At 37.0% G+C, this 72,089-nt stretch overlaps 1 protein-coding gene, 1 long non-coding RNA gene and 1 other non-coding gene across 3 annotated transcripts; 2 read left to right on the forward strand and 1 right to left on the reverse strand.

Moving 5' to 3' along the window:
* The first annotated feature begins 2,726 nt into the window (after nt 1-2,726).
* Nucleotides 2,727-2,850, forward strand: LOC116551055. Its single transcript, XR_004268687.1, has one exon. It is a non-coding gene; the product is annotated as a U6atac minor spliceosomal RNA (small nuclear RNA).
* Nucleotides 2,851-47,062: 44,212 nt separating this feature from the next.
* Nucleotides 47,063-49,446, forward strand: HTR1F (5-hydroxytryptamine receptor 1F). The gene has a single exon (XM_032277190.1). The coding sequence runs from the start codon at nt 47,153-47,155 to the stop codon at nt 48,251-48,253; it is 1,101 nt and encodes a 366-aa protein (XP_032133081.1). The 5' UTR covers nt 47,063-47,152; the 3' UTR covers nt 48,254-49,446.
* A 3,008-nt stretch (nt 49,447-52,454) lies between these two features.
* LOC116550994 lies at nt 52,455-55,828 on the reverse strand. The gene is made up of 2 exons (XR_004268658.1): nt 53,479-55,828; nt 52,455-53,374 (listed from the first exon to the last, which is right to left on the reverse strand). It is a non-coding gene; the product is annotated as an uncharacterized LOC116550994 (long non-coding RNA).
* Nucleotides 55,829-72,089: the final 16,261 nt, after the last annotated feature.

Genomic DNA, 72,089 nt, shown 5'->3' on the forward strand with positions numbered 1-72,089 from the left:
TATGTTTTCATAATTAAAATATAAAAATTTTGTCTAAAATGAAACTGATTTGAAAAATTACGTTAAGACATAAAAAATTCATAAGATGTTCTAAAGGTAAAAACCACCATAGTCCTCATTTATTCTAGAAATATTCACACAGTATCTACCATGAGACAGACTCTTGTTTAAAAGGTGTACGGGAAAGTCTTTGCTCTCAAAAACCTACACCTGAAAGGAATAAAGTAAATACTGCTTAAATTGATTGAAGGCAACAGAGTAAAACAAAATCATAATACTAGAATTAAATACAGGTAAGTAATAACATGGTTTATGAATAGAGAAATACCTTTTCAAGATGAAAGCAATGGAATAGCAAAAGAAAGAATAATTTTTGACAAAGTTTTTAACAAAAATAAAGAGCCATCAGTAGACTGATTATATGTTGGAGTACAAATTAGTATAATTTTCTGTCTGGAAACAATTTGAAAGTATGTGTTGAATGTATTCTTTTCAATTTATGTTTTTACCCTTTGAACTAATATTGCCATTTCAAGTCATTTGTCCTAAGAAAATAATCAAATCTTTTTAGAAGTGTTTTACCAACACATATAGAACATAAACATGTAACTGGCAGCCTATTATTGAGAAGCTTCTGATCAGAGATTTTATTCAAATTGCTATTTGAAATGTTGCCTTATATTGCTATTAATCTGTCATAAGAAATTCTGGTACATTGATACTTTATGTAGAATAGTTCAATAAATACCATGTAAGAAAACGCCCAAAAAAGAAATAGATTGATATCTCTTAAATTAAAAACCAGTGAGTTTTCTATTTTGTGGAAAATTACCATATTCCTAACTTATTATTACAAAATGTGTGTCAAGCTAGCTAGAGTCAGCTTATCAAGAAAGTCTTCTCAGTACCTTATTCCCAGAGATTCTGATGTGTTTTCTTAAATATATTCTGTTAAAAGTTTCTCAATTGGGATTAATATCACTGTGATATTTTTAATCATAATAATGTAATTAGTTTTCAAGGACTATCCAGTAACATAAATGTATTTGAAGATTATAATGTAGTTTCTGTGTTTTGCATAAAATTCTATTTAGAGAAAGAATTTTACAAATATTTAGAGTCATGTCCATTTCCCCTTTTTAAATCTGGCACCCTGCATTTTAATTTCAATACGTCTCATCAGAACTGTACTTAGCAGATGCTAAATCAGTGTCTACAGAATGAATGAATGAATAAACTCGTGTGGGTGTTTGTGAATCTTTAAGATTTAGTGCTCATCTGTTTCTTAAACAAAGAGACTTGTTATTTCTCAGTTAAAGGGTCTTTCACCTGCCTTGTAGGAATTCTTGTAGGAATTCTTATTTGGAAATGGTTTGTTTTGTTCTTTTAGAGAAAAACCTCTCTAAAGAAATTAATTTCACAAAAGATAAAAACATTATTGTGTATTGAAAGTACTTACACAAATTATTTTACATTTTAGTAGAGTAGTAGATATTATTAATGTTCTTAAACATCCAGTTCTTTCCTGCTTCTGTGTGTCAGGAAGCCTATACTGCTTCCTTTCTTGGAGTTAGTCATGGTCATGCAACCAATTCTAGCAAATGATGTAAGGGAATATGAGAGTCACCAGTGGTAAATACTAGTGCCCAACTTTCTAGCCTATTCTTCCCCTGCTGTGCAAAGGAGGTAGCATACGACGTGGAGTGACTATATGGAAAAGAACCAGCAGTCAAATCATGCTGAACATGTACAGTGAACAGAAATAAGTCATGTTGCTTAAACTACTGAAAATTTGGTGGTTTGTCATCACTGTATAACCTAGCCAATGTGTTTCAGTATACCTCTGGTCAGTATCTAATTACAAAATCTTTCTTCATGATCACACATACTTCCACTAACAGTGAAAAAAAGTCAACTCGATAAGTGCTCAGGATATGCTTCCTCTGCTTAATATAGAAGGAAAATGACCCACTGATATGTGTTTAAAAGACAGTGCATCAAATTACTTTCCCATTCTCTTTCCCTTTAGAACGTACTAGTGACAAACACTTTGTAGAAATTCAGGGGGCTTGGAGATGCAAAATCAGTTTTATCAGAAAGAATAAGTTCAGCTGCATAAAACAGAAATAAAAAATAAAATTTGCTAAAACATGATTGTATTTTTTTTTGTCTTTTGGGTTTTTTTTAATGTAAAGAAGCTAAGCTTGAAACCGAGTCTTAAAATGACAGCACCATAGTGTCTTCAGAAATCCAGGCTCCTACCTTTCTGCTGTCTTCCTCCAATCATGATCCTATTTTCAAGGTCTCTCCATTGATCTAAAAGCTGCTAGTGCTCCAGCCATTACACTGGCATGCAGGTCTTCAGCGGGAGAAACAGGAAAATGACAAAAGAGTATGCTATCCAGCTTTCTTTAAGCAGACTCCATGGTCTTTTCTTATTATTATTTGATTAATACATATTAACTGATGAACAGATTAATCTGTACTTAATACAGACTAAAATCTGTACCATACGTCCTATGAAAATTCTATCCTATGTTGTCTATAATAATTTTCTGTATTAAATATTCTTTTAACTATTTAAATATCTAAACTTATTCCTTCTTATTCTTCATATACGTATTGATATTACTCTCCTAAGTATACGTTTTCTCTTTTCTTGACAAATTCAAGGAAGTTTTATATCCCAAATTCTTTGGCACCAATTACAACTTGAAACTTTTTCTATGTTATATGAAAGGAGAAAAGATTAGCACTCTCCTTGACAAGGATGAAAGAGGCCTTCAGGCATGACAAGACAAATGGTTAAGGCATTGACATCTATTTTGTGGCATCTAACCATCATTTTTTTCAGACAAAACAGACTTGAAACCAGCAAAGATCAAAAAAGACAAAGGAGGGCATTACATAATGGTAAAGGGTTCAATTCAACAAGAAGACCTAACTATCGTAAATATATATGTGCCCAACACAGAAGTGCCCAGATTCCTAAAGCAAGTTCTTAGAGATTTGCAAAGAGACTTAGACTCCCGCACAATAACCCTGAGAGACTTCAACACTCCACTGACAGTATTCGACAGATTATTGTGGCAGAAAATTAACAAAGATATTTAGGACCTGAACTCAAATGGATCTCACAGACTTCTATGGAGCTCTCAACCCAAAAACAACAGAATATAAATTCTTCCCATTACCACATGGCCCATATGCTAAAATTGAACACACAATCAGACATAAAACAATCCTCGGCAAATCGTATCAAGAACAGAAGTCATGCTAAACATACTCTTGAATCACAGAACAATAAAAATATAAATCAAGACTTTAAAAATTGCTTAAAACCATCCCAATAAATGGAAATTATTCTGGGTCTGGCTAGACCCAGAAGAGAAATAACAATCACTGCAACTCAGCTCTCAGGAAGCCACATCCATAGGAAAAGGGAGAGACTACTACATCAAGGGAACATGCTGTGGGACAAAAGAATCTGAACAACAGCCTTCAGGCCTATACCTTCTCTCTGATAGAGCCTACCCAAATGAGAAGGAACCAGAAAATCAACTCTGGTAATATGACAAAACAAGGCTCTTTAACACCCCCAAAAAAATCACACTAGCTCACCGGCAGTGAATCCAAACCAGGAGGAAATAACTGATTTCTCTAAAAAAGAATTCAGGAGGTTAGTTATTAAGCTAATAAGGGAAGCACCAGAGAAAGGAAAAGCCCAGTGCAAGGAAATACAAAAAAACTTTAGGAAACATTGGACACACTTACAGAAATGCAAAATGCTCTGGAAAGTCTCAGCAATAGAATTGAACAAGTAGAAGAAAGAAATCCAGAGCTCAAAGACAAGGCCTTTGGAATAACCCAATCCAACAAAGACAAACAAAAAAGAATGAGGAAATATGAAGAAACCCTTCAAGAAGTCTCGGAATATGTTAAATGACGAAACCTAAGAATAATTGGTGTTCCTGAGAAGGAAGAGAAGTCGAAAAGTTTGGAAAACGTATTTGGGAGAATAATCAAGGAAAATTTCCCTAGTCTTCTAGAGACCTAGAAATCCAAATGTAAGAAGCACAAAGAACATCTGGAAAACTCCTCACAAAACGATTATCGCCTAACCACATTGTTATCAGGTATCTAAAGTTAAGATGAAGGAAAGAATCTTAAGAGCAGTGAATAAAAAGCCCCAGGTAACCTATAAAGGAAAACCTATCAGATTAACAGCAGATTTCTCAGCAGAAACCTTACAACCTAGAAGGGATTAGAGCCCTATCTTCAGCCTCCTCAAACAAAACAATTATCAGATAAGAATTTTGTACCCAGTGAAACTAAGGATTGTACGTGAAGAAAAGATACAGTATTTTTCAGACAAACAAATGATCAGAGAATTCACCATTACCAAGCCACCACTACAAGAACTGCTAAAAGGAGCTCTAAATCTTGAAACAAATCTTAGAAACACATAAAAACAAACAAAAAAGGTACACAGGCAACAAATAGCATGATGAATGGAATAGTACCTCACATCTCAATACTAACACTCAATGTAAATGGCCTAAATTCTCCATTTAAAAGACAGAACTCCAGAATGGATAAGAACTCACTAACCAAGTGTCTTCTACCTTCGGGAGACTCGCCTAACACTTAAGGGCTGGCATAAAATTAAAGTAAGCAGTGAAAAAAGGCATTTCATGGAAGTGGACACCAAAAGCAAGCAGCAGTAGCTATTATTATATCAGACAAAACAAAATTTAAAGCAGCAATGGTTAAAAGAGACAAAGAGGGACAGTATATAATGGTAAAACTCTTGTCCAACAGAAAAATATCACAATGCTAAACATATATGCACCTAACACTGGAGCTCCTGATTTTATAAGATAATTACTAATAGATCTAAGAAATTAGATAGCAACACAATAACAGTGAGGAATTTCAATAATCCACTGATAGCACTAGACAGGTCATTAAGACAGAAAGTCAACAAAGAAAAAATGGATATAAACTATACCCTGGAATAAATGGACTTAACAGATATATATAGAGCATTCCTTCCAACAACTGCAAATATACATTCTATTCAACAGCACATGGAACTTTATCCAAGACAGACCACATGATGGGCCATGAAATGAGCCTCAATAATTTTAAGAAAACTGAAATTCTATCAAGCAGTCTCTCAGACCACAGTGTAATAAAACTGGAAATAAACTCCAAAAGGAACCTCTAAAACCATGCAAATACATGGAAATTAAATAACCTGCTCCTTAATGATCATTGGGTTAAAAATTAAATAATAATGAAAATTTAAATATTCTTCAAATTGAATGAAAGTAGTGATAAAATTTATCAAAACTTCTGGGATACAGCCAAGGCAGTGCTAAGAGGAAAGTTCATAGCCCTAAATGCCTACATCAAAAAGTATGAAAGAGCACAAACAGACCATCTAAGGTCACACCTCAAGGAACTAGAAAAACAAGAATACACCAAACCCAACCCCAGCAGAAGAATGGAAGTAACCAGGATCAGAGCAGAACTAAATGAAATTGAAACAAACAAAGAAAATACAAAAGATAAATGAAACGAGAAGCTGGTCTTTGAAAAGATAAGTAAAATTGATAGATCATGAGCAAGAAAAGAATAGAGAAAATCTAAATAAGAAATGAAATAGGAGGTGTTACAACTGATATCACAGAAATAAAAAAGGTCATTAAAGGCTACTATGAACACATTAAGGTGCATAAACTAGAAAACCTAGAAGAGATGGATAAATTCTTGGAAAGATACAAACCTTCTAGCTTAAATCAGGAAGAATGAGAAACCCTGAACAGACCAATAACAAGCAGAGAGATTGAAATGGTAATTAAAGAATTACCAACTACAACAAAAATGTCCAGAACCAGATGGATTCACAGCTGAACTCTAATTCAAAGAAGAATTTTTACCAATCCTATTGACACTATTCCAGAAGACAGAGAACCCATCACCTGAGCAGTATATACAGCACTCTATTTGTAGTCTTTTATCCCTCACCTCCTTCCCACCCTTTCCCCTGAGTTCCCAAAGTCTACTGTGCCATTCCTATGCCTTTGTATCCTCATAGCTTAGCTCCCACTTATAAGTGAGAACGTAGGCTATTTGGTTTTCCATTCCTGAGTTACTTCACATAGAATAGTTGTCTCCAGTCTCATCCAGGTCTCTGTGAATGTGATTAATTTGTTCCTTTTTATGGTTAAGTAGTATTCCATCACATATATATCTCACAGTTTCTTTCTACACTCATTAATTGATGAGCATTTGTGTTGGTTCCACATTATTGCAATTGTGAATTGTCCTGCTACAAACATGCATATACAATTATTATTATTTTTTGTCTAATTTTGTATCTGGAAACTTTGCTGAATTCTTTTATCAGTTCTAGGAACTTTCTGGAAGAGTCTTTAGGGTTTTCTAGGTTCTGGATATTAGTCCTTTGTCAGATGTATAGATTGTGAAGACTTCTTCCCACTCCGTGGGCTGTCTGTTTACTCTGCTGAGTGTTCTTTTTGCTTTGCAAAAGATCTTTAATTCAATTAGTTTAAGTCCCAGCAGTTTATCTTTGTTTTTATTGCATTTACTTTTGGGTTCTCAGTCATAAAATCTTTGCCTAAGCCAATGTCTAGAAGGGTTTTTCTAATGTTATCTTCTAAAATTTTTATTGTTTCAAGTCTTAGATTTAAGTCTTTAATCCATCTTGAGTTGATTTTTATATAAGGTGAGAGATGAGAATCCAATTTTATTCTCGTACATGTGGCCAGCCAATTATCCCAGCACCACTTGTTGAAAAGGGTGTCCTTTACCCACTTTATGTAAGAAAAATATTCTGCATGCCCCCCAGGATTTAAGATATGGCATCTATTTTTTTAAAAAAAAGATAATATGAGAAAAATATATGACACACAAAACAATAAAGTAACTTTTTTTTCTTTGAGACAGAGTCTCGCTCTGTAGCACAAGCTGAAGTGCAGTGGCACGATCTCGGCTCACTGCAACCTCCACCTCCCAGATCCTGGTTCAAGCAATTCTCTTGCCTCAGCCTCTTGAGTAGCTGGGATTACAGGAATGCACCACCATGCCCGGATAATATTTGTATTTTTAGTAGAGACAGGGTTACGGGCTAGTCTTGAACTGCTGACATTGTGATCTGCTCACCTCAGCCTTCCAAAGTGCTGGGATTGCAGATATGAGCCACCGTGGCCAGCCACAATAAGGTAAATTTTGAGAGGAGTAGTTATTGGAAAGAGACATAAAAGGTGTTTCTGAAAGATTAAAAAACAGCCTATATCAAAAAGAAAACCAAATATCACATGTTCTCACTTATAAGTGGGAGCCAAATGATGACACACATGGACACCACAAGAGGAAGAACACACAGTGGGGCCCACTTGAAGGTGGAGGGTGGGAGAAGGGAGAGGAGCAGAAAAAATAATTGAGTGCTCAGTAACAAAATAATCTGTACGGCAAACCCGCATGATGCAAGTACATATATAACAAACCTGCATATCTGCCCCGAACCTAAAATAAAAGCTTTTTTTAATATATACTTTTTCTAACTACGATGATACTATGCCCTCTTGCTTCTCTTCTTTCTTCCTGATTATCCTTTCTTGAGGTTTTAATTTACTGTCTTACCATCCCATGTTATATCCCCTAAAGCTCAATTCTTGGCCTTTAGTGTAATCCTACATATTATACATGACTCAGTGGTTTATTATAACTGAAAAAGTTAGCTTATATTTCACATTTATTGATGACCTAAAAGTCGATGTTTGTTGCTAAAGGTTGGGGGTGAATCATTAAAATTCAGATTAAATCATTTAACGTATCAGAACATAATTCTGTTTGTTGTGTTAACAGCCGATATCAAAATTAAAAATGACAGAGCATCTAGTGTTTAAGTATATTGATTGGATTTACCTTACATTCTTTCATGTGAGGAGTAGATTATAATTTATCATAAGAATTTGGTTTCTGTTTGATATTAGCCACAAAGGCAAAATATAATGGTTTATTGTATAGTTTATGTGCAAGACAATTTCCAGAAGGTCATGAATATTTCAACTTAAAATACAGCATACTTTTTTGATACATATGCTATAATTGTACATGTTTATGGAGTACGGTGTGATAGATATATCCATACACATATACAATGTGTAATGATAAAATCAAGATAATTAGCATATCCATAACCTCAAACCATTATCATTTCTTTGTGTTGGGAAAATTCAAAACTGTTTCTTTAACCATTTGAAACTATATCATAAATTTCAACTATCATCAGTCAAGAACAGAAAGCACACAGCACCTGGCATGTCACTAGTTGAGAAAATGCACTGGTTCTCAGCAGAACAGTTCTCAAGTTCTTCCTCAGGAAAGAGCCTCCTTCTCCTTCTGTTGCTGGTTCCATAGTGCTATAACTGTACACAAGCCACCATACAACATGTATGGCAACCAGATTACTTATATCTGGTTTTATCAGATAAAAATCATCTTCAAAATTTACTAGCTGTTTAATCTTGAACAATTCACTTAAAATCTCTGTTTTGGTAATAGCAATAATAATATATGCTTTATAGATCCAATTTTCTGCATATGGGTAGCCAGTGATTCCAGAAATATTTATTGAATAAGGGGTTCTTTCCCCATTGACAGTTTTTGTTGGCTTTGTGGAAGATCAGACAGTTGTAGATCTGTAGGCTTATTTCTGGGCTGTCTACTCAGTTCCATTGGTCTATTGTGTCTCGTCTTAAACCAGTACCATGCTGTTTTGGTTACTGTAGCCTTGTAGGATAGTTTGACATCAGGTAACGCCATGCCTCCAGCTTTGCTCTTTTTACTTAGGATTGTCATAGTTTTTGGGTTTTTTGGGGCTCCATATGAATTTTAAATAGTTTTTTCTAGTTCTTTGAAGAATGTCATTGATGGATTGATAGGAGTAGCATTGGATGCATAAATTACTTTGAGCAGTATGGCCAGTTTAATAATTGATTCTTTCTACCCATGAGCATGAAATGTTTTTTCATTTGTTTGTATCATCTCTGATTTATTTGAGCACTGGTTTGTAGTTCTACTTGTAGAGATCTTTCACCTTCCTCGTTAGCTGTAATCCTAGGTATTTTATCCTTTATGGCAATTGTGAATGGGACTACCTTTCTGATTTGGCTCTCAGCTTGGCTGTTGCTGTTGTATAGGAATGCTAGTGATTTTTACACATTGATTTTGTATCCTGAGACTTTTAAGTTGTTTATCAGCTTAAGAAGTTTTTGGGTTTAGACTATGGGGTTTTCTAGATAAAGAATCATGTCATCTGCAGACAGGGCTAGTTTGACTTCCTCCCTTCCTAATTGATGCCCTCTGTCTCTCTCTTTGGCCTAATTGCTTGGCTTAGGACTTCTAATACTACGTTGAGTAGGAGTGGTGAGAGAAGGCATCCTTGTCTTGTGCTGGTTTTCAAGGGGAATGCTTCTAGCTTTTGTGCATTTGGTATGATGTTGGCTGTGGGTTTGTCATAGGTGGCTCTTATTATTTTGAGGTGTGTTATTTCAGTATCTAGTTAATTGAGAGTTTCTAACATGAAAGGATATTGAATTTTATCAAAAGCCTTTTCTTCATCTACTGAGAGACAATCATGTGAATTTTTTTTTTAGTTCTGTTTATGTGATGAATCATATTTATTGATTTGTGTATGTTGTACTAACCTCGTATCCCTAGGATGAAGTCTACTTGATCATTGTGAATAAACTTTTATATGTGCTTCTGGATTCACCTTGCCAGTACTTTATTGAGGATTTTTGCCCTTTATAGACTTGGTGAGGATTAAATGAATGAATCATATATGTAAAATATTCAGAATAGTACCTAGCTCATAATTACCACTATGTACATATGAACTCCTACTACTATTGTTTACATACATACCTATACATACACACTTATTTACGTGGACACCTATACATATTGCTGATACAGAATTACAACATAATTATATTACAAAAACAGAATTATGTTACATAGTTTTACACATCTCAGTTTTTCACTCTATAAGTGAATAAGACCTTCTGGAAATCCCTCCAAGTCAAATAACTCTGTCACTCTTTTTAATGACTGCATACTGTGTCATAGTCTTTCTTTAAACCCACACATAAAGAGAGTAATTCCATTCCAGCTGTTTAAAGTCGTGGGCAGTAGCATGCTCTGCCAAGGTACTTCCTAGCCTATAATGAGAAGACAAGACTTCCTGGGATCAGCCTACACATGTATTCCACCGGCATCGTTTTCTGTATCACCACCCTAAATTTCCATTGGTCAGCTTTTCCGGTCCCTGGGATAACTGCTCCTGCTGTATGTCACTTCATAATAGCTGATGAGTCTTTGGTCCACATTCCTAGGCTTTCTCTCCATACTTCTTTCTAATCCACAAACTATTCATCAGTGAGCTATCTTGACCTACTTGAACCCCTGAGCAGTAACTATTAATCAAAGCATATCAAGAAAACACTAGTGAAATAACCATAATAGAGAATGAATGAAAGAGAAAGTTAATGTGAAAAATAGCAGTAAGGGTTAACACGTGCTAAGAGTTTAACATTGCCAAACACTGTGCAAAGTTTTAGCAGACACCGTTGGTGTTCCACTTTAATCCTGTCATATCACTAATACCCACCCTCTGTCCCTACTCCAACAGTCCACATCTGTGACTCTCTATGGAGGACTGCCCTTGACCACCTGGACCTGTTTTGTCTCTGTAAAAAGAACCAAAAGTGCCTGGGAGTTTTTATTTCCTTATCTTAAGGCAAAAGCTAATGACTGGCTGGTGCAGTCATGAAGCCCCATCGGGACTATTCTAAGGTGCTATTTAGGGTCATGCAGAAACTATCCTCAGTGGGACTTTACAAGAAATCACACCTTTGCTTGACTTCATCTCTGACTCCTTTGTTGGTTTCTCCCAAGATGACTTCAACAATCACTTCCATGCAAATTTTCATTCGAGGACCTCTCTCTGAGCAATCAAATATAAGAATGAAGCACTTTGCAATGCTCTATCCCTTTTAATCTTCACATCACCCCAAGAGGAAAGTCAAGCAATTCACAGCCTAAGAAGTATAGAGTTGGATTAAAAATTTAGAATGTTTGAATTTAAAGCTCATGCTCTTAACTGCTTTTGGTTTTCATTTCGGGACACTTTGTCACCCAGGCTAGAGTGCAGTGGCACCATCACAGCTCATGCAGCCTTGACCTTCAGGGCTCAAGTGATCCTCCCACCTCAGCCTCACAAGTATCTGGGACCACAGCCCCGCACCACCAGATCCAACTAATTTTCTTTGTTTGTTTGTAGAAACAAGGTTTCCCCACATTGCCCAGGCTGGTCTTGAATGCCTGGACTCAAGTGATCCTCCTGACTTGGCCTCCCAAACTGCTGGGATTATAGACATGAGCCACCACCCCTGGTTCTTAACTGTTAACTTCACAAAAGCTCAACTCTAAAGGCAGAGACAACAACATAAGAAGTACTAGCAAGGACCCAAAAATTAAGAGAAAAAGGAGAGGGAGTGTGGGTAGCACTCTACTTCCTGCATACCCCCAGCATTGTTTCTCACTGTCAGCCTCCATTGTTGGTGACTCTGCACTGTGTCGAGTGCTCTTTAAGAGTCAACTTCACTCTTCTTTCCTCTCAAAGGAGAGCAGGCAACGTATCTCCATTTCTCCCCAGTTTTTACCTAAATAATTCCACCAGGCTGAGGCTCCTGCAAGTATCCTATCCTCATTAAAGATCTTCTGCTAAATAAGAAACAAAGAAAAAAACAAAGGTCTTCCACTACATGAAACTGCTTCACTCAGCCAAAAGACCTACATCCAAAATTTGAAGTCAACTACTTGAAAATCCTAACTGGGTTAAAGTTTTCTATCATGTACTCAAAATTTAAAGTGAGAGAATAATCTAAAAACAAACTATGTCAGTGTTTCATTAAGTTTCCATTTTGTTGAAAAATATCCTGAAATCACAAAATTATGAGAGATTTTATTCAACAGCTCTGTATTAGAAGTTTATTTAATGGGCTGGAAGTGAAATGCCTTGGACAAGGAAATTATTTTCTCTGAAAAAAATTGGCTTAATAACATTTCCTCGCATTTTTAGGATTTTTTTTTCTTTTACATGGAGTCTCACTCTGTCACCCAGGTTGAAGTGCAGTGGCACAATCTCAGCTCACTGCAGCCTCCACGTTCTGGGTCCCAGAGATTATCCTGCCTCAGCCTCCTAATAGTTGGGATTACAGGCATCCACCGTCATGCCCAACTGATTTTTCTATTTTTGTGGAGATGGGTTTTCACCATGTTGGTCAAGCTGGTCCTGAACTCCTGACCTCGAGTGATCCTCCCACCTCGGCCTCTCAAAGTGCTGCGATTACAGGTATAAGCCACCATGCCTGGCTTATTTTTAGGATTTTTTAATGTTTCCTGAGGTCTTCGGTCTATCACATATCCAAAATAATATATTTATACTTTGATAAGTTTTACACAAGAATAATTTTCTAGAAGAATACAATTGTGCATTCAGTGTGCTAAAATTAAGTTTTTGGTCTTTTACTGTAACTTCTTAATATAGGAAATTAAGCAAATAAAGATAAAAAATTGTAAATGGCACTATGGAATACAATTTTCATTTGAAAGATTAACAAATTTGCTTTCTTCCTCTGAGCCACCTGAGTCTCCATGACTGCTTTAGGATTTATCTTTTTTAAAAAGTTATCATCGGCCGGGTGTGGTGGCTCACACCTCTAATCCCAGCACTTTGGGAGGCTGAGGGGGGTGGATCACGAGGTCAAGAGATCAAGACCATCCTGGTCAACATGGTGAAACCCCATCTCTACTAAAAAAAAAAAATACAAAAATTAGCTGGCTATGGTGGCGCACGTCCGTACTCCCAGCTACTCGGGAGGCTGAGGCAGGAGAATTGCTTGAACCCAGGAGGCGGAGGTTGCGGTGAGCCCAGATTGTTCCATTGCATTCCAGCCTGGGTAACAAGAGCGAAACTCCATCTCAAAAAAACAAAAAAAGTTATCATCTAGTTATTGACCACATTACATAATATAATTAAGATTTAATTTTTTAATAAGTGAATAAGTTAATTAGAAAAAGATAATTTTTATAACACTACAGTAAGATATCACAGACGAGTTAAAATCTGTGATGTTTCTGACCACTATTTCAGCAAAAGATCTATAAGATGGTAAATTTTTTTTTTTTTGAGACAGAGTTTTCTTCTTGTTACCCAGGCCTGAGTGCAATGGCACGATCTTAGCTCACCGCAACCTCCGTGCTCCTGGTAAATTATAAAATATAAAATAAGAGCTAGAGTGAACTTTGGAGCACAACAATCTATAATTTAGTTGATTTCATACATTAAATCATGAAGCATAAACAACTTAAATGTTTTGTTTGGGGATTCAGGACAGCCAGAGCTCTTAATAGTAAGGCTGTTTACTATCCATTAGGAGATTTACACACACAGGTTCATTCATTTGACTGAGATACTCATTTCATCTACGAAAACCTCCATGCACACAAACTAGAAAATTTAGAAGAGATGAATAAATTCCTGGAATTTACACCCTCCAGTTTTTAAAAAAATTCTGAAACTAGACTTGAATTTGATAAAGTGTGTATGTCAATTTGTTCTTCAAAGCCAAAGGAGTTTGTATACACACACACACACACACACACACACACACACACACACACTGATAGAAGTTCATTGTATCGCCAAGTAGAGTATAGATCCTTTAGGGTAGTTTCTAACACTGTCTTACAAATAATTTCATTTTAACTACTTAGGCAATTATTAATTACTTAAGTACCTCTACTTCTGACAGCTCAGTCAGTTTCTAATAGCAGCCTCTTAAAAGTCTGACTCTGCATATCAAGAAAAGGTGTTTGTAAGTTATAAATCAAAGCCTCTTCTTCCCAGTCCTTAGGAGAAGAGGACTCCTTCAAAAACACAGGCTTTTTTTTTTTCTTTTCTTTGAGATGGAGTTTCCCTCTTGTTACCCAGGCTGGAGTGCAATGGGGCGATCTCGGCTCACCGCAACCTCCGCCTCCTGGGTTCAGGCAATTCTCCTGCCTCAGCCTCCCAAGTAGCTGGGATTACAGGTACGCGCCAGCATGCCTAGCTGATTTTTTGTATTTTTAGTAGAGACGGGGTTTCACCATGTTGACCAGGATGGCCTCGATCTCTTGGCTTCATGATCCACCCGCCTCGGCCTCCCAAAGTGCTGGGATTACAGGCGTGAGCCACCACACCCGGCAAACACAGGATTTTTTAAAGGAATACAAATTTCCTTCAAGTCTGATGTAGGTGTTAGGAAAATAAGTGACATTGAGAAAGCAAACAGTTTAATGTCGGGTTATAAAGCTCACATAAAACCACAATTATCTCTCTTTTTTTATTTCTGGAATCCAGAAGGGATGGTTGACAGTCTTTTTCTTTCTAATTGCCACTCTCAGACCTTTGCCTTCTCACTATGACTCCAAAATCCCCCCTTCTTGAAACCCACACCATCTCCTTTTACATCACCCTTCCTGTAACTATTCTAATTACATCTACTGACCTAAACATCAGAAGTCATGGGTTTCAAGTAAGTCTTCATTTTCTTTCATTTTCTGTGCGAGCCCTTGGGAATTCAAAACATGACAATGTCACCTCACAGTTGCCAATTCAGACAATGTCTCTTTCTATTTTATGTTACTAGAAAGAAGCATCTGAGGCTTGGCAACTCAAGGAAAAGAGGTTTATTGACCTCATGGTTCTGCAGGCTGGACAAGAAGCGTGGGCTGGTATCTGCTCAGCTTCTGCTGAAGGCTTTTGTGCTACCTCAAAACACACCAGAGAAAGTCAAAAGGGAAGCAGGCATCCATGAGGAGGAACCAAACCTAAGGCCCACCGTAGCTTTGTAACAGTCTTCTCTCCCAGGAACGAATTCATTCCCTTGAGAACCAATCTACTCTTGCAAAAGCAAGAACTCTTTCACTGCCTCAAGAATGGCTCCAGGCAATTTATAAAAGGTCTGCCACTGTGGGAGGCCGAGGTGGGCGGATCACGAGGTCAAGAGATCAAGAGATCAAGACCATCCTGGCCAACATGGTGAAACCCAGTCTCTACTAAAAATACAAAAAAAATTAGCCAGGCGTAGTGGCATGCACTTGTGGTCTCAGCTACTTGGGAGGCTGAGGCAGAAGAATCGCTTGAACCCGGGAGGCAGAGGTTGCAGTGAGCCGAGATCGCGCCACTGCACTCCAGCCTGGCAACAAAGCAAGACTCCATCTCAAAAAAAAAGATCTGCCCACATAACCCAAACACGTCCCACTAGGCCCCACTTCCCAACACTACCAAACTAAAAATAAAATTTTAACATGAAATTTGGTGTAAACAAATAAACTACACGCAAACCATAGCAAACAACTTTTGTATATATTCTGTTTTATCCTCTCACAGGTTCTATCTTGGACTTCCGTATTACACCAATCGAATCCATTGAAAACCTAATTGCAAAATCTGGTACTCTAAAACCATCTTTTCTTTTTTTCTTTCAACCCTTTATTTATACATAACCAAGTCTTAACTCCTTCTGGTCCTTCAGTTGATCAGGCTGCCCTGATGTCAGTTTTTTTACAGATTTATCTTAGACCTTAATAATGTGAGTGTCAACTTTTAAGAAAAAGGATGGCTTAAAAAATATTCTTTCTAAATATGTTGAGTTTACTTAAGAGTAGAAAGAATAATTATAATCTGGAATGCATGAAATGGCAAGCCATCAGTGCATTTGGTATGAGAAGTGGAAAGTGGAGCTTTTATTACCAAAAAAAAAGATTTACATACCCTGCATAGAAACAGATTTCATTGGTTTCAGAGGTTCAAAGTCAGAGTTGTTGTCAGTTCATTGGTGGAGATGTCATTACTAGGCAAGTGTTCTTTGAGAACACTGTGTCTGAATTAATACAGTCCTAAGTAATGTCTAGTGATAGGCCTCATCAAAGCAGGAAATGCATTAAGGGTATTTAGACAGTCCACGGAAACAAGTTCTGATGTCAGATATCTGCTCTCCTTCTGTCCTTCCTGGCCCTATTTTGTCTATGTCAGACAAAAGTGATTTCATCCTGTTAGCTGCAACTTTCGCATTAGTTCTGCTTTCAGAAGCCTCCACTGTCTCAAATTTTCCCATCCAACAGCCAACCTTCAAAACTGGGAAAACACTGACAACTGTTTATACTTCCACTCCAACACTGCTAACTTCAAGTAAATTCAGGTTACCTATGATCTCTGTGATTTCAGACTGTAAGCTTTTGCATTCCATTCTGTCGACGATATCAAGCATAATGTCTAAAGACAACCCCACTTGAATTTTGACTGGGACTATGTGGAATCTATGGATAAATTTGGGGAAAATTAACAGTTTAATTATACTGAGTCTTTAAATATATACCTTCCTTTTATTTAGGTCTTTACATTTCTCTCAACTATGTTCTATAATTTTCAGAGCAGATGGTTTGCATATCTTTTGCAAAATTAATTCCCGAGTACTTTATGATTTTAGTGTTCTTAGATGTGACTTTTAAAAGTTTCATTTACCAGTTATTTGCTGCTATTATATAAAACTACAGTTGATTTTTGTTAACATTGTATCCTCCAACTTGGTGAAATTCACTTACTCTAATAGTTGATTTTTAGATCTCTGTAAATTTTCAAGGTAAATAGATGCATCATTTCCAAATAGAGGCAGTGTTATCTTTTTTTTTTTTTTCTGATTCTCTTGAATTATTTTCTCTTGCATTTTTTGCCACGTCTATGGCATATAATGCTGAACAGAAGTGATAAAAGTAAGCATCTTTGTTCCCAGTCTTAGAAGAGTGCCATTAAGACTTTCACAAGAAAACATTATGTTAGGTGCAGATTTTTTATAAATGCCGCTTATCAGATGGAGGAAGTTTCTTTCTATTTCTACTTTTCTAAGAGTTTTTATCATGAATAGATGTTGAATTCTGTCAGATGGATTTTTTTCTGATTCCAGTGAAATAATATCATTGTTTTTTCTTTCATTCTCTTAATATGTTAAATTATACTGATGAGGTAACTGCATTCCTGAGAGGAATCTGACTTGTTCAGGATGTGTTATCCTTTATAAATATTGCAGAATTCAGCTGTTAACATTTTGGTAAGAATTTTAACATTTAATATCGCAGGAAGAGTGGATCTTTTTCTGTTTTGGTTTTTTGCGTCTTTCTCTGGTTTTGGTCTCAGGACAGTCATGAAATCAGAAAATTAGTTGAAAATATTTCTTCTCTTCTATTTAATAAAAGCATTTGTATTAAATTTATATTGCTTCTTTTTAACTATTTGATAGAATTTACCAATGAAACCATATGGAATCCGAGTTTTATTGGTGGATAGGTATTTAATGACTAATTAAATAAGGTTTCTCGGCTTATCTACCTTTTCTTCAGTACACCTTAGTACTTTGCGTCTTTCCAGGAATTTGTTCATTTTATCTAAATTGCCTAATTTGTTAACATAAGTGTTCATAATACTTTCTTCTCATCCTTTTAGTATCCATATGATATGTGTAGAGAGCCCATTTTTCATTTCTGATATTGCTGATTTGGTTCTTTAATTTTAATCAATCTAGTTAGAATTCTATTACTTTTGTTGATCTTTTCAAAGAAACTTCTTTGACCTTTTTTCTTTTATCTGTTTTTTATGTCTTTGATGTCAGCTCTTCTTTTATTATTTTATTTCTTCCACTTGGATTTACTTGTTGCTCCTCTTTCTAGTTTATCAGGATAAAACCTTAGGTCATCGGTTTCTAATATAAGTGGTAAGTTCTAATTTTCTTTAAGAGCAGTTTAGTTGTCTCCCAAGTTTTGACATATAGTATTTTTATTATCATTCAGTTAAAAATATTTTAAATTTTTTTTGTAATTTCTTACTCGAGTCCTGGATTATTTAGATGTATGTTGTTCAGTTTCCAAATATTTAAGATTTTCTTAAATATCTCGTGTGTATTCTGCAGTTGCTGGGTGTTTTAAATATAAATTAGAACGAGGTGGAAAATTGTGTTGCTCAGATCCTTCGTATCCTCACTCTTTGGGTGTTTTCTTTTTTGTTGTTGTTTCAGTGTAATTGTTCCATCATTAGCTTAGAGAAGAGCTTTTTTTAAACTTCTAATATGTTAGAGCAACTGTTTTCTCTCTTTAGTTCTGTATGCTCTCAAGTACACCGAATCCCCAAGTAGGGTTGTTAGCTCATTAAAATCATGTAAAACCCTTGAACAGTGCATGGCTTACAGGAAGCACTCCACAAACATTAGCTAGTTCTAAACAAACACTCTTCATTTACTCAGGAAGCTAGCCTAGTCTCTATTTTAGCCCTACAAAGATATTAAAATCATTCTTTAGAAGATTGCTAATGACTTTCTAACAGCCAAATCCAGTATGCATTTACCCACACTTTATCCTAGTCCTGTTCTTCTGCATTTGACACTGCTAACACCATTCCTTTCTTAAAATGCCCCTTCCCTTGGTTTCTGTAATGTAGTCTCTTTGTTACTTTGCCATCTGTCTTGCCAATCCAATCGTGCCTTATCCGCTTCACAATTAAAGGTGTTCCCACAGGATCCTATGTTAAAACTCTTCTTGCTTTATATTTTCTCCCTTAGTTTATCCACTGCCACTTTCTCAACCACCACTTCCATGCATTGGTACTCCATCTTCTCCGTTTCTGAACTTCCTACTGATTGTCAGACCCATGTTGCCAACTTACTGATGAGTATTTCCTTAAGGTAAAATCCCTGCACCCAAAGTAAATATGTCTAATCATAAACTCATTATCTGGATACCCTGCTCTGAAACTTTTAATTGACTTTAGTTACATATCTATGTTATTTGATGTAATCAACTCCTTAGTCACTCAAGCTGAAAATATTACCATTTTGAGGAAGGCAGTAACATATAATGGTCAGTAGCACAAGCTCTAGAAATAGACTGAGTCAAAACCTACCCTCTGAGACTTAATTCTCCCATTTGTATGGTTGGAATAGTAATAGTGCCTAAATTCTAGTATTGTTAGGGGTTTAATGAGATTGTGATGTATAAGGCAATTAGTACACCATAAATTTTTGCCCTATTTATAATATCCAAATTCTCACTTCCTTCCTACACCTATTCATTGCCAAAGCCTGGCAATTGGAGCGCTTTGTGTCTTCAACCCGTCATATGGTCACTTTGTTACCTTAATATTTTAGTACGTTATTTCTAGTACAAATCTAATTGAGCCTCTTTTTCTTCAATTTTGCCAATTAGAAAAAAGTTAGCATCCAAAATTAAAGCATGGTTTGAAAACTACTGCAGTTACCTCAAGAAAGTGGTACTTTACTTAAATTCACTTTATTAAACCTTCAACAATGTCAACATAAGAGAGACAAATAAGAGATGGAAAAAGTACATTGTTGAAAGGATTTAATACATTGATTTACAGATAGCTCATGCTGTTTTGACAATTTCTTAGTGTAATAATTAAATATTTTTTAGTGTAATAATTAAATCTACACTGGCATGCAATGTGAGACCACCACAGTTTTTTTTGAGGATTATGTATTTTACAGATTAAGAATGACTCAGTAACCGAACTGATGAAATAAGTACATATTTTACACAGGTTCCCCAAGTAAACACAAATATCATTTATATAGAAAATGACATCAAACTTTAACTTGTTTGTTTTCCATCTGAAAAATCCTTAAATTCAGCAGCTATCCAAAAAAATTGGGCTTGTTAAATAAATACTAACATTATTTCCTTTACTTCTTTATGGAAATACTCACATTCTCACCTTGATCCCTAAAAAACAGTAGTTCTCAGCCTGGCTACATATTAAAATCACCTAGATAGGGTTTTAAAATCCCAACACCTTTGTCATACCCCTATTAATTAAATTAGAATTTGTGGGATTGAAAAGCAGGCGTCAACATTTTTAAAGGTCACTAGATGATTCCAGTGGCAGCCAGCAAATTGAGAACAGCTGCCTTTTCACTACTTGATGAGCTTTCATTTACCCCTGTGAGTGGTTACTAATATGCAATTTGGAAAACATCCTAAATAAATCACAAAAAGAAGCAGTCCTTGTTAAGTATCAGAAAATAGTAGCTGCCCGGATGGTTTATAAAGGGAAGAATCATTGCCTCTTTAGACAGTAATTCTCAAAACTGAAGGAGTAGTCTGGGTTGTTCTAGGAATAGCAGAAGCCAAAGGAAACTGACTTTAAGTGGATTTTGGTGAGTAGGGAAAGAATATGGGTTGGAAGCCTACAGAACCTGTGTTGAATTTCAATTGTGCCATTTTAACTGATTATGTGACAATAAACAAATCACTAGACCATTCTGAGTTCCCTTATCTACATAAGGCTGTATTTTTGTTGTGAGGATATTGCGAAGTCATAATTTATATAATTTTTATAAAAGCATCTTGCATGGATCAAGTACCGTGATAAGTGCAAAACAAAGATTAGTTCCGAATTTCTCCTACCTCTATGCTTTTCCTATTTTCTGTTACTTGGACTTGGGTTTATTAAATTTAAATTAACCCATCTGTAATCAGAGTGAGCCATTTGAAATCTGTCATGTTGATGTAGCCTGACTTACACTGTGGTAAACTGGTTTCTAATGACTATCGTGCTACTTTACTCTTTAAGCCGCCTGTGACCTGGAAATCGGATAAATAGTAGCTGGAACCCTCTTTAGAATTTCCTAACTGTGTTTCTAAAACTCTTAGGGTCTCAGAAAATGTACTTGTTAAAGCACACATACACACAGACACACACACACACACACACACACACACACACACACACACAAACACACAAACTTTCTGATGTCAAATAAATTAGGGAAAAGCAGTATACTGTGGTTCCCCTATTAGAGATGTCCAGTAAAAAGTAAAATATTGAAGCTTCAGAGAAGTTCTGCAGTTGAGATACCTCTTTAACCCAGAATTTCCCAACTTTATCTGACCACACTTTCCCACTACAAGCACCAATCAACAATTACAGTGATCCCAGTCCAAAGTGCATGGATTGAGACTACTGATGATTGATATTATCGATGACTAGTCAAAAGTAAGAAAACTACTTTGATGTGTTCCTCCTTGTCATTGGAAGAGACCCCATTCCCAGCCAACTCTAATCAAAGGAGGAAGCCAAAAAGGTGTGGGAGAGATTTTAAATTTTGAGACGAAATGTTAAACTGGAGATTTAAAGTTGAAAGTGTCATCAGTATCCTTGCTGCTTGTGTTGTTAAATTTTTTCATAACTTCATCTGGGCTTGGTGTCTCACATTTATAATTCCAGCACTTTGGGAGGCCTAGATGGGAGGGTCACTTGAAAACTGGAGCTTGAGACCAGCCTGGGCAACATAGTGAGACTCCCATCTCTATTCTAAATGAATGAATGAATAAAATATAACTTTAAAATTTTTTTTTAATTTTAATGTATTACAGGTGAACATAGTATCTAATGTCTCACCCAGCAAAACAACTTCACTGTGTGACAAAAAATTATACAATCAAATCCATTGTTTTCTTATTTCGTAGCCTGAAAAATGGAAAATAATGGAGACAGTATAAAAGAGAGGTTATAAGATCTAAAAAAGAATAGAAGGTTTACACAAATTCTACCTAATATGACAAAATGTATAAGGGTTGTCATTTAAAATATAAGACAGCAAGACAAATTTGAATTTCAGATAAACTATACATATTTTTGTCAGTACAAGCATATTCTATGCAATATCATAGACATACCACAAAATTATTCATTGTTTATCTGAAATTCAGGTTTAACTGAGCATTCTTATTTTTTTATTTGCCAAATCTTGCAACCTCATGCTATCTGCATTGCATCAAAAATGACATACATTGAACATAAGCAATAAAAAACAGATACTTTTTTAGTTTTCATTCATTGGCATGCCAAAGTAAATAAAAGAGAGGCAACTTGGATTTTTGCAAAAAATCATAAAAATTAGGACCAGCCTGAGATTTCAGAATAGCTAATTTGACTACACTTAGCACAGTAATATTTAAGGGGAAAAATGGAAAACTAATAAGCAAATTTTAATTAAATTTTGCATGAACTGCTTAGAGAAATAAAGATTGAAAGTATAAAAAATAGCTACAAAAGCCATTTCAAACTGCAATTTATTTTTGTTATAAATCCACAAATAGCTTTTATTTGAATGAATGTAAAATTCCTTTAGCATAAAATTAAAAATAAACCAAGCAAGGAATTTATGCACAAAAAAAACAACATGAACTTCATTATACTTGAGTCAACATGTGAGAATTGTGCTGTCAGAGAACTATTTCTAAAAATAAAAAGGGAAGTTAAGCATATGCCTGTGTTATGAATTCATTCATTATAAATAAGAGATGTTTTCCTTTTATGTATATATTAGCAGGCTATGAAGTAATCAAAAAATTCCTTTGTAATCAAAAATTCCTTTGCAATCAAACATTAAAAAGTAATCCCTTTGTAATCAAAAATTAAAAAGTAATCAAATATTCCTTTGAAAGCTAAATTATACAAATGGTATTGATTGGTATTTTATTTTAATATTTATACTTTTTAGTTTTATATATACAGAATTTCCGAAGTATCTAACCAATGGGAAAAGAATAGAAACACAGAATGCAACTAACAATTTACTTTGTCCTTGCTTGGAAAGAACATTTTATGTGAAATGAAAATTAAATTATTCCAAATAACCCTCAAGCAAATGCAGACAACTTTCCCCTCACCAGATATTTTCTCTTTGGTTGTAGTTTAACCTAGTGATAGAAATAGAAAATCAATATCATTCTAACAACACTGAAAATTATGCATTTTTTACTTTCTTGATAAATTTTTAATAGAGCAAATAATCATGTATAATTTAATTCTCTTCAGTAATTTTCTCAAGATTAAAAATACCAATTTTATACTCTACTAATGACATTTTAGAAAATTTGTTAATCAATGGAAAAGTAATGGTCTTGGGCAAGGGCTAGTGACGTTTTTAACCTTTCTAGACAAATAAATCTACCAAATGTCAATTATTGGACTTTTTATCAAAGCATCCTTTTTTTTCATAGTTCATTTTTTCACAGTTGATTATTTAATATACAAGCCAAATCTATCCCACAAATATTTTCTGTGCTTTTGGACAATAATAAGAAACAGTTACGCTATTTCTGAAAAAGTACTGCACTATTAAAAGAGCAGTTCCTGCCACAGCTATCTCTAGGAAAGCGTCTTATAATATATTAGTAAAGAAAAAGATACTGAGTTATCCTGATGTTCCTAATTGCCTAAACGTGAAGAATTTTTTAAACTCATAGTCATTTTCACTAAATCTTTGTCACGAATGTGAAGCCCCACAAAGAGTAAAACAATGAGCCATTTGCTGTGTGTGGTCCTCCAAGGTAACAATAACTATCCCCTCTCCTCCACCATGGCAACCTCCAGATTCTATGCCTTTTGACATTTCTGTGAGCCTCAAACTTTTTCTCCAATATCAGGTCCATGATTTTATTGTTCAGAACCAAGAAGCCCTGAGTCTATGATCCCTCAACTTCTGAATGGAGTTGAAAGGCTTTGAGAGAAAGCATCTGTGCTGGCACCTCAGGTTTAGAGATTGTAACTTTCTCTAAAGAAATTCATAGTATAGTTTACCCAACCTGTCCAGCAATGTATGTGCTTTGTCTTTCCAACTGAGTTGTAAACCCTTTGGAAGCAATGTCTATCCTTCGTTCTTACTCTTAAGAGCCCAGAGCACCAGATTCATACTTTGTGGGAGTTCATTAATAATTCAGAAATTAGTACTAAGGATTCAAATGAATCTTTCTTTCATTTAGCTCTAGGAGCTTTCTCCAGTCCACGCCACCTTTCCTTGCTTTCCTTGCAGCAGGACTCAGGAAACCAAACTAATGTCTTTTTCCTCTAACACCCACCCAAGCCCCTTGAGGCTCTTTTTCCCTAAAATTGGCTGCCTGGTGTTTTAACTCAATTATCACAGTTCTCTACTTCTACTTAAGGATTTGAATTGACTATAAAATTACTACATAATTATCCTTGAATATTAGAATATATAAATGTAATATATTCCTCACCCTTAATCAGAATTCTTTCCTTCTGGGTATACATGAGGCCAAAGTAAGTCACTCCTGCAGCTCTGATGTCATTTATTTACCCTTAAGCATACCAATAAAAAAAGCAGCATGGAGTAATCAATAATATAATTCTACAATAGTATTTGATATTTAGAGTTAATCGAAGTAGTTTGGAATAATCGCTCCTTCTTTGAAATTCCTTTTGCTGCCCTCCTCCTCCCTGAGCCACAACTCGTGACTCCATTCTCCAGATGACATCTGACGGCACTTTACTCTGAAATCAATCCAAACCCTCTTCTCAGAGTTTACCAAGAGGACAGGGAGCTATGGAGTAAATTAACTTCCAGATGAAGCCAAGCAGAACAGAAAGGTTATACAACACTGGGGCCAGGAGAGAAAACAGAGAGAGTTAGAAAAGAGACAGGAGCAAAGAAAAATGTAGATGAGAGAGACCACTAGGATCTGAAAAGACCGTAAGAGATCTTCCTTTTCAGCTTTCTTTCCAGTCCTCTGAGTGGTCCAGCTATATGTTGTTTCCTTGCAGTGGGACTGATACGGTATCGCTGTTTCTGTCCTCACCCAAATCCATCTTCACTGTAGCTCCCATATTTCCCATGTGTCATGGGAGGGGCCCATAGGAGGCGACTGAATCATGGCTGTGGATCTTTCCCAGGCTGTTCTCATGAAAGCGAATAAGTCTCATGTGATCTGATGGTTTTATAAAGGGGAGTTCTCCTACACAAGCTCTCTTGCCTGCTCCCATGTAAGATATGCCTTTGCTCCTCCTTTGCCTTCTGCCATGATTGTGAGGTCTCAGCCATGTGGAACTGTGAGTCCATTAAACCTCTTTTTTTAAATAAATTACTCAGTCTCAGTATGCATTTATTAGCAACACGAGAACAGACTAATACATTGCCCCTGTGTGATTTAAAGTCACTTGTTGATGACCTCATCTTCTTAAGCTGATTTAATTGGATTTCATTTTTTATAAACAGTCATGACCTTCATAAACCCAGATTAATTCAGTTAATAACATGAACTTGCAGAAAGTCTGAATTGGTGACATACATTTCTATGCAAATAATATTCTACATTATAGAGTCTTTAAAAAGATGTTTCAAAATCTGATACACGTCTTCTATCTTTTTTTGCACAGTTCACATACTTTTTATATATATTACAAAACTAAATATCAAGCTAAAGGATTTAAGTATTGTCAAATTATGTAATAGGAAGATGAAAATTGTGAAATTGAATTGGACCAAATCAGGATGGCACGTCATTTCCTTTTGGATCTTCCATACAGTTAAAAAGCCTTTTGATAGTATGCTGGCTTCTTAAAAATAAAGTCAATAGACATATTCCAGGGACACTACATAATAATGTTTTTAGGATAATAACTGACAACACACCTTATTTGGAACAATTTTTGCAAGAAGATACTAAACAAGCACAGAATTAACATAAATGCCTGAGATTATATCCTCAAAGCACTAATTTTAGATGGTTTATACAATGCAAAATTTAGCCAGAAGTATTGAGGTAAGGAATATCCATGTGCCCGTAAATTGTTCTTCAAGTCAATGCCAAAAGCTTATCGACTAAGGCTGTTTATACCCAGATTAGAGCCACATCAGCCGAAACTAACACTCCACCCTCTTCCCTTAGCTCCCTGGCATCTCAGATGACCTGTTAAATCCTTTACTAAAATGTCCTTTAGGTACTTCATATTATGTCTTCCTCCTCCCAGACATAATAGAACATTAAAAGAGTCTCTTGTTACATTCAGACTACTATAACAAAATTCCATAAACTGAGTGGCTTATAAACAACAGAAATCTATTTCTCACAGTTTGGAGGCTGGGAAGTCCAAGAGCAAGACACCAGCAGATTCTGTGTCTGTGTTCCTCACAGACAGCCGTCTTCCCTCTCTAACCTCCTGCAGTGGACGGAGCCAAGGATCTTTCTCAAGCCTCTTTTATAAGGACATTAGTCTCATTCGTGAGGGCTTTGCCACCATAACCCAATCACCTCCCAATGACCTCACCTCCTAATACCATCACCTCAGGAGTAAGGATTTCAATCTATAAATTTGGATAGACATAAATATTTCACACTATAGCAGAAAGATATCAGAACTGTTACATAACTAACTTCTGAATCAGTCTTTCTCATTTTTGTGAGCTTTTTCTATCTTCTGCCCTGATTGAGTGGCCTCTCAAGCCATGTGGAACTGTAAGTCCATTAAACTTCTCTTTCTTTATAAATTACCCATCTAGGTACATCTATCAGCAGCATGAGAACAGACTGATACGGTAAATTTGTACCAGTAGAGTAGGGCACTGCTGTAAAGATACCTGAAAGTTGTGAAAGCAACTTTGGAACAGGGCAACGGGTACAGGTTGGAACAGTTTGGAAGGCTCAGAAGACAGGAAGATGCGGGAAGGTTTGGAACTTCCTAAAGACTTGTTGAATGGCTTTGACCAAAATGCTGATAGTGATATGGACAAAAAAGTCCAGCCAGAAGCGGTCTCAGAGGGAGATGAGGAACTTGGAAACTGAAGAAAAGCTGACTCTTGCTGTGTTTTAGCAAAGAGACTGGTGGCATTTTGCGTCTGCCCTAGAGATTTGTGGAACCTTGAATCTGAGAAAGATGATTTAGGGCATTTGGCAGAAGAAATTTCTTTCTTTTTTTTTTTTTTTTTTTTGAGATAGAGTTTCACTCTTATCACCCAGGCTGGAGTGCAATGATGCCATCTTGGCTCACTGCAACCTCCACCTCCCAGGCTCAAGCAATTCTCCTGCCTCAGTCTCCCAAGTAGCTGGGACAACAGGTACCTGCCACCATGCGCAGTTAATTTTTGTATTTTTAGTAGAAACAGGGTTTCACCATGTTGGCAGAAGCTAGTCTTGAACTCCTGACCTCAGGTGATCCACCAACCTCGGCCTCCCAAAGTTCTGAGATTACAAGCATGAACCACTGCACCCAACCAGGCAGGAGAAATTTCTAAGCAGCAAAGCATTGGATACTGTTAAAGGATTTAGTTTTATGTATTCACAGGATATGGTTTGGAATTGGAACTCAAGTTTAAAAGGGAAGCAGAACACGGAAGTTTGGAAAATTTGCCATCTGACAAAGTGGTAGAAAAGAAAAACCCATTTTCTGAGGAGAAATGAAAGCTGGCTACAGGAATTTAAAATAACTAATGTGTAGCCAAATATTACTCTCCAAGACAATGTGGAAACCATCTCCAGGGCATGTCAGAGACCTTTGTGGCAGCCCTTCCCATTACAGGTCCAGAGGCCCAGAAGGCAAAAATGGCTTCCTGGGCCAGGCTCAGGCCCCCCCTGTTGTGTGCAGCCTAGGGACTTGGTGCTCAGTATCCCTGCCACTCTAGTCATGGCTAAAAGGGACCGAGGTACTGCTTGGGCCACGGATCAGAGGGTGCAAGCCCCAATCCTTGGCAGCTCTCACTTGGCCTTAAGCCTGCAAGTACACAGCAGTCAAGAATTGAGGTTTGGGAACCTCTGTCTAGATTTTAGAGGATGTATGGAAACGCCTCGATGTCCACACAGAAGCAGGAGCAAAGTCCTCACAAAGATCTCTGCTAGGGCAGTGTGGAAGGGAAATGTGTGATTAAACCTCTCATACAGATTCCCCACTGTAGCTGTGAAAAGACGGCCACCATCTCCTGACCCTAGAGTGGTAGATCCTCTGACAGCTTCCATCTGTGTGCCTAGAAAAACCAGACACTCAATGTCAGCCCCCGAAAGCAGCCAGGAGGGAGGCTGTACCCTTCAAAGCCACAAGGGCAGAGATGCCCAAGACCATGAGAACCCCCTTCTTGCATCAGCGTGACCTGGATGTGAGACATGGAGTCAAAGAAGATCATTTCAGAGCTTTAAGATTTGACTGCCCTGCTGGATTTAGGACTTGCATGGGGGCTGTAGCCCCTTTGTTTTGACCAATTTCTCCCATTTTGAATGGGTGTGTTTACCCAGTGCCTTTACCCCTACTGTATCTAGGAAGTAACTAACTTGCTTTTGATTATATGGGCTCACAGGGGGAAGGGACTTGACTTGTCTCAAATGAGACTTTGGACTGTGGACATTCGAGTTAATGCCGAAATGAGTTAAGATTCGGGGGAACTGTTTGGAAGGCATGATTGATTTTGAAATGTGAGGACATGCGATTTGGGAGGGGTCAGAGGTAGAATGATATGGTTTGGCTCTGTGTCCCCACCCAATGTCAAATTATAGCTTCCATACTCCCCATGTGTAGTGGGAAGGACCCAGTGGGAGGTAACTGAATCATGAAGATGAATCTTTCTCATGCTGTTCTCATGATAATGATTAAGTGTCACAAGATCTGATGGTTTTATAAAGGGGAGTTCCCCTGCACGTGCTTTCCATCTTGCCTACCATCATGTAAGACATGCCTTTCACCTTCCGTCATGATTGTGAGGCAGCCACATGGAACTGTGAGTCTTTTAAACCCTGCTTTCTTTATAAATTACCCAGTCTTGGGAATGTCTTTATCACTAATGTGAGAACAGACTAATTCATGGAGGATGACAGGTAAATGTAGGTTGCAACATTAAGCAGAGTAATGGGAATTTGAGCAAAGATTTGAAGGAGTTGGAGTGAATTAACCAAGTGGTTATCTCAGGGAAGATACAGGGGAACCGCTAGAACAATGGTTCTAAATTAAGCATGTATCAAAATCTTTTGGTGGGGGCAGGGGTTAAAACACATTTATGGATTTCATTCCCAAAGTTCCTGATTCAGTGTCAGGATGGGAACACTTTCTTCAAGTCCCTAGGTGATGCTGATGCTGTTGATCCAGAAACTATACTTTGAAAATTGCTGAGGTAGAGGAAAAGCCCAAAGTGGGAATGTGCATGATAAATGCAAACGTTTCCCTGAGTGAGGACCACTTAGGGAATAGCTGGAGCTATCCTAAATTTACTCAACAGAGATCCCTTCAGAGGCTAGGGGTTGAGAACCAAAAAACTGTGGATTAAGGGGAGAATTTTTGCAATCAGTTGGAAAAGATAAGAGTTCTGCCTTGAAATTCTCACTTTCTCTCAATTAATGAAATTCACCCTTGTTTTCAGGACACTGATTCCTTCCCTTATAATCTAAACTTATTTCCCTATTTGTGTCTTTATTTACATTTGACTTTAGCTACTCTTCTGTTAATATCTTCAGCTCCATGTTACCATGTGCTTTCCCACAGCAAGATATATAATCCAACAATGTTTCTTTTCCACTCTTGTATGGCTACTGAGCATTCCCGAAGAAAAATTGCAAAGTAGTGTAGATTGATGCCTATTCAACTTCTGCCTTTGTTCACCTTCCTTCCTATAGCAACTGTGCTGAATGTTCCTCTTACCTTCATGATCCCTGCCTCCTCCCCTTCCACAGATGACACTGCCTTCCATCCAAAGAGAAAATAGAGATTGTGACACGTGAAAACCCTTGAGTTTCTGCCATTTTCTACCACCACCTTAACACATACATGCTCACATATTCACCAGCTATAAAGTTACTTCCTTCACTTATCTTCTTCTTTCTGGCCTAAAGAAGACGATGCAAGGTACTTGAGAAAGTATTTGACACCAACTGAAGTATTCAATAAATTTGGTTGGTTGGTTTCAATTTAAAAAAAAAAAAAATAGGTAACAACGGCCAGGCACGGTGGCTCACACCTGTATCCTAGAACTTTGAGAGTCTGAGGCAGTATGATCACTTGAGCCCAGGAGCTTGCGATCAGTCTGGGCAACATGGCTCTACAAAAAATATGAAAATTAGCCAGACATGCTGGGGAGTGCCTGTAATCTCAGCTACTGGGGAGGCTGAGGTGAGAGGATCACCTGAGCCCAGGAGGTTGAGGCTGAGGTGAGCTGTGATCATGCCATTGTACTTCAGCCTGTGTGACAGAATGAGAACCTGTCTCAATCAATCAATCAGCATAGGTAACAAATGCATAATGGGTGCAAAATTTTAGCCTCTCCAAACTGTTTTCTAAGACACACATTCCCTGGAGACAAGCACAGTTAACCACTTCTTGCGTGTCTTTTTAGAAACATTCTATAGGCAAATAAACAAGTACATTTATAAATATTTTTATTTTACATAAATAGTAACATACCATATACACTTTTAATTACTCACTTTCACTTTAAAATATGTTTTGGAAATTCTTTCATATCAAAATATAAAGAGCTGCTTTGTTCATTTTATGTACATAACATTAACTTATTTGCCTTCTTCTACTGATGTATATATTCATTTCTACCACATGCAAATTTACTTATAGGGAAAGTTCTTAGAAATAGAATGACTGGATCAAAGTGATAGCCATGTTGTCTCCATGCAGTTACCAATCTATGTCAGCAGTGTGTAAGCCTGCATGCTTTTCCTCACCCTCAACACATGGTGTTATTCATTTATTAAATAATTTTTGAGTGACTAGCAGGAACCAAGTTTTGTTCTAAGCCCAGGGATTAAAGTTTCCGCCCTTCTAGATCTTATATTCTAATGAGGAAAGACATATAATAAATAAATTATAAATGGTGGTTAAATTTGTAATTCAAATTTTTACTTTGCCAAATTTAGTTCCCTTACCATATAAATACATCAAATTATCTTTGTATTTTTTTAAATCAATTTTCTCAACTTAAACTTTCCATCTATTGCTTGCCTTTTTAAAAATTTCTAAATTTGAAGTTTTTTATTAGTAACCAAATCTTTTAAATGAAGACTTCGCACACATTTTTCCAATTTCTCAATTTTTTATTCATCCTTAAATATATTGTCTTCACCAATCTCTGTTGACTATAGATGCACAGGGTTTTGACTAATCATCATGAATATTAAATTACATTTCAATTCAGATCTGTCTTCTAAACAACTCCATGTGGGCTAGCTCATGATACTTTAGTCTCAATGTGTTTGAAACTATTTATTACTTCCCCCTAACCCTATATCCTTTTCAATCCCTTCTAAACCTTCTTTTCTTGTGTTCTCAATCATGTAAATGACATTATCATCCACTAGTTGTCCATTGAGTAACATAGGAATCAAACCTCCTTCTTCCTCAACCTTCCTCCTCCCCTCCAAAAATAAGGTATAGAATTGTGTCATACACTAAAGAAGCTTAAACCTCTTTTCTTTCTTTCCATCACCTTGTTTCATTTTTTGGCTAGAGTCTCATTGTCTCTCAACTCAACTATTTAATAATAATTCCTGGCCTGGAGCAATGGCTCACACCTGTAATCCCAGAACCTTGGGAGGCCGAGGAGGGCGGATCACCTGAGGTCAGGAGTTCAAGACCAGCCTGGCCAACAAGATGAAACCTCGTCTCTACTAAAATACAAAAGAAAAAAAAAATTAGACAGGAGTGGTGGCATGCACCTGTAATCCCAGCTACTTGGGAGGTTGAGGCAGGAGAATCGTTTGAACACAGGAGGCAGAGGTTACAGTGAGCCAAGATTGTACCACTGCACTCCTGGGAGCAACAAGAGCAAAATTCCATCTCAAAATAAATAAATAGTAATAATCCCTATCATGGTCTCTAATCTTTATATACATATATATGTGTGTGTGCTTTAAGTTCTTGGGTACATGTGCAGAACATGTAAGTTTGTTACATAGTTACATACATGCCATGGTGATTTGCTGCATCCATCACCCTGTCATCTACATTAGGTATTTCTCCTAATGTTATCCCTGTGTGTGAGGTTCCCCTCCCTGTGTCCAAATGTTCTTATTGTTCAACTCCCACTTATGAGTGAGAACATGCAGTGTTTGGTTTTCTGTTCATGTGTTAATTTGCTAAGAATGTTGGTTTCCAGCATCATCCATGTCCCTGCAAAGGACACGAACTCATCCTTTTTTATGGCTGCATAGTATTCTATGGTATATATGTGCCACATTTTCTTTATTTAGTCTATCATTGATGGGCATTTGGGTTGGTGTCAAGTTTTTGCTATTGTGAACAGTGCCGCAATAAACATACATGTGCATGTGTCTTTATGATAGAACGATTTATAATCCTTTGGGCATATACCCAGTAATGGGATTGCTGGGTCAAATGGTATTTCTAGTTCTAGATCCTTGAGGAAGCACCACCCTGTCTTCCACAATGGTTGAAGTAATTTACACTCCCACCAACAGTGTAAGTGTGTTCCTATTTCTTCACATCCTCTCCAGCATCTATTGTCTCCTCACTTTTTAATGATCACCATTCTAACTGGCATGAGCTGGTATCTCAATGTGGTTTTGATTTGCGCTTCTCTAATGCATGGTCTCTAATCTTTCCTATTCTGCTTCATCTTCAATTGCTCTCCATTGCCTCCAGGATTGTGGTATGTAAAGAGTTTCCATTCAACTTTTCAACCCTCAACTGCCATAACCTATTCAAATTATTCTGCTACCACATTCTTCCTGGTACTATATAACTTTGCAAATTCTCTCTCTTCTCCCAAGAAGACCCTCTCTACAGCCTACTCTCCCCAACCATCTATTGACCCAATAAACTCATTATTCAAGCATAGCTTAAATTTGAAACTCCAGTGTAATGTCTTTCTGCTTTTCCCAGGAAAAACTGCTGTAACCTTCTATGCATAATCATGGGTTTTAAAAAAATACATTCACTAATACATACAGTCCATAGGCTACTTCAGATTATAAATTGTGGTTTGTATCTCATGTGGATCAAGGCATTTCAAGAGATTGAGTTTTAAATACTCACCACTGTCTGTCTAGTGAGAAAATAAAAATAAAAATTACTTACCGGAAACTCCTATAAAATTACAAGCATTCACTTGCCTTTGAACACATGCCCTACTAAACTAATCCTTATTACTAGTGAACAATCATTGCCAGGGAGCTATGATTTTTATTATCCATCAGGTTCATAATGGGAAATATCGATGGCATGCTCAAATTAGAAAGAACATATTTATATAGGGACTATTTATAAAGCTGTGGTGTGGATAAGGGACCTTAATCAATAGTCTAGACAGGCTGCCTGTTTACCATGGTCAGGGATGAACTTAGATGTCAGAATCACACATGACCTGGACCCAGAGACAAGTCCCAATGAGCCACCAGTGCCAATTTGGTTTGATAGAAAACTCTCGAGCAGCAGATGATAATTGCTTATGCCACTGCTGAAACCTCATCTGCTCAGCAGGCAACCAGGGAAACTAGTTTCCATGCAGAAGCCGTGCCCAGGTCCTATTACCTGCCTCATTGTTGCCAATGGGCAACATCTTTGCAGAACTTGTGGCCTCAAGGAGAGAAAATGTCTTAACAGCAAATACATTCTTCATCATGATGAATCCTCCCTCGGCTTCTATGATATCAGCAGAAGCTGGCCTTTAAAATCTGCCAAGGCTTTTTCATATTCAATGTTTCTATTATCAATGCACATTAAAATAAGAGAATGATTTTTCTGTAGTTGTTTTGACTGGCTTGTACTAACAAGTCTATTTCAGAGTACATGTTATTAAATTTACTGCTTCTTATAGTCTTAATATTTTATTTACGAACATATAGAAACATTCCTATATTTTTAACAACAAATATGGCTGCTGGTATCTCTACTAGTCTAAGAAAAAAAAAGGTTTCGATGCCTGGAAATCTTTAAAAAAATAAACATGACTACTAGAATGCATTTATCTCATTACATTGCAGTGATTTCTATATAATAGTGAGCTTACTTGAGAAAATGTTTTATGCCATATTAATTTTTGCATTCAGAGTGCCAACTGTAATGCCAGAGCTAAATAAATGTCTGCAGAATAGGTGTATGTGTCTTTTCCTCAACTGCTGATAAGCAATATTCTTCTTGATAGTACGACCTGCATCTTTCATCCATGTGTATTACATATAGACACTAATACACACTGTATTGCTTAATAAACATTTATTGACTGATGCTCAAAACTTAGGAAACAAACTCAAAGGTTTAACCTTTATGTTCTCCAGTATTTGTTAATTCCATTCAGATGACAATTTAGATTTGTTCTATGCTAGGTCACAACTAGGGAATATATAAATCCATCATTCTTTAACCATGTCATTTCTGAAATTTCCAACATACTCTATAGTATTGTATAATTATATATAAAACATGTGAATTTTATTAGTATCTGTCTCAAGTGTATATGTTTATTAAAATACTTTTAATCTAGAGATTTAATAGCTACCCTTATAGTAGCAACCAAAGTCAATGAAGTCTAGAAGTAATCAGAGTAACTGAATAAGAACTTCTTAAGTTTAAAATGTTAGCCCAGAAATCTTGGAGAAAAGGAAAGCTCCAAAAATCTTCAAAAAGGAGAAAAAAATCCAAATCTCCAAAAACTCAAAATCTTACAAAAATCCAAACTTTGGAATCCAATTTTTGGATTTTTCTCCAAAATTCTTAGAGAACTGATGCTATTTGGTATCAGTCTCAGTATTCTCAAATGGAAAAAAATGATATTAAGTCAAAGTACTTGAAGAAAAGTTCTCCTTTCTTGTCATTCAAATATAGACAAATGTGTCATAATTATCTTGGAGTTGAATCTCAATATGTTAGTATGTTAATCATGTCCCATCCTTCAATGTGTATCTTTGCATTCCAGGATAATTTACTGTATAAAATAGGGACAAACAAGATATTTTTTTCTAAAGCATTAAGTAAAGCCAACAAAACAAAATAAAAACAGAAAGATACCCTTCTTATTTAAAATCATGGCCTTTTTCAACTTCAGATAAAGTCAGTGTACACTTATACTAAACAAGTCTCAGTCAATCACTGCCTGCCTTATCCAAGTTTCAAAGTTAAGTTTTTCCTCATATTTTAGGTCATAGCCTTAGTTAGTGAGCAGACTGGAAGACCAGATTGCGTTTGAGCAGAGCTCCAAATCGTGACCATATAACATCTGCCTTGTGTTGAGTGCTGAGCATTCTATAATACCATTAATTGAAAATGACAAATCAACTGCCCAATTTCAACTGACAGCAATTAGCACTCACACTATGTTACTAGGCTTCTGCTTTATGTACCAGTCCCACCAAGCCATGGGTGCCCAATAAATGTCAGTATTCATCATGTGTCTTGCTTATGCACTCGGTTAATCAGCTGGTACTTATTAAGCTTGCCTGATGTAAAATGTACTTTGGGTATAAAGCTTAAAAGAATAAAAAGAGAAAAAGTAAAGATTAAAGAAGAGAAAGAATACTTTTAATTTAACATATTTACAAAAGAAAAAGTAGAATACAATGAAAGAGCATACACTATGATCAGGTGAAACACCTATTATTCCATTAATTACATTTGTATAAAATATAAGTAACAGTCTAATTCCTGGTGCTAGTAAAACATAAAAATGAGAGAAAAATAAATATCATTGTATTTGAAACTCCTTAAACCTTGCCAGCTTAGCTTGGTTAACTAATTATTATGGATCAAAAAAAAAACCCTAGCTGGACACCATGGCACATGTCTATAATCCCAGTTATTCAGGAGGCTGAGGAGTTCAAGTCAAGCCTGGGCAACATAGCAAGACCCCCATCTCTTTTAAAATCTCTGAAGTTCCCCATCTTAAAAATAAATAAATAAATAAATAATTTTAAAAAGCGCCTGTAATCCTAGCACTTTGGGAGGCCGAGGTGGGTGCATCACCTGAGGTCAGGAGTTCAAGACCAGCCTGGCCATCATGGTGAAATCCCATCTTAAAAATAAATAAATAAATAAATAATTTAAAATCTCTGAAGTTGTTAACTCAAATGTCATCACTAAAATTAATTTTATTTTAAACATCACAACAACTTTCATTAAGTTTTAACACACCCTAAGCATGTGATATTTTTCTAAATAATTTACCATCATGCTTTCATTCATGTTTAAGAAAAATAGTTATTGTCACCCCCCCATTTTGAGATATAGCTTGTCCAACCCAATATTTTTCCCTAGATTAAGATATTTATCAGATTGTTAACAATTAGCTAACTTTAAAAAAAAAGGTTTTAAAATATTTTTCATATCTTGCACACAGTTAAATATCAACTCTTTAGTAACTTTCCAGTAAGGGCACAGAGTATGCAGACCCTTTGTCTAGTTCCTGGTAATAGCCACTTACTTAATCTATCATTATATCCAATGTCACTATGGAGTGAAATATTTGCCTCACTTATTACTCAAGGAAAGTGAATAGTAGTCTAGGTGGAGGAAAAGAACATGACCATAATCTTTCAAAATTTCTATCTCTAGCTTGCTAATATATTATCTGTTTTTCATTTTAATAGGAAATACTATTCACATAATAGGAGAGTACATCATTCCTCATCATGGCCATTGTACCTCATTGCCTCCCACCATCCCCTTACATATTGTAGAATTAGAAAACTTGATATTAGACAGTGATGGTACTATAGACACTATCAAAGAAGACTGGGGTAAAATTAAAATGCTTTTTACCCAGCTAGACTTATTTCATAACTATCACCAACCTTAACTGCAATCCTAAAGGTAGAGTTGCTAGCCCTGTACTTCAGATGACAAATGAAAAAAGCTTTTTAGAAGCCAGGTACCTAACAATTTATATATAATCTTCAACAACCTTTCATAATGTTTGACATTTATTTTTCTCCCTCTTCAGATAATAAAACTGAGTCTTATAAATCTGAAATGACATTTCTGAGCTCACACCATTATGTGGGGGAGTCACTTTAAATGAATTTCCCTTGAAATCTGGTGTCACAGGATCCTTAGGGTGTAGTTTTTCCAGCCAGAAGCCTCTGTGGTCAGTGGCCCCTTTGCCTGAGTTTTACTTGGCCCACTGGGCTTGTTCTGCCCACTCAGCCTGGCAGGCTGCACTTAGCTTATGTGCCAGCTAAGACCCCATGCCTGCCAAGGGGAAGCCAGGCGTGGAGTGGAGCCGCAAGGGGTGCATGAGTAAGTGAGTATGGGACCCACCTACTGCACATAGCCAGGCACGCTGGCTGCCGAGGCAGGGCAGGCAGCTCCAGGGGCCAGCTCTGTGCAACCCTCCAGCTGAATCAGATGCTCCCCAAGCAGCTTCTGCTCTGGGCACCCACATCTAGATGAGGAGAATGCAGTAGCACCTGGAAGCTTGGAGATGCCAGGAATTGCAGAGCCCCAAATAAGGTGTCACAGCCCTGGGTCAGGGGCTCTTGGAAAGGCCACACTCATCTCTCCTTCTCATTGCCCAAAACATGGCAAGCAACAGGGTGCATTTCAGCCCTGTTTGTGTTACAGCTCTTTCAGTTCTGCCATTCAGTGGGTCCCAAATTCTTGTCCTGCTTCACGGAAGAATGAGGTACATGGACAACTGGAGGGTGAGCAAGGCAAAGGAGTGCTTTATTGAGGAGCATCACAGCTCTCAGGATACCCAGTGGGACACTCCTATTCACAGGCGGCCGTCCCGACAATCTCTCTGCACCCCTCAACAGCGAGGAGACCTGGAGTGGGTAGCTCCCATCTGCAGGCAGGTCATCCCAACGCCTGTGCAGCTCTCAGCAGAGAGGAGACCCAGAGTAGGTAGCTCCTATCCACGGGCAGGTCATCCTGTCATCTCTCATGTCTGGCTGGGTCCAAGGCTGTCATGGGCTTCAGAAGGGAGGAAGTGCACGCTGACTGGTCCATGGGCAGCCATGGGCGGGCCTGGAAAAAGCACCCTATGTTCTCACTCTTGGCTATGCAACAGGCAGCCCAGTCCCCAGTCTTCAGGCCGTCCCTGACTTGAAGGTGGGGTTTCACTGGGGGCTTGCTCCTTTCCACCCAGGAGCCTGTCTGCCTCCAGCCACCATCATTTATGTCATCCATGGGACCAAGGCTGTTCATGGTGAGGGGGATCTGTAGGTCTGCACCTAGCTGCCCTCAGTCCCCCATCAGCCTCCCTCCCATGCTTGTCAGTGCCCAAAGTCCAGAGGGTGCCAAGGCAGCAGGGGGCTGACATGCCAGCACTGCCTCAAGCACACACACAACGCTCGGGTTTGGCTTCAACTTTGCTCCGAATTGGGAGTTGGCACTGGGAGTGGGGAGAGGCCAGGCAGCAAGAGTAGGCACTTCAGAGCCTACAGGAGCAGGGAGGACTTCCACGCCCCTGAGAGCACAGGGATGCGCAGGTCCATAGCTGGAGCTGGAAGGCTGCTGCCGCACCTGGAGGGGTGGGGCTCCCACCCCACCAGCTCAGAAGGGCTCAGGGTTCTTACCTGTTCCCAGCCCCTGCCAGCGTTCTAGAGTGCACAGCCCAGCCTGCATCTCCCCTGCCACAGCCAGTGTGTTCGCAGCAGCTCTCCAGACTGGCCAGCACTGCCGTCACTAGCACTTGAGGGTTGTTGTTTTTTTCCTTTTTTTTCAGATGGAGTCTCGCTCTGTCACCTAGACTGGAGTGCGGTGGTGTGATCTCAGCTCACTGCAACCTCCATATCTTGGCTTACTGCAACCTCTGCCTCCCACATTCGAGCAATTCTCCTGCCTCAGCTTCCTGAGTAGCTGGGACTACAGGCACATGCCACCACGCCCAGCTAATTTTTTGTATTTTAGTACAGACGGGGTTTCACCATGTTGTCCAGGCTAGTCTCAAACTCCTGAGCTCAGGCAATCCATTAGCCTCAGCCTCCCAAAGTGCTAGGACTGTAGATGTGAGCCACCGTGCTCGGCTGATTTTTGTATTTTTAATAGAGATGGGGTTTTACCTTGTTGACCAGCCTGGCCTCAAATTTCTGACTTCAAGTGATTCACCCACCTTGGCCTCCCAAAATGCTGGGATTACAGGCATGAGCTACCGCACCTGCCCTTTCAAAATATGTTCAAATATCTCAGATATTTTCTAAATATCTAAGGTAGAGAAAAGGACTTCTAATAATCTTAAGGGTGTTGCCCCACAGTCCTAATAGTCTAAGAATTGTCTGAAATAGTCTGAAAGAGAAGGAAGTCTGTCTTGAAAAGAATTATGCATGTGACATTTGGGGCACGTAGTGACTGTCAATGTGCTTTATGGGGAGACACAAAATTTTAAAGAAAACTATGCTAACTTTGGACGAAAAGAAAAAGAGTTCAAAGTGAAAGACTTTCTGTAGGTAGAAAGCAGGCTAAGCAGACTGCTTAGCTATAATCCAGACTGCTTCCAGAGACCTGACAGGATGTCTTCAAGAGCAGAGTCAAGAGCCTGGAGGGGGATTCAAGAGCTGTAGAGTGCAGTGAATTAGAGAACCAAATCAGGAAGCAGAATTTCTCCCCCTCAGAGGAGAGCACTCTGATAATATTTGTCTGGGTAAACTTCAGGGCAGTGGCCACTACGTGTTTCTTATGTCCTTATCTTGTTGAATGGGGATGTGTAATGCAATTCTCCTGCCCTCAACTCGGCATCACATCTAAAGGATTAGAGAAAAGATAAATCATCTTTTTAGTTCAGAGCTCTGAGTCGAGAGGCACTGAGTTTCGTCTGTTTCTTGACCTGATACAACACATGAGATTATGGACTTCAAGACTGGTGCCATGATTCGATGAGATCTGGGGAGCTTGGGGAGTAGGTGAATATGTTTTGCTCATGAAATGGGAAGTCAATGGAGCCAACAGACAAACTAAAAGGAAAATAATTCATAAACTAAGAAAAAATGGGCCAGGCATCTAGGAAGCACAGGCACACTCCTTAAGTTGGACATGGAAGGTTAAAGCAAGACGTGGTGGAGAGGGATGAGTTTTCAAAGCCAAAATGTTAAGTGTACAAATCTGAGAAAGGTACATCAGGATCCTAGAGGCCAGATCCGGCAGACAGTGATTTCTTTAAAAAATAGGGAAAAGAAAATGTATACACATACATGGCAGATGCTGGCAAGGTTCTGTTGACCGAAGTGCTGTAAAACCCTTGTATAGTTTCACAACTCTCCCTGTAAGTGGGTCTTCACTGGTATAAAAGAGTTAGAGGGCAATCCTATGCATTTTCATTCTCCAGTCCTGGAATCACTTCCTAAATTCAAAACTGCAATCCCAGGCTCAGAACCTAACTGCAATCTCATCTTTCTTTCATCCCTGCACATTACCTGAGCCCACATGACACCTGCTCCTGAACCTCGTCAGGACCTCAGATTACTCAGTGCTGATCTATTTTCTAAGCGTGTTGCTGTCTCTGGTCTGCTCTTTTATGGAACTAGTACTGATCCGGCACACCCGCCAACATCCTTGGTCTTTGACACCAGTCTGCATCCCCATTCCTGATCCAATCCTGAATACACTGAATTATGTTTTACTTCGCAATATAAACCCTAATTTTCAAACACTAATGGAAGAGTAAAAAAGCATAGACCAATTTTATTCCAAATACCTTTTGAAGGTTATAACATTTTCAAGTGTTCCGTAATCTTTATGCCTACACCTTTTCCCTGGAGCAGCAGCACTACCCTCTTCAAGCTGTACCTTGCCAACTGCACGCCTCACTCTGCCAAAACACAGATGCCCGTTCACTTACCTTCTTCAACATTTCTAAGACTTCTGATTGCCTACAAAATAAAATGTTGTAGGTTTTAAAAATAAAAACCTAGTGTCCTTATCATAGCATGCAGTCCTCCTCTTTGTCTTCCTCAGTTAATTTTCATCTCTTACTTCCAACCCTAGCTCTGAAGTGCCTTTCAGTAAGTAGGTAGCGCGTCAGATTGCTGACTTCACATGTCTGATGCATCCTGCATTTTTATGCCTCTGCTTTTGCTCGTACTTTTTCCTCTACCTGCAAAGGCTACCCTGTTTAAACATGGTATGATTAACTCTCCCTCACCAGTATTTCCAGGATATGTTATACATGCCTTCATAATGCCCTTATTGCATTGTGTAATTGTATTCTAATTATGTGTTAAGAGGTTTCATTACCAAAGCTAGCTTCTTAATGACAAGTACAAAGTGATGTTTTGCTGTTTTGTTTTGTTGTGTTTTGTTTTGTTCAGGGGTAGGTTTTTCTTGGTGGTGGTGGAGGAAAGAGATATTTTTATAACTATGAGATTAATTAGCACAAAAATAACACTAAAAAGTTATTAAAGGAATAAATGAAAGCAAAGAAATATAAGAGCAGAAGGGAAGTCTCAGAGTTGAAAAGGCAGTAAAACAACTGGCAAGTGCTATGAATACATTCCTACTATTACAATCGGCATATGTAGACCTGGTTGCTGTGTTAAACATTCATTTTATTGGATATTTGCTTACATTTGAACACTCTCCTCATTTTATAATGTAATCTTTATTTTATATAAAAAATAAACGTCATGACTGGAATGCAACTATTCAGTAATAAATCTCCTACAGGGAGTAAAATGGTGGTTAGAAGAATAGATTTGTTCTAACAATTATTTGGTATGTTGTCACTGCAGTTTATTAAACACGTGTGCTTCAGTTATCTTATCTATGAAAACAAAGACAGTAATTGTACCTACCTCAAACGTTACCTGTGAGGATTAGGCAGGTTAATGCATGGAAAGTACCTAGTACATTGCCAGCAGAAGTAAACACTTAGAAAAGATGAATATTATTGTTATTCTAATTAAAACAATCAACTTGTAGGTATTCATGAGGTCTCCATAGAATTGAATTTTACTTTACAATGTTATTATAAAAACTATTTGTGTATGACAACACTCCCAGCCTATTTACAAGATAAAATGAATTAAACTATGTGCCTAGGATCTAATAATTTAATCTTGAGGACAATATAATTGGATATCAAGATCAAACAAACAACTGAATATAAATAAGCATTACATTTTAAAAACTGAGTAAGCAGAGGAGTAAATGCATCATGCAGCTAAATCAACAAATTGGCAAATATTTGTGTTGAATAAAACCTGAGGAAGTTTTCTTTCCCTGTTATTATCAAGAAGGCTGTATATAACAGATGAGACTGTAGGTTCTACTTACAGACTAATCTTGATTCTTTCCCAGTGAAGACATTTGACGACAGAATGAAGTCTCTGTTCTAAGAGTATGAGGGACATATGTAACATACTGTATGTCCAGTAGCCCAGAGGTGGTCCTTAGCACCATGTGGATGTACAGTAGGAACGTAAGATATAAAGGAACATAAAAAAAATCTGGTCAGATGCCATGTCTAAATTAATGAAGGTAGATGGTTTATTACATTTCTCATAAATAGCAAGGAAAATGGAAGAAAAATAAAAATAAAACCCAATGTGATTGGCTGCATTTGTTTTCCTATTTTTTGTTGCCTATGAATACAACTATCAGATTAATTACAGTTCTAAATTTAACATTAAAAGAATTTCTAGAAAGCTGCAATATAATTTATGTGACAGATAAATTTTGTCATGTAATCCTAGAATATGACCCAAAATTTTTACTTTTTCTTGGCATTAGGTACCATATTATTGATCTTAATTTAAATGCTACACCTTGATGCTTAGGGAAATCTGTTGAATTATCAACTAATTCTCCTTCCAATTTTAAGCTTGTTCATTTTGCTACACAATTAATTTTTATTATATAAACCCATATAACTCTTTCTGACACTTTCTTTTGTGTAAAATTGTATTCAAAAGGTAATTTCAGAATAATCTCTTGAAGAGCTCTTATGCCAAAATTGTTTATTAGGCCAATTAAAACGGAAAGTTATTTTTGCTTATAGTATGAAAACTGTTGGCAATTTTTAATCAATTCACATAACATTAAATAAGCACCATTGCAGGCCAGGTATGGTGGCTCACACCTGTAATCCCAGCACTTTGGGAGGCCATGGTGGGGAGATCACCTGAGGCCAGGAGTTCTGCACCAGCCTGATATGGTGAAACCCTCTCTCTACTAAAAATACAAAAAATTAGCTGGGCACGGTGGCATGTGCCTGTAATTCCAGCTACTCAGGAGGCTGAGGCACAAGAATTGCTTGAACCTGGAAGGCAGAGGTTGCAGTGAGCCAAGATCATGCCACTGCACCAGCTTGGGGAACGGAGTGAGACTCTGTCTCAAGAAAATATTTTAAAAATAAGTAAATAAACACCATCGCAAAGGAATTAACCAATTAAGAAAATATTCAGTTTTTTAAATTTAATAGTTAGCGTAAATTGTATGATAAGGGAATAGAGGAAATATTGGAAGTAAGGTAGAAATTAATTAATCTACTGTTACATGTAAATTTTCAGTGCCGCAAAAGAAGTAGCACTCGAAAGTAAATTTCCTCAGCAAGGCAATTTACTTCTATAGAAGGATGTGGCTCACAGACAGATCAATGGCACACCTGGGCAAGGGAGGGGAAGGAGCTCTTATTCCCTGACACAGGTAGCCATTACTGCTGTGTCGTCCCCCTATTGTCTAGGATTAGATCACACAGTCTGGTCTAATTCCAACTGGCTATTTTAAGGGGAGCAGGGGTATGAGCCGGAGTGGTGGGGTGGGTAGGTTGGCGGGAAGGACTGTTATGGGATGGGTCCCAGCAGGTAGCCAGGAGTGACCTAGGTCAAATCAGGTGACCAGAGCAAGTGACAGGAGCAGGTGACTGGGATGAGTCAGGATGGAACAGGGGACTGGGGGAACAGATGTGTACTACTGATTAGAACTGGTGGAAAAGGTTGTTTACTGAAACTCCAAGGAATTTTAACTTTAAAATGGAGGACAAAGAACTGAACATACTGACATACTGACTCTTTGAAGAGAAACTTGGAGTTCACTATAACTAATACTACCATGTTACTAATATGTCTTACTGGCTTTAAGTAAGCATTTCATATGTAATCATTGACCTTCTATAAACACGTATCGAGAATTTTAATGACAGTCCTGATGGTGCCTAAGCACACCATTATGTTATAGGCCCAGTGATCCAATACTGATTTTAGGAAATATGGTCATAGCATAACTTTCATGTCAGCTGAAAAGAACAGAAGCAATGTGAAGGAAGGGGAGTTAAGAGACCCAGAACACAAAGTCCAAGAGCTGCACGAAGATAGCAATAAAAATAGTGAGGGAAATATATATTTTTATAACCCAGGGTAAGATAATTTACTTAAGAAACTCCAAGAAATAAGAATGTAAAAATGAGACACACTGAAAAAATTGTATAGCACGAAATTCAGAGGACAAAAATCAATAGAGAGAGACTCATAGATGTGGCACCATTGAAAAAAAAATTAGACAAACAGATGAGAAACAACCATGTTGATTATGCCCAGAAACCAAACTCCCTGGACCAGCAGCATCAGTATCACCCGGAACTCGCTAGAAATGTAGATTTTAGAGCCCCAGACTCTCCAGACTTACTAAGTCACCAACTCCAGAGGGTGGGACCCAGCAATCTGCTTTAACAAGCCCTCCAGGTGATTCTGAGGCACTCCAAATGCAAGAACCACTGGTTTAGATTTTCTAAGACTTTAGCCTCCGTTCTTTACTCGGAGTTGTCTTAGTTGTCCTTTACAAACAGCTAAATGTTGATGTAAAAAAAAAAAATACAATAGAAAGATAGCGACTTCTCAAATACACAATAATCACAGGTATTCAAATAACTGGAAGGTATCCAAAGTTCTTCTGCCACTCAACTTGCTTAACAGCACTTGCCTTCAGTGAATGTCTGAAAATAAAAATTAAATTTAGTACTGGTAACCCAAACACAAGTAGAATAGAAAATAAAGTAGAAAATATGCTGCACATCAAGGCTTTTTGGTTTTGGGGTTTTTTTTTTGTTTTTTGGGTTTTTTTTTTTTTTTTTTTGATATGGAGTATCTCTCTGTCACCCAGAAAGTAGTGCAGTGACGAGATCTTGGCTCACTGTCACCTCCACCTCCTGGGTTCAAGCGATTTCCTGCCTCACCCTCCCAAGTAGCTGGGACTACAGGCATATGCCACCAGACCCCACTAATTTGTTTGTGTGTGTGTATTTTTAGTAGAGACGCGGTTTCACCAAGTTGGCCACTTAAATTCCTGACCTCAAGTGATGCACCTTCCTCAGCCTGCCAAGTGCTGGTATTACAGGTGTGAGTTACCACGCCCCGCTCAAGGTGTTTTATAATATACCTAGCCACATTATATGTATGATTACTCATATTCCTATTAAATACTTGATATAAAAATATTAAATATTTGAAAGTATTATTTTATCAGTTCCAACGAATAAAAGAGAACTATTTTAAAGTTAAGGAATATGAAATTATAGTAGTAGCCCTAAGAATAAAATTATCAGGTCTCCGTATTGTTCTTTCCTAAAATATAGGTAACTGCTAAAAAGTTATTAATGAGAAGAGGACTGATGGAAATAATATGCTACTTATCGGAGATATTTAATCCTATTTCATTATACTCCAAATGTTCTTAATTGACTTGTAATTAATATCATGGACTAAAGCAAAACTTATAAGCCATGAATGGAGAATCCTTTTTCAGAAGCAAGATAACCCATTCATTACAATAGTGACTTATAAAGAAAAATAATTTCCATTTCAGGGTGAATGCCATTATGAGCTGTCCTTACTAGCAAGTTCCTTGGGAAGTGAGTTGTTTGGTCATAGCTGCCATTGTCATAACGGGTAGTGTTGTATGGTTATTTGATTCCAACTAATCTTATTTTATCTGTTTAACCAAATTAACTACTTACATCCACAAAGACAAGTAAGCGCTCTGACATTTTCCTAATTTCATACAATGATCATGGAATGCTAAAGATATACTAATCGTTTCTGCTATTTCTCTTTATATAGCCTCTGTAGCCTGACAAAAATATATTAAAAGTTCCTTTAGTCTCCACAAGCCTAATGATAATGATCTCAAAGTAACTTTCAATTCAGTACAAATTTATTCTTTATTTTGAATACTGTTTTTAATATAATATTTCCTTATATTACTTCATACAATGCACAAATGATATGTGCTTTTGTTACCGGACCAAATCGAGAGTTAGGCTGCTATTTTTCACAGCCCAATAAGAAGACGCAGATGAACAGGGGAAGAAGAGAGTTTTTATTTCTGCAATTGGTTACATGGAGGAGGCCTGGAAATCATCACCAGACCAACTCAGAATTACAAAGTTTTCCAGAGCTTATATACCTTATATACCTTATAAGCTATATGTCTATGTGTGAGTGTGCATTCATCTGAAGACAAAAGATTAACTTCTTTTAATTTATAACTGAGGTCTGAGTCCTGAAGACCTTCTTCTGGAGCCTCAGTAAGTTTATATAACCTAAATGGGTCAAGGTGCTGGGGTGATTACCCTTATCTTGTCTCCTGCTAAATCATAAAAGTTTGGGGAGTTCCTTTAGACCCCAATAAACTTGTTTGTGGAGTTTTTCAGACCCCTAGTAAAACTTGTTAATCCTAAATGGGTCCTGTTAAGAATTCCTTTGTTATTTTGTCATGCTTCAAGCCCAGGAAAAGCCTAGGCAAAACTCTTGGTGGGCTCTTTGTTACATAAGGGCACTGGCTCTATCAGCTTTGAATATTTCACTTAACTACTCAGTCAGTACTGAAACAGTTGTTATGGAGGGCTGCATTAGTGAGACTGGGCCTGCCACACTTTTAAACTTTTTCTGATGTGGACAAAGAGAAAAACATAGCAAGAGTTCATACAGTTCTAAACACCAAGTCTATAATGATAGACATTTCATTGAGTAACAAGCTAGTTCATTCATTAAAAATTGTTGTATTTAAGCTATATTTTAAGAAATGTTTTAGAAGTCACTGGGTTTTTTTTTTTTTCTGTTCTCATTGAATTTCTTAAATAAAAAGGAAAACTAAAACCTTCCATCTGAACTTCATTTTTTAATCTATAAAATATTCTGGGAAAACATAACATATACTTTTAAAAAATTATTCTAAAAGGAAGAGAAAAGTTCTTGAAGCCTTCTCTGAACTGTTTTTTCTCTTCCTTTGTTACAGGTATCTATTTTTCAGCTATATTAATCTTTTAAAACAAAGAAAATGGATTTCTTAAATTCATCTGATCAAAACTTGACCTCAGAGGAACTGTTAACCCGAATGCCATCCAAAATTCTGGTGTCCCTCACCCTCTCTGGGCTGGCACTGATGACAACGACTATCAACTCCCTTGTGATTGCTGCAATTATTGTGACCCGGAAGCTGCACCATCCAGCCAATTATTTAATTTGTTCCCTTGCAGTCACAGATTTTCTTGTGGCTGTCCTGGTGATGCCCTTCAGCATCGTGTATATTGTGAGAGAGAGCTGGATTATGGGGCAAGTGGCCTGTGACATTTGGCTGAGTGTTGACATTACCTGCTGCACGTGCTCCATCTTGCATCTCTCAGCTATAGCTTTGGATCGCTATCGAGCCATCACAGATGCTGTTGAGTATGCCAGGAAAAGGACTCCAAAGCATGCTGGCATTATGATTACAGTAGTTTGGATTATATCTGTTTTTATCTCTATGCCTCCTCTATTCTGGAGGCACCAAGGAACTAGCAGAGATGATGAATGCGTCATCAAGCACGACCACATTGTTTCCACCATTTACTCAACATTTGGAGCTTTCTACATCCCACTGGCATTGATTTTGATCCTTTACTACAAAATATATAGAGCAGCAAAGACGTTATACCACAAGAGACAAGCAAGTAAGATTGCAAAGGAGGAGGTGAATGGCCAAGTCCTTTTGGAGACTGGTGAGAAAAGCACTAAATCAGTTTCCGCACCCTATGTACTAGAAAAGTCTTTATCTGACCCATCAACAGACTTTGATAAAATTCACAGCACAGTGAGAAGTCTCAGGTCTGAATTCAAGCATGAGAAATCTTGGAGAAGGCAAAAGATCTCAGGTGCAAGAGAGCGGAAAGCAGCCACTACCCTGGGATTAATTTTGGGTGCATTTGTGATATGTTGGCTTCCTTTTTTTGTAAAAGAATTGGTTGTTAATATCTGTGAAAAATGTAAAATTTCTGAAGAAATGTCCAATTTTTTGACTTGGCTTGGGTATCTCAATTCCCTTATAAATCCACTGATTTACACAATCTTTAATGAAGACTTCAAGAAAGCATTCCAAAAACTTGTGCGATGTCGATATTAGCTTTAAAAATGTTTATTATTGAAGGGTGGGGATTTTTGAGGGGGGCAGTAACTAAATGAATGCTAAATAATAAAACATTTAAGCTTTTAGAGAGAAATATATAAAAACTGCTAAAATGATAAGGCTATAATTTATATTTTATTATCAATGTGAATATAAAACTTATTTATCACCATTATTCTAGGGTACTCAAAATTAGAAAATAATTTATGTAGGCTATAGACAATATTTTGCCTATGCAATGTTCCTAAAAAGCTAACTGGAAAAAAGTAATATGCATACATATATACAATATTAATGACAGCGATTTTCCAAGTTTATGTCTTACAATAATTATAGAGGAGTTTTCAATGAACAACATACCTCCCTTCCTAATTTCTATCTAGTCCTATTGTTTTATAATATAATCCTACTATTTTGTAGAAGAAAATATAATTCACCACAAAGCACACATTTCTCCTGTCTCCCTTCTCCATCTTACCCTGAGCAAAACAGAGGGGGAAGGAGGCCACGCTTACTTAGTATGACAGAGAAAATGTAAAAAAGTCAGAGACTGAAATTATCCTTGTGTTAGGTAGTAAAGAGTAATCATAAAGTGAGTTAGGTACAGTAAAATAATTTGATACTGAATTTGTGCATATTTAATATGTTTGTTTAGTATAAACTCCTAGAATAATATTATCTTATCCATATATTATCAGTATTTAAAATCAAAGCCTTACCTTAGTGTCCATAACTCAACAAAGGAGCATGGGTGACGTTGTTGTAATTGCTCCTTGTTTACTTAGGAATCAAATTTAAGGTACTAAATATCATAGGTTACTGACCACAGCTTTTATATTTCTAACATCTTTTTAAAAAGATAAAATGTATTTCATTTCTGATAATGATAATAAGCTCAGTTACTAACTAAATTGTCTGTGGTACTTTGCACTTCAGTATTTCCATACCTTTGGTTTGAATATCATTTCCCCTTTATTAGACAGAATACAATGGGAATTTTTAGAACTTTCCCTTGACTTTAAAATATTTCTACTTTTCCAATTGGTAGGAATGAACAGGCAAAAGGACTCACATTTCACTTATTAATAAATGTACAAATATATGTATATTTGTAATTAGGCATTCTACTAGTTCAGTGAGCCAAAGCAATTCAGTAAGTTTTTCTTCCATATTTATATAAGGATTTGGAAACAATAGAACCAGGGGTTTGAGAGGATTTTATTTTCTTTGAACCAGCAAGGTCATAGACTACCTTTCAGATGACCTGTCATCAACCAAGATCATTTGAAAAACAAAATATACCTTTTTTTTAAAGTTGTACCTTTATGTGTATTGTAAATATTCCTTCCTGGTGGTGTACTTAAGAGTACATTACATCAATTTTATGTATATATATCTGTGACAAATTACTCTCAATCTAACAAACATTTACAAAGTTCCCATTTTATACAAGGCATGGAGACATATACTAGATAGAAGATACAGGAAATAATAAAATACAGTTTTTTTCCTTAATATTTTTACAGTCTAAAAGGAGAAACAAGAAAAAATTAAAACTATAATAGAAAAGAGCAAACAAAAATCTGGCATGGAAGTTGTTTACACAGTTATGATGGTGCAGAGGAAAAACTGATCACATCTTGTTTAGAAAAATCAGAAATATTTCATAAAGAGTGTATCTAGAACACATGTCAAGTAAACAGCACTGGGGCAAGAGAAATGGAAGAGCACACTCCAGGTGGTGGCAACGCCAGGGTACAAACTGCACCATGCAAGTGTTTGGTAAGCTATGTTCATGAAATAGCAACGAGCTTGGCAGCTATTTAGAGCAATAGAGGAAAAGGAGATTAAAAGAAAAAGTGGACAATTTTGTGGCTGACTTAAACGTCAGAAAAAGAGGTCTACAGTCAATTTTATTGCTAGTGATGGGTAATCACTGATACTTTTTAGCAAAAATATTACAAGTTTAGAGCAAATCTAAACACAAAAGAAAGAAAGAAAAATGTATCTTTCTCAATTCCATCAGTTATTATTGAGATATGACTTCCTGTTAGAAAGCAAATCAATAATCTAGGCAAGAGGTGATGAAGTCCTGAACTTGATTCTAGCAATGGGAATAAAAAGAAAGAAACTGATGAACGATGGTATGAAGAAGTGCAATCCTCAGGTTATAACAAATTCTTTAGTAAGCAAACAGAGGGAGAGAGACATGAGTCACTGAGATAATGTCCTTAACCAAAATAACGAAACCAACCAAAAGGGCCTATCGGTGAAATGGTTACTTCTTTTTTGGGTATATTAAACACATAAAGACATGTCAGAGCATGATACTAATGACCGCCTCTGGCTGAAGCAACACTGACAGATGAGGTTTCTCTCTGACCTCAAAACTGACAGGTCAACCAGTGTCCCAGTCAAATCTTTTGTCCTCGCTTCACTTTACCAGCCAATGGCCCTTATCCTGTGTTCACAGGCCACAGCCTGCCATAATCCCTGTCATTCTCTGCTTACTTCTCTTTCCCTTCTCACTTACCAAAACTTAATTGTGTGATTCCTTCATCCAATGATTTTGCTGAAGTTAAAATTATCTGTTAAGATAGTTTATTTATACCCATGTCAGAAATTTATTTATTTGTATTAGGAAACTAAAAGACACAACAAATGAACAACCCAAGGAGAGTGAGGCGCACCCAAATACACATACTGCCCTCTGATCTGAGTTGGACTGAGACCCAAAGCTAGGAAAACACCTCTGTAAGTGACAGGGAAGTCATAGATCCCTTCAGAGCTCAGAGAAGAATCAAGTTTATCATTTCTGTGCATATGAAGCCATTTTTCATCCAAAGAGCCACAACAAATTGCAATTGTTATCACAGAAAATCACCAAAAATTATCACAAAAAATATAAAGATGAATATTTAGTTATTTTCTTTTATTGAATCAGGATCTCACTCTGTTGCCCAGGCTGGAGTGCAGTGGTGTGATCTCAGCTCACTGCAACTTCTGCCTCCTGGGCTCAAACCATTCTCCCACCTCAGCCTCCTGAGTACCTGGGACTACAGGCATGCATCACAGCGTCCAGCTAAGTTACCTACCTTTTGTAGAGACAGGGTTTTACCATGTTGTCCAGGCTGGTCTTGAACTCCTGAGCTCAAGTGATCCTCCCTCAGCCTCCGAAGGTGGTGGGATTATAGGTGTCAGCCACCTCACCCAGCCTATTTTATTTTTCTAGAGACAAAGTCTCACTCTGTTGCCAAGGTTGGCTTATGAGTTGTGTCATCATTGCTCACTGCAATCTTGAACTCCTGGGCTCAAATGATCCTCTCACCTCAGTCTCCCAAGTAGCTGGGACTACAGGCATGCACCACCACACTGGGATAATTTATTTATTTCTTACTTTTTGTAGCGATGAGGTTTTGGTATGTTGCCCAGGCTGGTCTCAAACTCCTGGCCTCAAGTGATCCTTCCACTTTGGCCTCCGAAAGCATTTGGATTACAGGTGTGACTCACCACACCCAGCCTCTCTTCAATATATTTAAAGTGGTAGGGTCAGGTAGGTTATATAAGGATTAATCATCTACAATTTGTACTTTCTTTGAAACTTATGAAGGACAGATTACATAATTGTAATGATATATTTCTCTGAATACATAGGATTTCAATGAGAGTTTTCTCTCATTGAAAAATCTTCCTAGTTACTAATATCTAAGTACTTTTACAGATATATATATATATACATGTATGTATATATATATACATGTATATATATATATACATGTATGTATATATATATATATATGTATATGTATTTGGCATCTATAACAATGTAGCAATGTAAGGATTTATATATTTAACTCATAGGGTAGAGGGAAAAAATATAAATATCATAGAAAGTAGTTAAATATTAGATCAGGAAGAGTTGCCTCCTGCTAGAATTTTAAATATACTGGCACCAGAAAATTAGGTGAAGATTTTATTTTTCCTCCACTCCTTAAAACTTAACAAGTGATGCAAGGCGTGGAAAGGAGACCAAAGAAAGATAGAAAGCCACACTACTGAAAACCTAATATAGTCCAATACTCTACCATTAGACATACCTATGTAAAAATCATGCTTGAAAATTCGTTTCTGCTTGTGAAACATAATCGTAGGACTGGTTTAAGCATATGGATTGTCTAGGTTAACTGATTTTGTTTTGTTTTGTTTTGGTTTTGTTCGGTTTTGCAATAAACCCACAGGGTCAAATCTATAGCACCGTTTCTTCAAGTCCCGGCAGTCGATGGGTCCATCCTTCAGTAGGGCCAATTTCCATTTTAAATCTCCAAAACCAGTTTCCTTTCTCTTTTGCAGTGATTTTGATCCCACGCTCACCTATCCCCAGCTTGCCCTAAGTGGTATGTCCCTTGCTTATATCAGTTATGTCAGTTCCAAATTTTAAAATTCCCTTAGCACAGCATAATCCCCATAATCACAGGCTCAAAGTTAAGCTTGTCCCTTTGTACCCAAAGAGTGCTGTGTCAAAACTAAATGCAGAATTAATTGGAAGCCAATTACTAGGCAATGCATTGATTTGCTCCACCAAATAGCATGAAAGTAGAGATTATCATAAGCTTATTGCTGAAGTGCATTCCTCTACTTCAAGGAAGAAACCATTTTCTCATGACTTTAAACCAGACTATTTTTAACTTATAGGTCAAATAATTACATTTACTGCTTTACAGTACAAAGGAAGCAAGAAAAAATTTTCCTTACCATATCCCAAAGTCCTTCAAAAGTAATCCTGCTCAATTCAAAGTCTTCATATTAATTTGTTTCAGAAAATGTGAACTGAACTCTAGACTCTAGACTGTAATAAATAACTAAAATGGTTATATTCAGACCCTTATTTTGCCAGAAAATATTTCTGAAAGCAAATTAATATTTTTGTTATCAATAAAGTAAACTTTTTCTTACGATATTGGGATACTTTTTCTTGGTCATTTGAATCAATATGCTTTCTCTTATTATTTAAAATGAGGAGCTTATTGTTGAGAGAACTATTTTTCAACATTATAATAATCACTGAGTTATTCATACAGAATATCTTCTCTGTACAAAATGTGGCGTGCTTGAAGTCCACTGGAGAAGGATAAGATTTTTTCAAAGAATTTACACACTCTGGTTAGGCCAGAAACCATATCAATTTTGTTTGAGTGAAAAGATAAAGTATTATGTTTATCAACAGTAACAACAATAAATCTTGTCAAAGCAATCTTTCATCAAAACTTGTGTTTAGTTTCAGTTCCAATTTTTATCACAGAGTTTCCTCTTCGGCGAGGACACTAAAATTACCTTATTGGTTTATGTAGACACAGAAAACCAAAGCAATGTGCATAAGATGCTTGTTACATAAGGTGCTTGTTACAAAGTCAAATTCCAGGTTCGAAATCAGAATAAGCTCAAGTTGAATCCTGGTTCTTCTGCTAATCATTAACTTTATGCTAAGCAAGTTTTGTCTATCCTGCTTTCTTCAGATTAGAGATGAAAGACTAAGGAGATAGAGTGAAATGAAGCAAATGTTCTTGAAAAAAATCCTAAAGGACTATAAAATAGAAATGTGCATTATTTATCACTATTCTCCATAGTAAGGGGTGAGTCAGAAGGCACTTGACATGCAACCTAGTGTTCTGCATTGTGTGTTACCTGTTTCTGAGTGTGGAGAAGAGCTAGTAAGTTCTCGTCGGACTTCTGCTCCCGGCTCCCCATGGTACAGCAGTGACTCCCAATAACCCCATCCACAGCCACAAATACCACGCTTGTGGGTACTCGCCAGTTTTTTTCCTGTGCTCTATACTGTCATCCTTATTACTAAAAGACTGGCATACTTAACGCTTGGTTAGCTTTCTAGAACAATGCAATGCAATCCTTCTACCCTATTAAATTCATAACTGCAATTATTCCAAGAGTAATTTCTTCTATGGTATATTCAGAGATGTTTTTCCATATGTTCTAGATTAGGGTTTTATTTCAATCCTTTAAATAATAAAGGGGAAACTTTCATTCGAAATGAAACTTCTAAGTTGATGAAAACAAGAATAGAGGTTTAATTTTAGGTTCTATTAAGTATTAGAAAAAATACTACTAATTTCTATGCAAATATTGATACTTAAGAAACTACTCAATATCAACGTCTCCCTGTTGCTTATTACGCTGCATCCAGGCTCTCTTCCTTGGCTTTTAGGGTCTTCATGACCACAGTACATTCTCTGGAAAATCTTACTTCCCACTATCCTCCTTAGTCCCAACAAATGCTGTCTTCTCCAGTCTGATCCCTCTCTCCGCTGTCCTCACCATGTGCCTTCCTCGTTCTTGTTCCATTGCCCTTTAGGCTTTTTGTTTTCCTCTGCCACCTGAAGTGCCCTCTACCTCCTTGATGTTAAGCCACTTATCCTTCAAAGTACAGATTCAATTTCACTTCCTCCTTGAAACTGAGTCCATACCGTACTTGAAGTCAGAATCCCTCAATTCGATTTCCAATAATTTATTATTTGTTTTAAATACCTCTAATTTCTTCATGAGTGTTTGGTTTTTATTCTGACTAAAAATAGGACTGCAAGTTATTTAAAAGACATTTGTTTATTTCCGTCCCTTCCACATTTATCCCAAATATTTATCTTTACTTCTATATGTAATAAAAGAAATACAAATGTGTTTTTATCAAAAAAGAAACTGAGAGGGTGTTAAAAATAGAAAAGTCATGCTTATTTTTCAATAATTAGAGAATACCTTACATATAATGAAATACAGAAAATTCATAGAACACTAATTTTCTGGAAATGTGTATGTATAATGATACATTTCAAAAAGCTGTTTGGTAATTATACATTATTAACTATGTATGCAATACATAAATATGCTTTAAATCACCTATTTCTAAAGGCTATATTTAGTTATTATTTTAAAACAGATATAAATAACAAACCACTTGGTCATATTAAAATTAAGCTATTGGCTTCCAGCCCATCTAATGTGAAATTACATTTCTTCATAACTTCCTTACTGGCCCCAGCCCCCTCTGTTTCACAATTTTTGTGTGGATGAAAAGAGGATAGCATTTTCAAGTAGGGAAATATCTCTGCAATGAAACAGGAAATGCAATATGTTCTTCAGCTCAAAAGGAACAGCTCTTACTTCCTGAGGAATTATAGAAATCACTCCATATATTTTTAAAAGCTAGAGAAATAACTTAGCAGTTTCTTATCAGTTTCACTTAACTCAAGCATCTTAAAAGATCAAATCTTAAAGGTATAAAACATTAGATTTTTACAGTTTAAAAAATTGGATCTTAAATTCCTTAAGGTCTTAAGGCCCACACCCGTTTCACCACCTTATATGATTATGGTACAAGCACTAGCATAGAAATAGCAACCCTTTAAAACTGCCCATATTTAAAGCAAGCTCCTGAGAACCACACCAATCATGGGAAACACACTGCATGTCAACTCTGGCAACTGAACTGAGCTCTCCCCATTCTCCAAGAATCCTGTTTGTCACTGTTGACCCGCTGTCCACAAGCTTGTGTTCTCATTACATATCCCTAAAAAAGGGAATAAAAGGTAAATTGCAAGCTAATAGATTTATTTCTTGTGTTTCTATTTATTTCGGTATTTCAAAATATGAAACTGAACTCAACAATGACTTTTCGTGTTAAGCTTTGCGGTTTTTTCTCTGTTATCATCCATCCGATCGATCTAAAGGCTTAAATACTATCTATTCTACTTGCCATACTTACACAAATAACTTCAATTATAAATGCATGCATCTCTTAGGAATCTACGTTCCTTTTCACTACTCTTATTAGTATGTCATATGCAAAACATTTAGAGGCTCAGGTTGAATAATAGATTTCTTGTATTTGTATTTTCTATTGAGTATTGTCTGAACTAGACTTGTATATGTATACTATTACACATGAGCCAAAATTTAAATGCACTTTCTTTCTCAAAATCTTCCCATTGATGAAAAATAACTTATAGTAGTTTTTATCCTTCATTTTTGAAAAGACAAGAAACAACAGTTGTTTATTTTAACAATTTTAATATTAATTGCCCAAAGTATAGAAAATGTTCAAACATGAATTTTAGTAGTCTATGAAGTATAATCTGCTCAGTTTGTTGCTGTTGTTGAGGGTAAAAAAAATAAATGTATGCTGGAATTTAATGTTGCTTAGCCCAAAAACAATATAATATGAAATAAACCATGTTCTCCAATAATGACTGTTTGCTTTAACTTAAAGATTTCAAAACATGCTATAGCATCCTATTAATAAAACTACAAAGGAAGAATAATGATGTGCAGTAGACATGAATTTTAAGTATCCAAGTGTTTGTTCCAAGTGTTTGTGGCAGCCTGAACTTTAAAGAATCTTTTTCATTTGACTGTGCAACCTACCAGAACTCCACTTCTGGTCCTTCACCTCACTTCCCTAAAATTAAAAGAGTTAGCATTCTCGTTTTTAAAACTCAGTGTAGAGCAAAGACAATTCCTTTTATTTTTCCAAATTAAAAAAAAAAAAAAAAGTAAATGTAGTTACTGCAATCTTGTTACTAAATAATATTGTAGACCATTACTTTTATTATTTTGAATTTTTTAAAAATCAGGAAACATAGTTACTGAAATATTTTTATTAAATAACATTCTGAATTCAAATCTTGCAAGAACAGTTTTGAATGTAATCACATAGAATTATGCATTAAGTACTGAGAAACAGTTTCCTTCACCTTTTCCCTCTGAAAATAAATACTGACAAAGGGAAACAAATTGTTGGCATTTAAGAGGATGAGAAGAAAAGGTTACAATGAATGCTCTTTGAATAAGTATGTTTGCACGTATTCAGTAGAGAAAGGTATACCTTCATTAATTATTAGGGAAGCTATGTTAAAAAAAATTTAAAGCAAATCTTTGCACCTATGCCCAATTATTTGTGAACAGGCAATTGTATCTCCTCGAGAAAAGTGAGTTCTTTTTGCTTTTATTTGTTTCTTTGTGCCCCCCTTTTCTCCCCTCTGCCCCTCCTCCTCCTCCTTTTGATTGCAGTATCACTTTAGTATATGCAGCTGCGATTTAGAGGGTGGCGCTTTGGAGGGTTCCTGTGACTTAATTGCTGAGATGTTAAACGGACTCTGAAGCCAAAAGGCTATTTATTGTACCTCTGCAGGCACAAAACCCACAACCACATCTGTCCCCTTGCGCTAGCATTGGTGGTAGTCTTCCTTCAAAGGAGGCCGTAGGGCTGGAGCTTAGAGCATGCGCAGTCACAGGAGCCTCACGGATTCTCTAACAACGCTGACCTCTGCACTTCACATCAGCGACTGGGTTCATGCAGAAGGAAATTGACTGCAGAATAACCGGGCTGTTTATTGCCTATTACTCAGCTTGCTAGTAACCATTACGCCGCACTGTGGATTTCTTTGTTGAATCTTCAGAGCAAATTGCATCTTTGCATCTTTTACTTTGTCAGCTTAGCTCAGCTGAATTTAATAACGTGATACCAGCACAAATGTAAGGCGTTTACCTGTTCAAATATAGAGGTGTCCAAATCACGTCTTGACACTGCTCCAGAAAGATCTAACAGGTGTCAACTAAGATAGAAGCTTTCTAGTTAACCCATCCCCCCAAAAAAGCTCTCATTTTCTTTTATTCAGGAATAGGATTTACAGTACAGGTTTTTCTAGCTCTTGTCCAAGTATTTGGGGGAAAGAATAAGACAAATTATTTCTCAAGGACATGGCAGGAAATGGGATTTGGATAAATTTCTTATTCAGAAAAAATTCCATCAGGATTTTAAGAATATTTTCCCCTTTTTTCTATTTTTTTTTTCTTTTTTCTTGTGTAATGATTTGCAATTTGGTGAATCTCAAATTTTGACTTCTTTTACATTATCCTCATTAACTGCAGTTCCTGTATCTAATGCTTGTTTTCTTCCACAAGCTCTAAAATGTTCTCAGTTAATATCTTCAAATACAGCTTCTACCTCATTCTCTATCTCTCTTTTCTTCCATCATCCCAACTGGACCAATATTAGACCACCTTATTCTGTCCTTCATGTCTGTTTTGTATTTTCTATTTCTTCATAACTCTGGGTTTCAATTACAATTTCATGTAAAATCATCTGTTGAGTTTTACATTTTTATTATATTTTTCATGTATAGAACTGTTGAGTTTTACATTTCTTTTAACTCTTCACTCACCATTTTATATATATTTTTTATTTTGGAAACGTTTTAAACAAGCTTATTTTTATTTTTTCAGTTTTAGAATTCCTACATATGAAGACTTTTGAGACTTAATATTGTTTATGCTTGCTCTTATTCACAGAGTCTTGTTTCTCTATATGTTTATTGATTTTTTTTAATCTTTACTTTGAGCTTTCTCATTTTCATTTGAACTTTATCTGTGGAAATTCTTTGAGGCCTGAGAAGAATTTCTTCATGGGAGAATTATCATTTGCTTCTGTCAGGTATTTGTGAACATTATCCGCGCTGTATCAATTTAAACTAAATCACTGGCTTCAGATTTTTTGCTTGAGTGTGTATGTTTCCTAATACCAGATCATGTGAATCTCGTATACAAACTTGAATGGAAGCCTAATTGTGGTTATGAATCTTCAGGAGAAATTCTTTCCACCTCCCCTGAGAATCAAGGTTGAATAATCAAGTTTTAACATAGGAACTTTTGTGTTCAGTTCCAGATTAATGCCAGGGATTATTTCTAATTCATTCTTTAAAGCTGGAGTATAATGCTTTGGGGTTCCACTTTTGCTTAGAGGGAATCTCCTGATATAATCTCGAACTTGAGTGCAACATAGGCTTTGTCTTCCATCCATGAAACCTTAACAACTAATGCTTGAGAGTTTTTGTGCTCAGCAAATGCCACTAAGGCAAAAAACCAAGGTCAATGCTTTACTTATGTCTCATGGTTTCTGCCTTAAACTTATTTAAGTAAGCAGGTCCTAGTTGTCTAGAAAAAGGCTCTGGAAGTACCAGAGGAACAAGAATTACCAAAAATAAATTTGACTACTTCTTTTACAGTCAGCCTAGCATTTACTTTTATTTTTTTAAAGTAGCCACAAAATGTATCTTTCTTACTCAAAAAAATCCTTTCAGTATTGATTTTAAGTAATATAAACAAGCATTCATGGTCGTTGAATAGTCAATTGCTGCTACCAAACCTGAGGTCTAAGCATTTAAGAACAGGGATTTGTACTACTATTTGCTGCCCTCTGCAGGTGAATCTAAAACTCACAGACAATATTGGAATTCTGGGAAAAAAAAAAAAAAAAAAAAAAACTTCCGTATTCTAAGGCAGATGTACATTAGTGAACTTGAAATAAGACTGTTCATGAAATTGCAAAGTATTTCTATTTCTGTTTCATATATGCCATGTGACTGGGATATTTTACATGTTGGATGATTGGAAATAGGTATTTATTTCTCTTTCGAGAAGGTTAGCAATAAAAAGAAAAGAGAAATATGCTTGATAGAAGTTATGAGTTGGTTGGATTTTGATTCTCAAATAACAGTGTAGTTGAACATATAGGTCAAATTGTGAAGCATCACTTGACTGGTATTGAATCATTTTTTTTCCTTTAATATCCTTTTCATTAGTTGACTGTCCCTCATTCAAGGAAACTCTTCTGGAATAAGTGCAAATATCAGCCTTCAGGTTCAAAAGCCCTGATGCAAGTTTAACATTTAAAAAATGTAAAAGATTGTATGTCTCATTTAATTCCTCCAGCTATTGAGTTTCAAAGTATAGATATGGATACTAGACACCCCCAAAATGTATTAAGGACTGTAAAAGTGAATGGTTTCTGAGCCTACTTTACTTATGGGACCCAGAGCAACTGAAACATTCTATTCCACAGAATATTCCCACAGAATGTTCTTTTCTATGCAAGTACAGATATAATTTCCTAAATATAGCTGCATAAGATATGGGGGCAGTGAAAGATCTGATGCAACCCCAGGGAGCATCCTATGGCCTGGTTTGGCTTGGGAGTTCTGAAAGATTCCAGATAGAACATAAAAGTCAGAGAGATAGACAGAGAGAAAGAGAGAGAGTGTGGGTATGTGTGCATGCCCATTAGCTGCCCTGCAGGCGTTCTCTGGAGTGCCAGAAATCACAACAGCAGATCACATCTTGGCTGTAATCACATCTTGATATTGAAGTCAGCATGTAAAGAGAACCCACAAGTACCATAAGCAATGAGTTACATTTCAAAGATTACAACACAGCATTGAGACAGACCAAACAACAGAAATTGTCTCCCAAACCTAAGGTGAAAGAGTGTGATGGAGAATAGATTGTGAATTTGAGTAAAGTCTGAAACACTCAGAAATCATGGAGCAATGGAATTTACTTGAAAATAAGTTTTATCCTTCAGACAGAAAGGGGTCTTGAGATAGAGATTTTATCAGATGAAAGAAAAACATTACATTTTTCACATCAGCATTTGTGATGGGAAAAAAATAGTGAAAGGCTCAAAAGGATGCCTTTGTCCATTTTTCACTAGCATCTGACTCTGTTTACGTCTGGTGTTCATAATTTCTTCTGTTCTACCTAGCGCCTCCCTTAGTTTGGATAACTTCCCTCCACTAAAGCAAAGTACCACAAGAACAGGTGTTACATCTATTTTGTTTAATATTTGTCTCAAATACCTAGAATGGCCCTGGCTTATGGTACATGCTTGATAAATAGTTATTAAAATGTCATAATGAAAGCGGTTTTTTTGTTTGTTTGTTTTGTTTTGTTTGAGACGGAGTTTCGCTCTTGTTACCCAGGCTGGAGTGCAATGGCGCGATCTCGGCTCACCGCAACCTCCGCCTCCTGGGTTCAGGCAATTCTCCTATCTCAGCCTCCTGAGTAGCTGGGATTACAGGCACGCGCCACCATGCCCAGCTGATTTTTTGTAGTTTTAGTAGAGACGGGGTTTCACCATGTTGACCAGGATGGTCTCGATCTCTTGACCTCGTGATCCACCCGCCTCGACCTTCCACAGTGCTGGGATTACAGGCGTGAGCCACCGCGCCCAGCCATGAAAGTGTTTTTAAAAAATAAATGGCTAAAGCACAGATGAGAAACCAATCTTTTGACAGAAATATCAAATTAAGGCAAGATATTACTTTTGCCTTCTCTTTCTCATTAGTGGACTGAATACGTTTTGTGGATACCCGGTTTCTGGCAGTTATTAGGACCCAACTTAGAAAAGAAAGTCAACATTTGTCAGCGTAAAGGACTGGCAGATTTTATCCTTTTCTTGCTATTATAGTTTAAGTGTTATAATTTTACTCTTTTACCTTTAGAATGTGGCTCTCATCCTCAGTCTCTCTGACTTTATCATCACTAGGTAGAGTGAGGAAGGGGTCAGAGATTTATTCATTAAACAAAAGAAGAAAAGGACAGATTCCAAATTACCTTAAGGTAATAGCTTAGTATTTCAAACAAACATTGTTATTTGCTGCCCCTCACTGGTAAGATAATACAATTGCTAAATCACATTTTATAAGTGTAATCCTTGGCCACTAAACCTATTTTGCAGGAAATAGCTTCTTTACCACAACAAGAATTGTACAAGTTAGTTGTGTCAAATAACAGAACACTGTGTGGGAAGATTTGCTTAATAGAGGCAGTTTTCTGGCCATCGCTTGGATAATTTACAGATAAGTTAAGCAGAAAAAAATACTAAATTAAGCCCCATATATATAAGGCATCCTCCTTTGCTTGAAAACATGAAATTTATCATTGACAGCAAATACTCTCAGTTGCTTTCTTGAAGTAACAAGTTATTTTCACTCATTTTTGAGAAAATATCTTCCAAATGCACACATCTGAATAACCATGGTCTAGCTGGCAGTCACTCTTTCAAATTAAAAAAATAAAATAAAATTCCATGGTAAGAAGCAGATAATTCAGTTGCAATTCACACTAGATCCTTAGTGATTTTCTCAAGACAACCATCATAAAACTCATTGTTCAACAAAAGTGCTTTATGCACACTTCCCATGTAATCACACAGAACATTAGAAAAGAGCAGGACGGAACTGCTGGAAAAATGCCTTAGTGGGTGCTTTAGAATAAACCACAGTGTTCTGAGGGTTTCCAGAACTGTGGGGCTGGGCCTTTGAATGCAGATACAGCAGTTCTGCCCCGGTCTCTGTTACTGGTTAGTGGGCCCTGGGAATCTGTTTATAAAAGTGATGTTTTTCTACCTCTTATGACAGGTTAGCTAGCCATGGGGGACTTTAATTTGAGCATAAAATGGCCATGGCTTTACCAAGAAGGTATCCAGAATCATAGAATAACAACCTAATGTGTGGTTTTTAGTAGCTTAACTTATGTAAACAGCATATAGATCCTGAGACTGCATTGAAATAATCCCAAGACAGTGTAGCCCAAGAAACTGACTAATAATTAGACAAGATTATAGATAAGAAAACAATGCTGAAAATCTAGCCTAAGAGGCAAGCCAAGATTGAAATGGAAAGTGAAACATGAAGTCAAAAGTCAGGAGAGAGAAAACCTGTGAAAAGACAAACAATTGAAGAATCAATGTGTGCCAAAGCTGAGGAAATAAAAGCCTCCAACATCCTCTCTATGTAGCACCTGGTATTGACAAGAGATCGAAGGTGGCTCCCTAAAGGGCTGACAAGAATAGCTAGGCAGAAAAAAAAAATTCTACCTAAAATTAAAACGAAATAGGATCAGAAAAAGTAGCCCCAGAAAGAAAGCTACAGTCAGATGACAATTCCAAGCAGAGTCATGAAAAACTCTGTACTGTATCAGATATGCTTAGTGTCCTCCCCACCTGAGAGAAGAGAAACAACTCTCTCCTCTTCCCTTCCCAGTAAACTATTAGAAAGAATAACGATTGCCGTTCTACCTGGTGTGAGGCAGTATCTCAATGTGGTTTTGATTTGCATTTCTCTAATGACCAGTGATGATGAGCTTTTATTCATATGTTTGTTGGCTGCATAAATGTCTTCTTTTGAAAAGTGTCTGTTCATATCCTTTGCCCACTTTTTCATGGGGTTGTTTGTTTTTTCCTTGTAAATTTGTTTAAATTCTCCATAGATTCTGGAAAGTAGCCCTTTGTCAGATAGGATTTTTGTAGATGTTTGTAGATTGCAAACATTTTTTCCCATTCTGTTGGTTGCTGGTTCACTCTATTGATAGCTTCTTTTGTTTGCAATAGCTCTTAAGTTTAATTAGATCCTATTTGTCTATTTTGGCTTTTGTTGCCATTGCTTTTGGTGTTTTAGTCATGAATTCCTTGCCCATGCCTATGTCCTAAATGGTATTACCTAGGTTTTCTTCTAGAGTTTTTATGGTGTTAAGCCTCATGTTTAAATCTTTAATCCATCTAGACTTAATTTTTGTATAAGGTATAAGGAAGGGAACCAGTGTCAGTTTTCTGCATACGGCTAGCCAGTTTTCCCAACAACATTTATTAACTAATCCTTTCCTCATTGCCTGTTTTTGTCAGGTTTGTCAAAGATCAGATGGTTGTAGTTGTGTGGCATTCTGTTCTGTTCCATTGATCTATATCTCTGTTTTAGTACCAGTATCATGCTGTTTTGATTACTGTAGCCTTGTAATATAGTTTGAAGTCAGGTAGCATGATGCCTCCAGCTTGGTTATTTTTGCTTAGGATTGTCTTGGCTATGCAGGCTCTTTTTCAGTTCCATATGAAGTTTAAGGTGGTTTTTTCAATTCTGTGAAGAAAGTCATTGGTAACTTGATGGGGATAACACTGAATATATAAATTACTTTGGGCAGTATGGCCATTTTTACAATATTGATTCCTCCTAACCATGAGCATGGAATGTTTTTCCATCTATTTGTGTCCTCTCTTATTTCCTTCAGCAGTGGTTTGTAGTTCTCCTGGAGGAGGTCCTTCACATTCCTTGTTAGTTGTATTCCTAAGTATTTTATTCTCTTTGTAGCAATTGTGAATGGGAGTTCACTCATGATTTGGCTCTCCGTTTATCTATTATTGATGTATAGGAATGCTTGTGATTTTTGCACATTGATTTTGTATCCTGAGACTTTGCTGAAGTTGCTTATCAGTTTAAGGGGATTTTTGGGCTGAGACAATTGAGTTTTCTAAATATACAACCATGTCATCTGCAAACAGGAACAATTTGATGTCCTCTCTTCCTATTGAATACCCTTTATTTCTTTCTCTTGCCTGATGGCACTAGCCACAACTTCTAATACTATGTTGAATAGGAGTGGTGAGAGAGGGCATCCTTCTCTTGTGCCAGTTTTCAAAGGGAATGCTTCCAGTTTTTGCCCCTTGAGCATGATAGTGGCTGTGGGTTTGTCATAAATAGCTCTTATTATTTTGTGATATGATCCATCCATGCCTAGTTTATTGAGAGTTTTTAGCATAAATGGCTGTGGAATTTTGTTGAAGGCCTTCTCTGCATCTATTGAGATAATCACGTGGTTTTTGTCTTTGGCTCTGTTTATGTGACGGATTACATTTACAGATTTGTGGATGTTGAACTAGCCTTATATCCCTGGGATAAAGCAGATTTGATCATGGTGGATAAGCTTTTTTGATGTGCTGTTGGATTCGGTTCGCCTGTATATTATTGAAGATTTTTGCTGGAGAAGATATGGAAAAATAGAAACACTTTTACACTGTTGATGGGAGTGTAAATTAATTCAGCCATTGTGGAAGACAGCGTGGCTATTCCTCAAGGATCTAGAAATAGAAATACCATCTGACCCAGCAATCCTATTACTGGGTATATACCCAAAGGATTATAAATCACTCTATTATAAAGACACATGCACACATATGTTTATTGCAGCACTGTTCACAATAGCAAAGACTTGGAACCAACCCAAATGCCCATCAAAGATAGACTGAATAAAGAAAATGTGGCACATATACACCATGGAATGCTATGCAGCCATGAAAAAGGATGAGTTCCTGTCCTTTGCAGGGACATGGATGAAGCTGGAAACCATCATTCTCAGCAAACTGACACAAGAACAGAAAACCAAACACCGCATGTTCTCACTCATAAGTGGCCACTGAACAATGAGAACACATGGAAACAGGAAGGGGAACATCACACACCAGGGTTTGGGGGTTCGGGGGCTAGGGGATTAATGGCAGGGGGTAAGAGGATTGGGGAGGGCTAGCATTAGGAGAAATACCTAATGTAGATTACAGGGCAATGGATACAGCAAACCACCACCATGGCAAGTGTATACTTATGAAACAAACCTGCACAATCTGCACATGCATCCCAGAACTTAAGGTATAAAAAAATAAAGAATAATACTGGTCATGCACAGTCGCTTACACCTCTAATCCCAACACTTTGGGAGGCTGAGGCAGGCAGATCACTTGAGATCAGGAGTCCAAGACCAGCCTGGCCAACATGACAAAAGCCCATCTCTACTAAACATACAAAAATTAGCTGGATATGGTGGTGCACGCCTGTAGTCCCAGCTACCCAGGAGGCTGAGGCAGGGAAATGGCTTGAACTCAGAAGGCAGAGGTTGCACTGAGTTGATATTCCACCATTGCACTCCAGCCTGGATAAGACAGCAAGGCTACATCTCAAAAAAAAAAAAAATAAAATAAAATAAGAAGAAGAATACTGTCTTCCCTTTCTCATTTTCAGCCAGTTCACTCAAACTTCATCCCCCACTCTCCACTGAAAACAGCAAATTGGAATGAAGCCATCAATGGCTTTCTGACGGAAACACACAATAGACTATTTTAATACTCATGTTGCTAATTCATTTCAATCAAGCCTTTTCTCAAAACTCATCTCCTAAGAGAGGCTCTCCCTGATCATCCTAGCTGAACAATACTCTTCCTGGCTCTGTTGCTTTCCCTGACATTATCCCTTTTTTACTTCCATTATAGAGAACTTCAAATACAGAGGGCCAACAGTGCCGGTCATTCACACATGGTCAAGAACAGTGCTTACACCCACCAGGCAGACTAGAAAGCCCTATGATTTACAAAGCATCAGGAATAGTGCCTGGAAAGGTCTTATCACAATGAAATTGATTAATTAGCACTAGCCTAAGTACTGAGCTCGTCTCATCTAAGAAATCTTACGTTTGAGACCCAAAAGGTCAAACTGTTTTCAAGTAACATAACTGTAACCTAGAGCAAAGCTCAAAAATTCTTATAGGAATGCAGATATATTCAACACCCAATAAGGTAAAAATTTGCATGTCATCTGGCAACCCATAAATAATTATTAGGCCTGGAGAACAGTAGGAAAATAAGTCACTCAATCAAAACCAAGCTAGAATGGTTAGCAGATGTTAGAATTAGCAACCAACACTATTTTAAAAGTTTTAGCTGTATTCTATATGTTTGAAAAGTTAAATAGAGATATAAAAGATATTTATAAGACCCAAACCAAAGTTTTAGAGGTTAAAACTACAATGTGTAAAATGGAAATGCTGAATGTGTTTAATGGCAGATGAGCATTTCAGAAGAATAGATTAGATAGCATTTCAGAAGAAGAGATTGGAAGATTAGTAAGCTTGAATATACAGCAATAGGAAATATCCAAAATAAAACCACAGAGAACAGGGAATTTTTTTTGTAATGAATAAATTTCTGTGCTGTCACACAATTGAACCAGACTAACGTATACATATTATAGATGCTTAAAGGACATTTCGAAAGGGGAAAAGAAAAATCATGTGAAGAAATACAACTGAAATTTTTCTAAATTTGATGAAAACTATAAAGCCACAGATCCAGAAAGTTCAACAAGCCCCAAGCACAAGAACCATGAAGGAAAATACACCAAGGTACGTTACAATCGAACCACTCAAAACCAGGGTAATCTTTTTTCTTTTTTTTGAGAGGAGGGTAGGCTTTATTATTTTTTATATTTTACAAATGAAGAAACATCTATTCCTTCAGTCAGCGAGTCAGTTGAACAACATTTATCAAGCATCTTTTTATTCATGATACAATGTGAATGTATCATAAATGATCACATCTGGGAATACAAAAGATAACAAACATACCATTCTTGTCTCCAAGATCTCACAGTCAGGCCACATTTTTTATTTTTTTCTGAATGTCTGCTCTAATAAATGATGAATTGTGCTTGGGGGTTTCTGGAAGAAACTCAATCTGAATGCAGAACAGATGTCTAAATAGAAGAAAAACAAACAGTTTAAAGCCTTTAAAACCATTAATGTTACAAAATAATTTCATCTTTTATGAACAGATTGTGATGTGTACAGGGAGATATTGGCTTCCCTTTTCATAATCAATAACCACAGAACCACCTGAAAACTGCCCAAGAATTCTTGATGGCATCACATCCAAAAAAGGAATAGAGGCACAACTTTAGCAGAGAGAAACAGCAGGTTATGTCTGCAAGTCTTTGCAGACATGAGTGTAACTGTAAATATTAAGAGTCTATAAGAAGTCAATGAATCAATTAGAGATAAAATTGTTTTATTAAGACAAATTCTTAATGATGAATTCAACCAACCACAGTTTATTCTTTTATTCTGTCAGTTCCTTTTTTAAAAAACTTTTATTTTAGGTTGAGGGGAACATGTGCAGGGTTTTTATACAGGAAAACTCATGTCACAGGGTTGTTTACAGGTTATCTCATCAACCAGGTACTAAGCCTCGTACCCAACAGTTATTTTCTCTGTCCCTCTCCCTGCTCTCACCGTGTACTCTCAGGTAGGCCCCAGTGTCTCAAGGCAATCCTAAGCAAAAAGAACAAAGCTTCAAACTATACCACAGGGCTACAGTAACCAAAAGAGCATAGTATTGGTACAAAAGCAGACACATAGACCAGTGGAACAGAATAGAGAGCCCCAAAATAAGGCCACACACCTACGACTATCTGATCTTCAGCAAAGCTGACAAAACCAAGCAATAGAGAAAGGATCCCCTATTCAATAAACAGTGCTAGGATAATTAGCTAGCCACAGGCAGAAGACTAAAACTGGACCTCCATCTTACACCATATACAAAAATCAACTCAAGATGAGTTAAAGACTTATGTAAAACCCAAAACTGTAAAAGACCTGGAAGACAACCTAGCCAATACCAACCTGGGCATAGGAACAGACAAAGATTTCATGACAAAGCTGCCAAAAGCAATCACAACAAAAGCAAAAATTGGCAAATGGGATCTAATTAAACTTAAGAGCTTTTGCACAGCAAAAGAAGCTATCAACAGGGTAAACAGAAGGCCTACAGGATGGGAGAAAATATTTGCAAATTATGCATCTGACAAAGCTCTAATATCTAACATCTACGAGGAACACATATTTACAAGAGAAAATCAAACAACCCCACTAAAAAGTAGGCAAAGGACATGAAGAGACAATTTTCCAAAGAAGACATACATGCAGCCAACATGCACATGAACCAAAGCTCAGTATCACTGATCTTTGGAGAAATGCAAATTAAAAGCTCCATGAGATACCATCTCATACCATTCAAATAGCTATTATTAAAAATCAAAAAATAACAGATACTGCCAAGTTTGCAGAGAAAAGGGAACACTCATACACTGTTGGTAGGAGTGTAAATCAGTTCAACCATTGTGGAAGGCAGTGTTTTGGCAGTTCCTCAAACAGCTAAAAACAGAACTACCATTTGACCCAGCAATCACTTACATAGTGTCTAAGCTCATTCACTTAGATAGTGTCTATGGCTTTCATATTACACAGAATAGTAGGATTTAGAAGGAAATTGGCACTAGGTGCCAATATTTTGTACCAAATGAAAATAAAATCACCACTAAAGCACTACTTACAGTAAAATTGATAGTACTAAGTGCCATTATAAGGAAAGAAAAAGTGCTGGGCGTGGTGGCTCCCACCTGGAATTCTAGCAGTCTGGGAGGCCGAGATGGGTGGATCACTTGAGATCAGGAGTTTGAGACCAGCCTGGCTAACATAGTGAACCACATCTCTACTAAAATTCAAAAATCAGCTGGGCATGGTGGCGGGCATCTGCAATCCCAGCTACTTGGGAGGCTGAGGCAGAAGGATCACTTGAATGCAGAAGGCAGAGGTTGCAGTGAGCCAAGACTGTGCCACTGCCCTCCGGCCTGGGCAACGGAGCAAGACTCTGTCTCAAAAAAGAAAAAAATTAAAAAAAGAAAAGAGAAAGCATCCTGAATAAATGATTTCAGCTTCCACTTTAGGAGTAGTATAATGTGACATGGCTTCTAGGGCCCACAAAGCCTAAAATATTTACTATCTTCTCTTTAAAGAAAAATTTACTGATACATGATATAGAATATTAGAATTTGACCTAATAGACATTTATAGAATATGCCATTTATAGCATAATACACATTCTTTCTAAGTGCACATGGAACAATTATCAAGAGAGACTGTATTCTTTGCCATAAAACAAGTCTCAATTCAAACATATTAAAGCCACACAAAATGTGTTCACTGGTCATGACAAAATCTAATATCAAAAAGTTATATGGAATATTCTCAAACATTTGGAAACTAGTTGATAAAATTCTAAATAACTTAGAGGTTAAAGAAGAGAAGTCAGAAACTATTTTGTATTAAATGTGAAAGCAGAACATATCAAATTTGGTGAAATGCAAGTAAAATATTACTTAGGAGGAAATTTATTATACGAGCCAGTATTCGAAGAGAAAAAGGTCTCAAATATATTACTTTAGCTTCCACCTTAAGAAACTATTTTAAAAAATCAAATTAACTCAACGTAGTAGAAGAAAGGAAATCATAAATACCAGAGCACAAACTAGTGACATAAGAAAGAGAAAAATCAATGAAACCAAAAGTTCGTTATTTCAGATCAATAAACTTGATAAACCACTAGCCAGACTGATCATGAAAAAGAGAGAAGTTACAGTGAGAGAGGTGACCTCACAAAAGAATCTACAATCACTAAAGAATAATAAGGAAATAGGAACAAATTTATGCCTATAAATTTACAACTTAGATGAAGTGAAGAAAAAAATCTTGAAACACAGAAACTACAAAAGCTCACTCAAGAAGAAATATACAACCTAATAATCCTATATGATATTAACAAGTTTGGATCTATAGTTTAAAATCTTCCCGTAAAGAAAACCCCAAGCCACTTTGCTTCACTGTCGATCCTACTGAACATTAAAGGAAGGAATAATACCAATTCCTCACAAGCTCTTCTGGAGAACTGAAATAAAGAGATGTTCTCATCACTTCCTACTCACCCTGTTGGTTAAGGAGGGGTCTCCACCCTGAGTAGAACAAGATGGCCAAACATACAACACTTAACACTGTACAGATGAGACGAAGAGATTAAGATTAGTCACATATACAGGACTCATGGACCTGGGAAGATGATACTGCAAGCCACATGGCCACACGAAGCTTTAACTCAGGTACAAAATAAAGCAGGAACTGTGAGAGACAGGCTGTGCAGGGAAAACAGGGTGGGTTGGCCACTGGTTTCTATGGGAGGATGTGATTGGCTTCTTTGAACAATTGTACAGGCTGACAGGGAGATGAAACCTGTTAGGTTAGATACTAGGTAGAGTGCAATTGGTCCAGCTAGCAGAAGAACTAGCTGAGCAGAGAACCTTTCTCACTGGTCGGGGGCAAATCTGGTACGAACTCGGGAACACACAGTTAGGCCTTGGAAGCCCAGGAGGCTCGAAGATGTCAAGGCAACCCATGGAATCTCAGGCCTCACCATATAAGGGAATGAATACCAATTCATTCTATGATGCCAGCATTACTATTATTATGACCCAAAAAAAAAAAGATATTACAAGGAAAAAGACTATGAGCTAATATTTCTCACATAGATTTAAAATTCTAAGCAATATTTTAGCAAATAACCCCAATGATATATAAAAGGAAAATACACCATGTTTGTTTGTTTGTTTTCTGTTGCCCAGGCTGAGTGTAGTGGCATAATCTCAGCTCCCTGCAACCTCTGCCTCCCAAATTCAAGCGATCCTCCTGCCTTAGCCTCCCGAGTAGCTGGGATTACAGGCATGCACCACCACGCCTGACTAATTTTTGTATTTTTAATAGAGACAGGTTTTTGCCATGTTGGCCAGGCTGGTCTCCAACTCCTGGACTCCAGTGATCAGCCCACTTCGCCCTTCCAAAGTGCTGGGATTACAGGTGTGAACCACTGCTCCTGACTCACCATTGTTTTTCAAGTGTGGTTTATCCCAGAAATGCAAGGCTAGTTTAACATTCAAAACCCGATCACAGTTTTAAAAATGGTATGTTCATCTCAATAGATAAACAAAAAAAAAATTTTTTGACAACACCCATTCTTAAAAAAAAAAAAAAAAAAATAGTCTGAGCAGGTGGCTCATGCCTATAGACGCATCACTTTGGGAGACCAAGGCAGACAGATTGCTCAAACCCAGGAGTTTGAGACCAGCCTGGGCAGCATGGCGAAACCCAGTCTCTGCAAAAAATTATCCTGGCATGGTGGTGCACACCTGAAGTCCCAGCTACTCAGAAGGCTGGGGTGGAAGAGTTACTTGAACCCAGGAGGCTCCGTGAGCTGAGGCAGCACACTCCAGCCTGGGCAATAGCGAGACTCTGTCTCAATAAATAAAATAAAATAAAATAAACAGTAATCAAATTACAAACTTTTTAAATCTTAGTAAAATAGAAATAGAAGAGAAATCCTCAATAAGATATAGAGCACTTATGAAAAATCTATAACTAACACCAGACTTAATGGGAAAGATTGAATGCCTTCCTCCTAGGATCAGGGAAAAGAAAATCACAAAAATTTCTACTTCTATTCAACATTATGCTACAG

The sequence above is a fragment of the Sapajus apella genome, unplaced genomic scaffold, assembly GCF_009761245.1.
Source record: "Sapajus apella isolate SASKATOON/1434 unplaced genomic scaffold, GSC_monkey_1.0 scaffold8, whole genome shotgun sequence".
Classification (NCBI taxonomy): Eukaryota; Metazoa; Chordata; class Mammalia; order Primates; family Cebidae; genus Sapajus; species Sapajus apella.

What these genes read in the sequence shown, in the direction of transcription:
- HTR1F (XM_032277190.1), top strand. Translation starts at nt 47,153, where the DNA reads ATGGATTTCTTAAATTCATCTGATCAAAACTTGACCTCAGAGGAACTG.